The sequence below is a fragment of the Hordeum vulgare genome, chromosome 5H (assembly GCF_904849725.1).
Source record: "Hordeum vulgare subsp. vulgare chromosome 5H, MorexV3_pseudomolecules_assembly, whole genome shotgun sequence".
Lineage (NCBI taxonomy): Eukaryota > Viridiplantae > Streptophyta > Magnoliopsida > Poales > Poaceae > Hordeum > Hordeum vulgare.
Window position 1 is genome coordinate 2,378,806 of NC_058522.1, and position 71,851 is coordinate 2,450,656.

General features: G+C 46.4%; 3 protein-coding genes across 5 annotated transcripts; 1 reads left to right on the forward strand and 2 right to left on the reverse strand.

Moving 5' to 3' along the window:
* The first annotated feature begins 25,706 nt into the window (after positions 1-25,706).
* LOC123452090 (pentatricopeptide repeat-containing protein At1g18900-like) lies at positions 25,707-30,171 on the forward strand. Its single transcript, XM_045128669.1, has 3 exons — positions 25,707-26,024; positions 27,068-27,159; positions 27,283-30,171. The coding sequence occupies exon 3, from the start codon at positions 27,286-27,288 to the stop codon at positions 29,854-29,856; it is 2,571 nt and encodes an 856-aa protein (XP_044984604.1). The 5' UTR covers positions 25,707-26,024; positions 27,068-27,159; positions 27,283-27,285; the 3' UTR covers positions 29,857-30,171.
* A 341-nt stretch (positions 30,172-30,512) lies between these two features.
* LOC123452091 (uncharacterized protein YtfP) lies at positions 30,513-34,114 on the reverse strand. 3 transcript variants are annotated; one of them, XM_045128673.1, is made up of 16 exons: positions 33,927-34,114; positions 33,742-33,867; positions 33,580-33,639; positions 33,362-33,475; positions 33,176-33,263; positions 32,931-33,076; positions 32,754-32,855; positions 32,596-32,667; positions 32,426-32,525; positions 32,105-32,187; positions 31,621-31,698; positions 31,447-31,545; positions 31,306-31,356; positions 31,160-31,216; positions 31,033-31,074; positions 30,513-30,915 (listed from the first exon to the last, which is right to left on the reverse strand). In XM_045128673.1, the coding sequence occupies exons 1-16, from the start codon at positions 34,065-34,067 to the stop codon at positions 30,811-30,813; spliced, it is 1,464 nt and encodes a 487-aa protein (XP_044984608.1). In that variant the 5' UTR covers positions 34,068-34,114; the 3' UTR covers positions 30,513-30,810. The 3 variants fall into 3 exon arrangements, with proteins under 3 accessions (XP_044984608.1, XP_044984607.1, XP_044984606.1); XM_045128672.1 differs by having other exon boundaries at positions 33,362-33,498; positions 33,759-33,867; positions 33,927-34,082; XM_045128671.1 differs by having other exon boundaries at positions 33,362-33,502; positions 33,927-34,082.
* A 5,775-nt stretch (positions 34,115-39,889) lies between these two features.
* LOC123452089 (plasma membrane ATPase 1) lies at positions 39,890-46,004 on the reverse strand. Its single transcript, XM_045128668.1, has 20 exons — positions 45,717-46,004; positions 45,351-45,569; positions 45,093-45,230; positions 44,842-44,976; positions 44,566-44,745; positions 44,274-44,480; positions 44,060-44,179; positions 43,854-43,973; positions 43,636-43,758; positions 43,426-43,530; positions 42,978-43,122; positions 42,627-42,794; positions 42,296-42,534; positions 42,180-42,212; positions 41,805-41,886; positions 41,544-41,704; positions 41,230-41,415; positions 40,946-41,128; positions 40,645-40,823; positions 39,890-40,418 (listed from the first exon to the last, which is right to left on the reverse strand). The coding sequence occupies exons 1-20, from the start codon at positions 45,771-45,773 to the stop codon at positions 40,322-40,324; spliced, it is 2,877 nt and encodes a 958-aa protein (XP_044984603.1). The 5' UTR covers positions 45,774-46,004; the 3' UTR covers positions 39,890-40,321.
* Between the last annotated feature and the right edge of the window lie 25,847 nt (positions 46,005-71,851).

Genomic DNA, 71,851 nt, shown 5'->3' on the forward strand with positions numbered 1-71,851 from the left:
TCAGCATGGAGTTTCTTCATGCGCTTTACACCAATATGACCCAAGCGGCAGTGCCACAAAAATATGGTGCTATCATTGTTTACTCTAACTCTTTTGGTCTCGATGTTATGTATATGCGTATCGCTATCAAGATTCAATATGAACAATCCTCTCACATTCGGTGCATGACCATAAAAGATGTTACTCATAGAAATTGAACAACCATTATTCTCAGACTTAAAAGAGTAACCGTCTCGCAATAAACAAGATCCAGATATAATGTTCATGCTCAACGCAGGCACTAAATAACAATGATTTAAGTTCATCACTAATCCCGATGGCAGCTGAAGTGACACTGTGCCGACGGCGATTGCATCAACCTTGGAACCGTTTCCTACGCGCATTGTCACTTCGTCTTTCGCCAGCCTTCGTCTATTCCGCAGTTCCTACTTCGAGTTGCAAATGTGAGCAACAGAACCGATATCAAATACCCAGGCACTACTACGAGAGCCGGTTAAGTACACATCAATAACATGTATATCAAATATACCTAATTTTTCTTTGCCCGCCTTCTTATCAGCCACATACTTGGGGCAATTGCGCTTCCAGTGACCCATACCCTTGCAATAGAAGCACTCTGTTTCAGGCTTAGGTCCAGCCTTGGGTTTCTTCGGCGGATTGGCAACAGGCTTGCCGCTCTTCTTCGAATTTCCCTTCTTGCCTTTGCCGTTTCTCTTGAAACTAGTGGTCTTGCTCACCATCAACACTTGATGCTCTTTACGGAGTTCAGACTCTGCGACTTTCAACATCGCAAACAACTCGCCGGGAGACTTGTTCATCCCTTGCATGTTGTAGTTCAACACAAAGCCTTTATAGCTTGGCGGCAGTGATTGAAGGATTCTGTCAGTGATAGCTTCTTGCGGGAGTTCAATCCCCAGTTCAGCTAGACGGTTTGAGTACCCAGACATTTTGAGCACATGTTCACTGACAGACGGGTTTTCCTCCATCTTGCAAGCATAGAATTTATCGGAGGTCTCATACCTCTCGATCCGGGCGTTCTTCTGAAAGATAAACTCCAACTCCTGGAACATCTCAAATGCTCCATGACGCTCAAAGTGACGTTGAAGTCCCGGTTCTAAGCCATACAAGACTGCACATTGAACTATTGAGTAGTCCTCCTTACGTGCTAACCAAGCGTTCTTAACATCCTGATCAGCCGTAGCGGGTGGTTCATCTCCTAGCGCAGCATTAAGGACATAATCCTTCTTCCCAGCTTGTAAGATTAGCTTAAGATTACGAGCCCAGTCTACAAAGTTGCTTCCATCATCTTTCAACTTAGCTTTCTCTAGGAACGTATTAAAATTCAGGATGACTGTCGCGTGAGCCATGATCTACAACACAAATATATTCAAAGTGGACTTAGACTATGTTCAAGATAATTAGAGTTCAACTTAATCAAATTATATGCTAAACTCCCACTCAAAAAGTACATCTCTCTAGTCATTTGAGTGGTTCATGATCCACTTACACTATCCCAAGTCCGATCATCACGTGAGTTGAGTATAGTTTCAGTGGTAAGCATCCCTATGCTAATCATATCAACTATATGATTCATGATCGACCTTTCGGTCTCATGTGTTCCGAGGCCATGTCTGCACATGCTAGGCTCGTCAAGCTTAACCCGAGTGTTCCGCGTGTGCAACTGTTTTGCACCCGTTGTATGTGAACGTTGAGTCTATCACACCCGATCATCACGTGGTGTCTCGAAACGACGAACTGTAGCAACGGTGCACAGTCAGGGAGAACACAATTACGTCTTGAAATTTTAGTGAGAGATCACCTCATAATGCTACCGTCGTTCTAAGCAAAATAAGGTGCATAAAAGGATTAACATCACAAGCAATTCATGAGTGACATGATATGGCCATCATCACGTGCTTCTTGATCTCCATCACCAAAGCACCGGCACGATCTTCTTGTCACCGGTGCTACACCATGATCATCCATCAACGTGTTGCCATCGGGGTTGTCGTGCTACTTATGCTATTACTACTAAAGCTACATCCTAGCAAAATAGTAAACGCATCTGCAAGCACAAACGTTAGTATAAAGACAACCCTATGGCTCCTGCCGGTTGCCGTACCATCGACGTGCAAGTCGATATTTCTATTACAACATGATCATCTCATACATCCAATATATCACATCACATCGTTGGCCATATCACATCACAATCATACCCTGCAAAAACAAGTTAGACGTCCTCTAATTTTGTTGTTGCATGTTTTACGTGGTGACCAAGGGTATCTAGTAGGATCGCATCTTACTTACGCAAACACCACAACGGAGATATATGAGTTGCTATTTAACCTCATCCAAGGACCTCCTCGGTCAAATCCGATTCAACTAAAGTTGGAGAAACCGTCACTTGCCAGTCATCTTTGAGCAAAGGGGGTTACTCGTAACGATGAAACTAGTCTCTCGTAAGCATACGAGTAATGTCGGTCCAAGCCGCTTCAATCCAACAATACCGCGGAATCAAGAAAAGACTAAGGAGGGCAGCAAAGCGCACATCACCGCCCACAAAACCTTTTGTGTTCTACTCGAGAAGACATCTACGCATGAACCTAGCTCTGATACCACTGTTGGGGAACGTCGCATGGGAAACAAAAAATTTCCTACGCTCACGAAGACCTATCATGGTGATGTCCATCTACGAGAGGGGATGAGTGATCTACGTACCCTTGTAGATCGTACAGCAGAAGCGTTAGAGAACGCGGTTGATGTAGTGGAACGTCCTCACGTCCCTCGATCCGCCCCGCGAACAATCCCGCGATCAGTCCCACGATCTAGTACCGAACGGACGACACCTCCGCGTTCAGCACACGTACAGCTCGACGATGATCTCGGCCTTCTTGATCCAGCAAGAGAGACAGAGAGGTAGAAGAGTTCTCCGGCAGCGTGACGGCGCTCCGGAGGTTGGTGATGACCTTGTCTAGGTTGGTGGGAGGGAGTCCCCTTCCCTTCCCACCTCCTCCCTCTTTTTTTTTCTTTTCCTTTGATTTCTTATCCTTGGCGCATAGGCCCCTCTTGGGCTGTCCCACCAGCCCACTAAGGGCTGGTGCGCCACCCTCATAGCCTATGGGCTTCCCCGGGGTGGGTTGCCCCCCCGGTGAACTCCCGGAACCCATTCGTCATTCCCGGTACATTCCCGGTAACTCCGAAAACCTTCCGGTAATCAAATGAGGTCATCCTATATATCAATCTTCGTTTCCGGACCATTCGGGAAACCCTCGTGACGTCCATGATCTCATCCGGGACTCCGAACAACATTCGGTAACCAACCATATAACTCAAATACGCATAAAACAACGTCGAACCTTAAGTGTGCAGACCCTGCTGGTTCGAGAACTATGTAGGCATGACCCGAGAGACTCCTCGGTCAATATCCAATAGCGGGACCTGGATGCCCATATTGGATCCTACATATCCTACGAAGATCTTATCGTTTGAACCTCAGTGCCAAGGATTCGTATAATCCCGTATGTCATTCTCTTTGTCCTTCGGTATGTTACTTGCCCGAGATTCGATCGTCAGTATCCGCATACCTATTTCAATCTCGTTTACCGGCAAGTCTCTTTACTCGTTCCGTAATACAAGAACCCGCAACTTACACTAAGTTACATTGCTTGCAAGGCTTGTGTGTGATGTTGCATCACCGAGTGGGCCCCGAGATACCTCTCCGTCACACGGAGTGACAAATCCCAGTCTTGATCCATACTAACTCAACTAACACCTTCGGAGATACCTGTAGAGCATCTTTATAGTCACCCAGTTACGTTGCGACGTTTGATACACAGAAAGCATTCCTCCGGTGTCAGTGAGTTATATGATCTCATGGTCATAGGAATAAATACTTGACACGCAAAAAACAGTAGCAACAAAATGACACGATCAACATGCTACGTCTATTAGTTTGGGTCTAGTCCATCACGTGATTCTCCCAATGACGTGATCCAGTTATCAAGCAACAACACCTTGTTCATAATCAGAAGACACTGACTATCATTGATCAACTGGCTAGCCAACTAGAGGCATGCTAGGGACGGTTTTTTGTCTATGTATCCACACATGTAAATGAGTCTTCATTCAATACAATTATAGCATGGATAATAAACTATTATCTTGATGCAGGAATTATAATAATAACTATACATTTATTATTGCCTCTAGGGCATAATTCCAACATCTTGGGCTGTCCCACCAGCCACTAAGGGCTGGTGCGGCACCCCAAACACCTATGGGCTTCCCCGGGGTGGGTGGGCCCCCCCGGTGAACTCCCGGAACCTATTCGTCATTCCCGGTACGTTCCCGGTAACTCCGAAAACCTTCCGGTAATCAAATGAGGTCATCCTATATATCAATCTTCATTTCCGGACCACTCCGGAAACCCTCGTGGCGTCCGTGATCTCATCCGGGACTCTGAACAACATTCGGTAACCAACCATATAACTCAGATACGCATAAAACAACGTCGAACCTTAAGTGTGCTGACCCTGCGGGTTCGAGAACTATGTAGACATGACCCGAGAGACTCCTCGGTCAATATCCAATAGCGGGACCTGGATGCCCATATTGGATCCTACATATTCTACGAAGATCTTATCGTTTGAACCTCAGTGCCAAGGATTCATATAATCCCGTATGTCATTCCCTTTGTCCTTCGGTATGTTACTTGCCCGAGATTCGATCGTCGGTATCCGCATACCTATTTCAATCTCGTTTACCGGCAAGTCTCTTTACTCGTTCCGTAATACAAGATCCCGTAACTTACAGTAAGTCACATTGCTTGCAAGGCTTGTGTGTGATGTTGCATTACCGAGTGGGCCCCGAGATACCTCTCCGTCACACGGAGTGACAAATCCCAGTCTTAATCTATACTAACTCAACTAACACCTTCGGAGATACCTGTAGAGCATCTTTATAGTCACCCAGTTACGTTGCGACGTTTGATACACACAAAGTATTCCTCCGGTGTCAGTGAGTTATATGATCTCATGGTCAAAGGAACAAATACTTGACACGCAGAAACAGTAGCAACAAAATGACACGATCAACATGCTACGTCTATTAGTTTGGGTCTAGTCCATCACGTGATTCTCCTAATGACGTGATCCAGTTATCAAGCAACAACACCTTGTTCATAATCAGAAGACACTGACTATCGTTGATCAACTGGCTAGCCAACTAGAGGCTTGCTAGGGACAGTGTTTTGTCTATGTATCCACACATGTAAATGAGTCTTCATTCAATACAATTATAGCATGGATAATAAACAGTTATCTTGATACAGGAATTATAATAATAACTATATTTATTATTGCCTCTAGGGCATAATTCCAACAGGAAGTGCGTAGCCCCGCGACTGGGGAGCGCCTCGACGTCGAGAGGGGCATCCCGAAGCCATGCCGAATCATCGACGATGAAGGAGAGAGCGCCGAATAGGATCCCGTGACCCATGCTCAGATCTCCACCAGATGACATGATGAAAAGATGTAGACGAAAACTCGCTGGAAGTCGCTTAGACGCCTGCCCCACGGTGGGCGCCAACTGTCGTGGGTATAAGTCTGACAGTAGATGTGTAGGGTACGAAAGGATGGGCAGAGCCTTAGCTACGGCGAGGTTGTATGAGTTCAGGCCCCTCTACGGTGGAGGTAAAAGCCCTACATCTCAGTGCTCTTGGGAGCTTGTTGTCGAGTGGAATATGGATTACAGTGAATTGCTAACCCCTGCACCAGTGGGGAAGGGCGGCTTATATAGAGTGCGCTACCCTTCACAACGATTCGGTGCACAGGGGTGGAGTAGTGGTGCATAACTGCATACGTTACAGATAATGTATGTCTTAAATGCCAATAAAGGTATATGGAAACGTATGACCGTTGCCCTCCAGGGGGGTTACGATGTACAGAGTGGAATCCAGTCGGTAAGCTTGATACGCTCCGAATGCTCATCTCCGACTGGATGATAGAGGAATCGTCACCGAGTGGATGATGGGAAGTCCTTAATTCAGTCGGAACTGACTAAGGGCCTTATCCTTTATGAAGGGTAGTCCTTGGGGAGGCCCCACAGGGCAGGCCTATGACCCTACGCTAGGACTACAACCCCATCACTCACAGCGCCCCGTCTCGCTGCCTCCCCCTCCATTCCGGCCGGTCCGGTCCGTCTCGCTCCAGGGTCCCCGCGGTTCTTCTCCGAGGAGCAGCGGCAGCGTCCTCCTCTACCAACATGATAAATAAGTTCACCTACATTTTGAGTGCAAGTTACATGGATTTTTTGGATACATTAGTAGACCTCTTCATTGATTTTTTGGATACATTAGTAGACCTCGCAACGGGGCCATAAATATTTGTACACGCACATTTTTTTCTGAGAGCAGCACATTTTCTTTGTTGACTATATTTAAATATAAACATTTCTTCAGAGCGGTTGTTCCCTTAGGGTGTGTTTGGTTGAGGAACGAAGTGGAATGGAATGTCATCGTTCCATGACATTCCGTTCCACTGGAATGGGTTGATTCCGTTCCTATGTTTGGTTGGCAATTAGATGTAGTGGAACGGCTCCATTTCAGTCCATGGAGATATGCCTGTCGTGATCCACCTTTAGCTCATGGAGATCTGCATCGACGCCGGAGAGGGAGAGGCGGCGCCGGAGGGGGAGAGGCAACGCCGGAAGGGGAGAGGCGGAGCCGGAATGGGAGAGGCGGCGCCGGAGAGGGAGAGGCGGCGCCGGAAGGGGAGAGGCGACGATGGAGAGGGAGAGGCGGCGCGTGAGCGGCGGCACCGGAGAGGGAGAGGCGCGCCGGAGGGGGAGAGGCGGCGTTGGAGAGGGAGATGCGACGCCGAAGGGGGAGAGGTGGCGCCGGAAGGGGAGAGGCGGCGCCATAGAGGGAGAGGCGACGTCGGAGGGGGAGAGGCGACGATGGAGAGGGAGAGGCGGCGCTGTGAGCGGCGGCACCGGAGAGGGAGAGGCGCGCCGGAGGGGGAGAGGCGACACCGGAGGGGGAGAGGCGACGATGGAGAGGGAGAAGTGGCGCGTGAGTCGTGGCGAGGGGAGAGCAACGAGCGGTTCCGCGTGGTTCCGCCGAATCGGAGGTACGAGCAGATTCCGAATATAGAGGGAATATGTTGTTTTCCAGAACGAGTGGGTTCCCTAGCTCGACCCAACCGAACACGAGAATAGCCTTCGGGTGCGGGACGGACCCGTTACGTTCCACCTGATGACTCTAACCAAACACACCCTTACTCCATGGATCTGTGGCACTCAACCGAGTTGGTTGAAATGATGGCGTTGAAACATAAAGAAGATTATGAAAAGTAGGACTTGTGAGAAAATAATCATATTACAAGATTGGATAAATAGTGCTTGTACCTAATAAGTACTTGAATCTGTTCTTCAAGATTCACACAAATAAGAAGGCTACTGATGGTTTGGAATAAGAATGCAGTAACTTTTTGGATCAAAAATGAACCTTACAACGGAAATATTTCTTTCTAATACTATTAGATTATAATTTTACATACACAAATAATTTTTCACATAATGTTCGTAATATTAGTTGAGACGTGCGTTGCACGTGCACGCCTATTAGTGATAATAACAATGCGATTGCCCATGATCTCAGGTTTAATTTATCTGCTACTCCCTCCGTCACGGTTTAGAAGGCACGCTCGAAAATCTCTGAGACCAAGGTAGTCACCGATTGGTTGTGAGATGTAGTAGGTGTAGATGCTAATGTGCCTAATCAACTGAGAAAATAGTAATACTAATGCGTGAGCAGCAAATTAGGAGGACGCATGCATGAGTAGTACTAATACTAATTAATAGGAGTAATTTCTTTCGTTCCTTAAACCTTGTCTATTTTAGAAACGTACGCAAGTTTAACTGTGCCTTCTAAACCGTGACGGAGGGAGTAGCATAGTTGCGGCTCCTATTTCTTTTCCTATGGATATTTATGAACAAAAAAACTAGCGTAATCTTTTCTTTTGATGGGAAAACTAGTGTAATCTTAGGCCCTATTTTTTTTAAATCCTAGGACTTTTTTTAGTCCCAACTAAAAAGTCTCTAGTCCCTACCCGTTTCTTTTCAAGGACTAAACATGGACTAGAGGTCATTAAATGACATGCAAAAAGACCATGTTACCCCTAGTAATATACTAGAAGTTATTAAATGGCTTGCTAAAAGTAGGGGCATTGTTGGAAAAAGTGCCAAAAAAGTCCCAAAAAGTCCTTCCCATAGGGACTTCTTCCTTTAGTCCTAAATACCCCTTTTAGTCCCTAAGAGTCCCCCCTGTTTCTTTCACATGAAACTAAAAGGGACTTTTTTTAGTCCCTACATCAAAAAGTCCGTGGAAAGAAACACCCCCTTAGTAACAAAGGAGGAACATATCATACATGATATCTGTATTAAATCGTACTTGCATATTTATAATAAATGGCCCTGGTATGAAAAGAAACATTACTGCCACCATATCTAGCCATTAATGCACAAGAATCTTCCTAGCTATGTCTTGCACAATCTCCGCCTCACCCACAACTGCATGCAATTAATTAGCCATGATAATTACTCCTTCCGTTTCTAAGTATTAGTTTTTTAAAATTTTACTAGAAGACTATATACAAAGCGAAATAAATGAATCTATAATTTAAACTATGTCTATATACATTCTTATATAGCCCTTAATGAAAACCTCTAAAAGACTTATATTTAGGAACGGAGGGAGTAGTCATGCGTAAATTGACGATGGGAGGATCAAGTTAATTTTAAAGAGTATCATTTTTTCTACAAATGTATCGTGTTAATTACGTAAAATATCATCGAGCGTCGCGTGGGTGGACCATATCATTAATTATGAAAAATATCAACTCAACTATATATATCATTCCTTGGGCCTCGCCGAGTGTGGAATTCAAGAATGGACAAACAGTCCGTCGCAGCTTGTTTCGTGGTGATACTTCTGCTCTTAGGAAGCAGTATGAGTGCAGGTATGCTCTAGCTTTTGTCCTTCTGAAATAGGTTTCTTATAGAATTGGTTATTTTCAGGGAAGAACCTATCGAAATATGTAGTATATATCAAGATTGTAATACCAGAAGTTTCCTTAAATATGATGTTGGCGCACTTTGTTTCTATGTCCTTGAGGCATGCATATAACTTGTTACCAATTTTGCAATAGTGTAACATGGTATACTGTTATAATTGATGCCTCACTATTATTGTAACATGGTATATACATCTAACCCTTAATTTATTTGGGATGCACAGAGATCTGTGAGAGAACCAACTATTTATTGGTCAGATGTTCCGAGTCTAAATGCAAGTGGTTTTGTCAATTGGATGCAAAAGGGAGTGCGAGAAGACTCGATAAGTATTGGTGCAGTGGGGCGATCTTCGCCTATTGCAACTGCAAACTTTGCGGCACCTTATGAAACTGTAATGGATATTTACTATGCCAAGTGCCCTAGCTTGAAGCTTTGATTTAATAATTGGGCACTTTCTATCCTGGAGTCACATATAGTTATGTTTGGAAGTGATAAGAATATGTCTAGTCTCAGCGGAAACTGCTTGAAGGCGAAATTCATAGAGTTATTAATAAATATAAAGAACGCCAGTGCACTTGAAGCTTACATTTCTAAGATGACCACTTTGTATACTCGAATCACTCAGTTATGGTCATATCTCAAATAATAATATGTCTAGGCCTAGGCCTAGGCTGAGTTCACAAGAGCAGCCACAACAAGGCTTGTGCATTGATCGATTGCCGATTCGATGAGTTGGTGTACGTATTGAGCGAGTGCAATTGAAACTAAGAGCCCTAAGCTTGGTCTTAAAAGTAGAAACTCTAATGGAGATGCTCATAGTTTAGCTAGATTTTCTCTTGCCTTAGGACAGGGGCGCCATTTGTGGTTGGTCCATCCTTATAATCCAAATTGTGTCCCATAAACTGAGGATTTTCAGCAATAAATCGGACCTTTCCCTTAAAAAAGTATCGAGCGAAGGCATGTGCCCTAGTAGAAAAACCCAACGGAGGCACGCGGCAGACGATTACTTCGACGGCGTGAGGCACGAAGGAGTAAGATAACATAACATAGACCTTTTTGTTTGTTGGCGATTCAATTTCTCGTGGTTGCTAATCTACTCGCATGACACAACATACTTGCCTCATTTTCTTTTAGCTACAGCACCATATCATCTACTCCCTCCGTAAACTAATATAAGAGCATTTAGAACACTACTTTAGTAATTTAAACACTCTTATATTAGTTTACAGAGGGAGTAGAAAGGTATGTAAGTGACGGTAAGAAAAAAAAAAGGAAAACATATAATTGAGATGATATAATCAAAGGAAGAATCGATTGATTAGTTTGTAAGAGAACAATCCATTCACAAATTTAGGAATAAATGAATCTTAATCTAGAAGATTTGTATCCAACAAGAGACAATCTTGACATCAACATGGGTGATAAAAAAATGTGATTGTTCAAGATCTCAGATTTTATTCATCTACTAGAGAATCTGCTAGTATAGACGTGGACCCCATTTTCTTCCTATAGATATTTAAGATAAAAAAAATAGGTTTATCTTAGTAATAAAGGAGGAACGTATCGTACATGATACGCGTATTAAATCATACTTGCATACTTTTATATTAAAGGGTTGTGCTAATGTCTAGTCGACCGGACGTTATCGACAATCCGGACGATCGTAACCCATCTCCCTCTCACGACCCGCACACTCGATGTGGTTTTTCTGATCTTTTACTATACAATATGAAAATAAAATAAAAGTGCTAGAAAGTGGATTCAAACTCAAGTCTATTCACTAGCTAGACTTTGAGCCCAATAACAACTAAGCCACCTTTAGTTGTTGTCTATTGTAGATAATCAATTTTATTTGAACCTTTCTTATTTCTGCCATATGAGAAAAAATAATAAAGATTGACTTGATAACTTTGGTATGACCAGCGTGATAAATATAGTATGAGCAACATGATAACTATACCATGACAAGGCTAGTAACTACAGTACGAGAAGCTTAAAGCACGGGACAGTTATCATGTATACTGTGTGTATAACAACTTACTATTAACACGATATTTATCACGGGTATGTTTTCAAACAACCCACCCCGGATCAAAGTTACCATGTTGTCTATGCGTGAGTTATCAGTTTGGTTGTGCGCATGTTATCATACTTTTTATACATAATTTACCATGTAATTTTTTAACAAACCCTGCTAAGTAAGTTATCAACGCTGATGTGTGTAGATTACCATACCAGTAGACATGAGTTATCAGGGAAGGGCGGTTCAACAACTTTTTTCCTTGATAAAAAAATTACCACATTTCGGCTAAGTAAATTATCATCTCTATTGTGCTTATACTATGCGTGTAGCACCTTGTTATTAACACAAAAGTTATCAGGGGTATGTTTTCAAACAACCCACTCTAGATCAAAGTTATCATGTTCTTTGTGGGTCAGTTATCAGTTTGGTTGTGCGCATGTTACCATGCTTTTTATACATAATTTATCATGTAATTTTTTCAACAACCCCCGGCTTCGCAAGTCAAAAATAGTTATCATGTCTCGGCTAAGTAAGTTATCAACCCAAATGTGCGTAGATCACCATGCTAGTAGACATGAGTTACCAGGAAGGGCGGTTCAATAACGTTTTCCCCTGGTTAAAAAAATACCACACTTCGGCTAAGTAAATTATCAACTATATTGTGCGTATATTACCATGTTATTTTTTCATATAAGTTACCGGTGTATATTTGTCAACAACTTTTTTCTTGGCTCAAAAGTTATCATGATATTTGCGTGTGAGTTATCAATCATGATGTGCGTGTATTACCATGTATTTACATGAAAGTTATCAGGGTATGTAATCAACAACTCATCCATCTCGGGGGTATGTTTTGGTAATGAACTAGAAGCTCTTATGAACTCAAAAGCAGCCTATCTAAGCACTAGAGGTATTAACCCAAATGGCTAGCAAGAGTAGGACTAAACCACTAGGTATAAGGTTCAATTCCTGTTGTCATCATTTTTTGAGAGAAAAATCAATAGCGAAGAAAAAAAACCCGGATGTACTATGATTTTCAAGAGAAGGAGATAAAAATCAGTAAAATCAATACTGAAGTGAATCAGAAGATCGAGCGGAAGAGACGCTAACGTTGAGTCGACTGGACGTTAGCTTTCTCGTATATTAAATGGCCTTGATAAAGAAAGAAACCTTACTCCAACCATATCTATCCATTAACGCACAAAAATCTATTAGCTATGCATTAATATTATGAAAATTATCATCGGTCATTGGACGGAAGGATCACGTTAATCATGAAGAGGGTCATTCTTTAAACTGATGGATCCTATTAATTATGGAAAATATCATCGAGCAATGTATGGGCAAACCATATTATTAATTATGAAAAAGTCATAATAATCCCGTACACCTCTATTGCAAGTCACGGATAATTAGCTAGCTAGTACGGCTTCCTCCGTAAAGTAGTAATATAAAAGCAATTAGATTACTAGATCTAAATTCTTTTATATTAGTTTACAGACGAAGTACATGCTGGTTTCTAGTGAAATTCAGAACGGGAGCTTGAGCAGCAAGGCAGAGCCTCGCTGAACTTTTTTCATATCCATACATCCATCCATCCATCCAAGAAATAATAAGCTAGAGGGCATCTGTGCGAAATACACATAGGATGGTGACATGGATGGTGACATGGATGGAGAGTTGGAACTCACACTCACGAGCTAGTGACATGGATGGTGACACGTACGTGTGTAGTAGTGCATGCAACGGAAATGAAGCGACTCGTGGAAGAATATAGGCCGTGGCGCGCGTCACGAGCTAGCTTCTTTCTTTCGGTTTTCTCAAATTCATCATTGATCGGTGCATTGCGAACCACCGATTTTCTCACGGCACAAATCTAGACACACGTCCTAACTAAAAGCCGTACACACACGTTTCCATGCACGTACGCCTTCATTTGTACTGTACTATTTTCTTCTCCTTTTTGTGTGTGTGTGGTGGGGGGGGGGGGGGGGGGGGGGACCTTCTATTTTATTGTCTTAGACAGTACATTCCAATTTCACAGGAGGAGTACTCCACTTGTCTGTCATGAGTGGTGTTGATTTTTCTTTTAATTCTTGTTGTGGGTAAAAGCTTTGTATTACTCGAATATCATGACAACTACAACCTGCATGAGCTACCTCTATAGAGACACCGAGAGGTCCCGACCAAACCCACGTCATAGTTCTTCCTTCGATTCTCGCAAACCTAACTATGATAGAACCCGCGGATCTACTAGGCTAGATATGTCCGGTAGCGATGAGACGAGATGGGGATTACTACCCTGTCCCGCACTTGAGGTACTCCCGCCGGCATCCATGGTGGGATGGTGACGGCAGCGATGACAGAGACATGGAGTGGAGGAGGTGGTGCTTTCCGTGAGCACCGCGCAAACCCTAGATAGGAAGGGTTGTCGATCGGTGGGGTTTGTGGCGACGGTGAACTCCATCAATCGTGCCCCGGCCTCCACCTTTGCTTATATAGCGCGGGTCACAGTGGCCCACCAACCATAAAGGGTTGAGCGCCTCCGATCAGGACGCGTGGATCAGGATCCGATGGGCCGTTGGGCCCACACAGAAGAGATCAACCTAACAAACTAGATTATCACTAACCCTGGACGGGGTTAATATGAGTACTACGAGTTATATGAAGGCACATCAAGTGCCTAATCTCACTCACAATGGCAGAATAAATTGATCTATCCTCTTCCTGTGATTGAACAACTTCACAGCAATAATGGAGTTCAACTCCACTTAAGGTCGTGTTAATTTGGTTGAGCTAAGCTGATGCGGAGAAGTTGATGTGAGAATGTTGTTGTAGAAAAGTTGTAGGTTGTTTGGTTAAAACATTCGCTATGAAATATCTATAATGCCCCTGAGGCCTGAGTGAATTTTTTTAGTTGTTTTCTGACCATAAAGCAATGATATGAACATCTGTAGGTAACTGAACAATCATCCCACACCGTCTTCTCGGTCATATTTCAATCAAGCAAAATAATTTCAACAAGAGAGCAAAGCACAACTATAAAACATATCACCTTTTCTGCTATATTACAATCAACATGGGGACGTACAGTTCCTGCTCCCGAGCTCAAAGTTCTTGCTCCCGAGCTCAATTGAGCTCGGTGAATAATAAAATTAGAAAAAAATCTAAAAAGTTTATTAAATTCTGTTTTTCTGAAACCAACATTGATAAAAGTTCTAAGTGCGTGTAAAAATTTGGCATGAACTAACATTCTTACAAGGTGTTGCAAAAAAAAAACGATGCTCTGAAAAGCGCATTTTCAGAGTATCGATTTATTTTGTCATGCCTTGTAGGAATGTTATTTCATACCAAATTTTTGTACACACTTAAAACTTTAATCATTGTTAGTCTCGCGAAAATTTTAGAATTTTTTGAACATTTTTTTATATATTACTGTTCACCGAGCTCAAATGAGCTCGGTAGCAGAAGGGCACTTTCGTCAACATAGCTCGGTAGTAGAAGGGCCATTCCCTCTTAAAGAGCGTCGGACATTCCCCTCCTCCATGCTCCGCCGCGTACCAGGGGGAATCCTAGGACCAGTCCGGCAGCAACATTGTCGTCATCGCATTTCTTCTTGAAGATGTTGCTTGGTATACGGAGGTCCAAATTGCTAGGAGCATGGTGGAAATCCTCCGGTGGGCGTAGCGGTTGCGACTATCATCGTTTTCGTCGATCCGACGTTGTTGACATCTCTTTCTTTCTTTTTCCTTTTGTTTTTTTGGGCATGCTTGTGTTGTTTGCCCTATCATTGGACTCGCAAGCCTATTTCAAAAGTCTAATATGTCATAAGAAAATAGGCTCTAAGAGGGAAGCGGCGATTTGGCTCCCGAGCTCAGCTGCACCCGCGTCGACGAAAAAAATCAAAACAAATAGTAGAAAAAAAATGTGTGATAGATAATTTGGTGCATGAGGTCAGCTCCAAATTTGTGAAAAATCTGAGCAGGCTTCAGCAAAAAAAGACAATCAGGGTCTATAAAAGAAGTTAGCTCTTCACGAAGTGTTTTGATCCGATTTTTCTTTTTGTCGAGAGCTACTCAGATGTCCAAATAAGTTCAAATTTAAAGCTTACACATCAAAATATCTAGCACATAAAAAAAATATTTTTTTGAATTTTTTTAGTATTTGTTTTTATTTATTTTCTGACGAGGAGCAGATGAGCCCCGGAGCACACTTGTATTTTCGCTCTAAGAGCATATACAAACGGCCGCTTCAAACGATCCTCAACCTTTCGGGCGCACCTCTCATATTCATCCCAAATATGAGACAAGATACGAGGGCGCCCGGGCGTTTTTGGGCATGCGTGTCACATCAGCCTGGCTCGCGCTTGCCCGCATCAACCTCATATATTCGTCCTCATCCGCTCGCCGGACCAAATCCTAGTCATTTCACTCCACTCCAGTCAACTCCCATCCGCCACCCAATCTCACCTCCGACGATCGTCGATCTTCTCCAGCATGGCGGGCAGCAGATTGGAGTCCTTCACCTCCAGATCCGTCGATCACGAGCTCATCCATGTGGCCCTTAGGATGATACAACAGTCACGCTTGCGCTCCGTCGCTCCCGGGAGGCGGTCGTCCGACGTCAGTGCTCAGACTCGTAACTTCGGGAATCCATTGCATCGGCACAACCGATGCTTGGAGCAAGGTGGAAATCCTCCGGTAGGCGCATCGGTTGCGGGTATCATCGTTTTCGTCGATCCATCGTTGTTGACATTTTTTTGGGGCATGCTTGTGTTGTTTGTCCTATCATTGAACTCGCAGTTGTATCAGCTGGTTGTTGGGGAACGTCGCAAGGGAAACAAAAATTTTCCTACGCGCACGAAGACCTATCATGGTGATGTCCATCTACGAGAGGGGATGAGTGATCTACGTACCCTTGTAGATCGTACAGCAGAAGCGTTAGTGAACGCGGTTGATGTAGTGGAACGTCCTCACGTCCCTCGATCCGCCCCGCGAACAATCCCGCGATCAGTCCCACGATCTAGTACCGAACGGACGGCACCTCCGCGTTCAGCACACGTACAACTCGACGATGATCTCGGCCTTCTTGATCCAGCAAGAGAGACGGAGAGGTAGAAGAGTTCTCCGGCAGCGTGACGGCGCTCCGGAGGTTGGTGATGATCTTGTCTCAGCAGGGCTCCGCCCGAGCTCCGCAGAAACGCGATCTAGAGGAAAAACTATGGAGGTATGTGGTCGGGCAGCCGTGAGAAAGTCGTCTCAAATCAGCCCTAAAACCTCCGTATATATAGGTGGGAGGGAGGGGAGGAGGCAGCCTCAAAACCCAAAGGTTTGGCCGAAATTGGAGGTGGAGGAGTCCTACTCCAATCCTACTTGGAGTAGGATTCCACCTTCCCACTTGGAAACTCTTTCCACCTTGTGTTTTTTCCTTCTGAAACCTTATGGGCCTTAGTGGGAACTTATTCCAGCCCACTAGGGGCTGGTTTATCTCTTCCCATAGCCCATGAGACCCCTTGGGGCGTGACACCCCTCCCGATGGTCCCCGGCACCCCTCCCGGCACTCCCGGTACACTACCGATGAGCCCGAAACTTTTCCGGTAATGCACGAAAACCTTCCGGTAACCAAATGAGGTCATCCTATATATCAATCTTCGTTTCCGGACCATTCCGGAAACCCTCGTGACGTCCGTGATCTCATCCGGGACTCCGAACAACATTCGGTAACCAACCATATAACTCAAATACGCATAAAACAACGTCGAACCTTAAGTGTGCAGACCCTGCGGGTTCGAGAACTATGTAGACATGACCCGAGAGACTCCTCGGTCAATATCCAATAGCGGGACCTGGATGCCCATATTGGATCCTACATATTCTACGAAGATCTTATCGTTTGAACCTCAGTGCCAAGGATTCATATAATCCCGTATGTCATTCCCTTTGTCCTTCGGTATGTTACTTGCCCGAGATTCGATCGTCAGTATCCGTATACCTATTTCAATCTCGTTTACTGGCAAGTCTCTTTACTCGTTCCGTAATACAAGATCCCGCAACTTACACTAAGTTACATTGCTTGCAAGGCTTGTGTGTGATGTTGTATTACCGAGTGGGCCCCGAGATACCTCTCCGTTCACACGGAGTGACAAATCCCAGTCTTGATCCATACTAACTCAACTAACACCTTCGGAGATACATGTAGAGCATCTTTATAGTCACCCAGTTACGTTGCGACGTTTGATACACACAAAGCATTCCTCCGGTGTCAGTGAGTTATATGATCTCATGGTCATAGGAATAAATACTTGACACGCAGAAAATAGTAGCAACAAAATGACACGATCAACATGCTACGTCTATTAGTTTGGGTCTAGTCCATCACATGATTCTCCTAATGATGTGATCCCGTTATCAAGTGACAACACTTGCCTATGGCCAGGAAACCTTGACCATCTTTGATTAACGAGCTAGTCAACTAGAGGCTTACTAGGGACAGTGTTTTGTCTATGTATCCACACAAGTATTGTGTTTCCAATCAATACAATTATAGCATGGATAATAAACGATTATCATGAACTAAGAAATATAATAATAACTAATTTATTATTGCCTCTAGGGCATATTTCCAACAGTCTCCCACGTGCACTAGAGTCAATAATCTAGTTCACATCACCATGTGATTCCAACGAATCCAACACCCATATAGTTATGGGGTCTGATCATGTCTTGCTTGTGAGAGAGGTTTTAGTCAACGGTTCTGAAACTTTCAGATCCGTGCGTTCTTTACAAATCTTTATGTCATCTTATAGATGCTGCTACTACGTGCTATTCGGAAATACTCCAAATATCCACTCTACTATATGAATCTGTTTCACTACTCATAGTTATTCAGATTAGTGTCAAAGCTTGCATCGACGTTACCCTTTACGACGAACTCTTTAACCACCTCCATAATCGAGAAAAATTCCTTAGTCCATTTGTTACTAAGGATAAATTTTGACCGCTGCTAGTGATTCAAACATGGATCACTCTCTGTACCTCTCAACATACTTTGAGTCAAGGCACACTTCAGGTGCGGTACACAGCATGGCATACTTTAGATTCTACGGCTAAGGCATAGAAGACGACCTTCATCTATTCTCTTTATTCTGCCGTGGTCGGGTTTTGAGTCTTACTCAAATTCACACCTCACAACGCAACCAAGAACTCCTTCTTTGCTGGTCTATTTTGAACTCTTTCAAAAACTTGTCAAGGCATGCATCTTGTTGAAACTTCTATTAAGCGCTTTCGATCTATCTCCATAGATCTTTGATGCTCAACCTTCAAGTAGCATAATCCAGGTACTCCTTTGAAAACTTCTTTCAAACAACCTTGTATGCTTTACAGAAATTCTACATTACTTCTGATCCACAATATGTCAACCACATATACCTATCAGAAATTCTATAGTGCTCCCACTCACTTCTTTGGAAATACAAGTTTCTCATAAACCTTGTACACACCCAAAATCTTTGATCATCTCATCAAAGTGCTTATTCCAACTCCGAGATGCTTGCACCAGTCCATTGAAGGATCACTGGAGCTTGCATACTTGCTAGTATCTTTAGGATCGACAAAACCTTCTGGTTGTATCACATACAATGTTTGCTCAAGGAAACCGTCGAGGAAACAATGTTTTGACATCCTACGTGCAATATTTCATAAATAATGCAGCAACTACTAACATAATTCTAACAGACCTTTAGCATCGCTACGAGTGAGAAAGACTCATCATAGTCAACTGTTTGATCTTGTCGAAAACATCTTTGCGACAAGTCGAGCTTTTCTTAATAGTGACTTATCACCATCATCGTCTGTCTTCTTTTAAAGATCCATCTTTACTCAATAGTCCTATGAACATCAAGTAATTCTTCCAAAGTCTACACTTTGTTTTCATCCATGGATCCTCTCTCGGATTTCATGGCTTCCAGCCATTTGTCGGAATCTGGGCCCACCATCGCTTTCTCCATAAATCGTAGGTTCACTGTTGCTCAACAACATGACCTCCAAGACAGGGTTACCGTACTACTCTGCAGCAGTACGCGACCTTGTCGACCTACGAGGTTTGTAGTAACTTGATTCGAAGCTCAATGATCATCATCATCAGCTTCCACTTCAATTGGTGTAGGCGCCACATGAACAACTTCCTGCGCCCTGCTACACACTGGTTGAAGTGATGGTTCAATAACCTCATCAAGTTCTACCACCCTCCCACTCAATTCTTTCGAGAGAAACCTTTCCTCGAGAAAGGATCCGTTTCTAGAAACAAACACTTTGCTTTCGGATCTGAGATAGGAGATGTACCCAACTGTTTTGGATATCCTATGAAGATGCATTTATCCGCTTTGGGTTCGAGCTTATCAGACTGAAACTTTTTCACATAAGTGTCGAAACCCCAAACTTTCAAGAAACGACAGTTTAGATTTCTCTAAACCTCAGTCTATACTGTGTCATCTCAATGGAAATACGCGGTGCCCTATTTAAAGTGAGTGCGGTTGTCTCTAATGCATAACCCATAAACGATAGTGGTAATTCGATAAGAGACATCATAGTATGCACCATACCAAATAGTGTGTGGCTATGACGTTCAGACACATCATCACACTATGATGTTCCAGGTGGCATGAACTGCGAAACAATTTCCACATTGTCTTAACTGTGTACCAAAACTCGTAACTCATATATTCATTTCCATGATCATATCGTAGACAGTTTATCCTCTTGTTACGACGAACTTCACTCTGAATGGGAATTGAACTTTTCAACATTTCAGACTTGTGATTCATTAAGTAAATACTCCTGTATCTACTCAAGTCGTCAGTGAAGTAAGAACATAATGATATCCACTGCGTGCCTCAGCACTCATTGGACTGCATACATCAAAATGTATCACTTCCAACAAGTTACTATCTTGTTTCATCTCAATGAAAACAAGGCTTTGCTCATGTGGTATGATTTGCATGTCACTAGTGATTCGAAATCAGGTGAGTAAAGATCCATCAGCATGGACCCTCTTCATGCAATTTATACTAACATGACTCAAGCGGCAGTGCCACAAGTAAGTGGTACTATCATCATTAACTCGTATCTTTCGGCACCAATGTGTAACACTACAATCGAGATTCAATAAACCATTGAAGGTGATTATTCAAGCAAATAGAGTAACCATTATTCTCTTTGAATGAATAATCGTATTGCAATAAACACGATCCAATCATGTTCATGCTTAACGCAAGCATCAAATAACAATTATTTAGGTTCAACACCAATCCCGATGGTAGAGGGAGCGTGCGACGTTTGATCATATCAACCTTGGAAACACTTCCAACACGTATCGTCACCTCGCCTTTAGCTAGTCTCCGTTTATGCCGTAGCTTTCATTTCGCGTTACTAATCACTTAGCAACCGAACCAGTATCCAATACCCTCGTGCTACTAGGAGTACTAGTAAAGTACACATCAACATTATGTATATCAAATATACTTCTCTCGACTTTTGCCAGCCTTCTTATCTACCAAGTATCTAGAGTTGCTCCGCCTCAGTGACTGTTCCCCTTATTACAGAAGCACTTAGTCTCGGGTTTGGGTTTAATCTTGGGTCTCTTCATTAGTGCAGCAACTGTTTTGCCGTTTCACGAAGTATCCCTTCTAGCCCTCGCCTTTCTTGAAACTTAGTGGTTTTTCAAACCATCAACTATTGATGCTCCTTCTTGATTTCTACTTTCGCAGTGTCAAACGTCGCGAATCTCTCAAAGATCATTGTATCTATCCTTGATATGTTATAGTTCATCACGAAGCTCTCAAAGCTTGGTGGCAGTGACTTTTGGAGAACCATCACTATCTCATCTGGAAGATTAGCTCCCACTTGATTCAAGTGATTGTCGTACTCAGACAATCTGAGCACACGCTCAACGATTGAGCTTTTCTCCTTTACTTTGTGGTCAAAGAATTTTGTTGGAGGTCTCGTACCTCTTAACAAGGGCACAAGCATGAAATCACAATTTCATCTCTTTAGAACATCACTTATGTTCCGTGACGTTTAAAACGTTTTCGGTGCCTTGCTTCTAAGCCATTAAGTACTTTGCACTGAACTATCGTGTAGTCATCAGAAACGTGTATGTCGGATGTTCACAGCATCCACAGACGACGCTCGAGGTGCAGCACACCGAGTGGTGCATTAAGGACATAAGCCTTCTGCGCAGCAACGAGGACAATCCTCGGTTTTACAGACTCAGTCTGCAAAGTTTGCTACTATCAATTTTCAACTAAATTTTCTCTAGGAACATAAAAAAACAGTAGAGCTATAGCGCAAGCTACATCGTAATTCGCAAAGACCATTAGACTATGTTCATGACAATTAGTTCAATTAATCATATTACTTAAGAACTCCCACTCAAAAAGTACATCTCTCTAGTCATTTGAGTGGTACATGATCCAAATCCACTATCTCAAGTCCGATCATCACGTGAGTCGAGAATAGTTTCAGTGGTAAGCATCCCTATGCTAATCATATCAACTATACGATTCATGCTCGACCTTTCGGTCTCATGTGTTCCGAGGCCATGTCTGCACATGCTAGGCTCGTCAAGCTTAACCCGAGTGTTCTGCGTGTGCAACTGTTTTGCACCCGTTGTATGTGAACGTTGAGTCTATCACACCCGATCATCACGTGGTGTCTCGAAACGAAGAACTGTCGCAACGGTGCACAGTCGGGGAGAACACAACTTCGTCTTGAAATTTTAGTGAGAGATCACCTCATAATGCTACCGTCGTTCTAAGCAAAATAAGGTGCATAAAAGGATTAACATCACATGCAATTCATAAGTGACATGATATGGCCATCATCACGTGCTTCTTGATCTCCATCACCAAAGCACCGGCACGATCTTCTTGTCACCGGCGCCACACCATGATCATCCATCAACGTGTTGCCATCGGGGTTGTCGTGCTACTTATGCTATTACTACTAAAGCTACATCCTAGCAAAATAGTAAACGCATCTGCAAGCACAAACGTTAGTATAAAGACAACCCTATGGCTCCTGTCGGTTGCCGTACCATCGACGTGCAAGTCGATATTTCTATTACAACATGATCATCTCATACATCCAATATATATCACATCACATCGTTGGCCATATCACATCACAATCATACCCTGCAAAAACAAGTTAGACGTCCTCTAATTTTGTTGTTGCATGTTTTACGTGGTGACCGAGGGTATCTAGTAGGATCGCATCTTACTTACGCAAACACCACAACGGAGATATATGAGTTGCTATTTAACCTCATCCAAGGACCTCCTCGGTCAAATCCGATTCAACTAAAGTTGGAGAAACAGTCACTTGCCAGTCATCTTTGAGCAAAGGGGGTTACTCGTAACGATGAAACCAGTCTCTCGTAAGCGTACGAGTAATGTCGGTCCAAGCCGCTTCAATCCAACAATACCGCGGAATCAAGAAAAGACTAAGGAGGGCAGCAAAACGCACATCACCGCCCACAAAAACTTTTGTGTTCTACTCGAGAAGACATCTACGCATGAACCTAGCTCATGATGCCACTGTTGGGGAACGTCACAAGGGAAACAAAAATTTTCCTACGCGCACGAAGACCTATCATGGTGATGTCCATCTACGAGAGGGGATGAGTGATCTACGTACCCTTGTAGATCGTACAACAGAAGCGTTAGTGAACGCGGTTGATGTAGTGGAACGTCCTCACGTCCCTCGATCCGCCCCGCGAACAATCCCGCGATCAGTCCCACGATCTAGTACCGAACGGACGGCACCTCCGCGTTCAGCACACGTACAACTCGACGATGATCTCGGCCTTCTTGATCCAGCAAGAGAGACGGAGAGGTAGAAGAGTTCTCCGGCAGCGTGACGGCGCTCCGGAGGTTGGTGATGATCTTGTCTCAGCAGGGCTCCGCCCGAGCTCCGCAGAAACGCGATCTAGAGGAAAAACTATGGAGGTATGTGGTCGGGCAGCCGTGAGAAAGTCGTCTCAAATCAGCCCTAAAACCTCCGTATATATAGGTGGGAGGGAGGGGAGGAGGCAGCCTCAAAACCCAAAGGTTTGGCCGAAATTGGAGGTGGAGGAGTCCTACTCCAATCCTACTTGGAGTAGGATTCCACCTTCCCACTTGGAAACTCTTTCCACCTTGTGTTTTTTCCTTCTCAAACCTTATGGGCCTTAGTGGGAACTTATTCCAGCCCACTAGGGGCTGGTTTATCTCTTCCCATAGCCCATGAGACCCCTTGGGGCGTGACACCCCTCCCGATGGTCCCCGGCACCCCTCCCGGCACTCCCGGTACACTACCGATGAGTCCGAAACTTTTCCGGTAATGCACGAAAACCTTCCGGTAACCAAATGAGGTCATCCTATATATCAATCTTCGTTTCCGGACCATTCCGGAAACCCTCGTGACGTCCGTGATCTCATCCGGGACTCCGAACAACATTCGGTAACCAACCATATAACTCAAATACGCATAAAACAACGTCGAACCTTAAGTGTGCAGACCCTGCGGGTTCGAGAACTATGTAGACATGACCCGAGAGACTCCTCGGTCAATATCCAATAGCGGGACCTGGATGCCCATATTGGATCCTACATATTCTACAAAGATCTTATCGTTTGAACCTCAGTGCCAAGGATTCATATAATCCCGTATGTCATTCCCTTTGTCCTTCGGTATGTTACTTGCCCGAGATTCGATCGTCAGTATCCGTATACCTATTTCAATCTCGTTTACTGGCAAGTCTCTTTACTCGTTCCGTAATACAAGATCCCGCAACTTACACTAAGTTACATTGCTTGCAAGGCTTGTGTGTGATGTTGTATTACCGAGTGGGCCCCGAGATACCTCTCCGTTCACACGGAGTGACAAATCCCAGTCTTGATCCATACTAACTCAACTAACACCTTCGGAGATACCTGTAGAGCATCTTTATAGTCACCCAGTTACGTTGCGACGTTTGATACACACAAAGCATTCCTCCGGTGTCAGTGAGTTATATGATCTCATGATCATAGGAATAAATACTTGACACGCAGAAAACAGTAGCAACAAAATGACACGATCAACATGCTACGTCTATTAGTTTGGGTCTAGTCCATCACATGATTCTCCTAATGATGTGATCCCGTTATCAAGTGACAACACTTGCCTATGGCCAGGAAACCTTGACCATCTTTGATTAACGAGCTAGTCAACTAGAGGCTTACTAGGGACAGTGTTTTGTCTATGTATCCACACAAGTATTGCGTTTCCAATCAATACAATTATAGCATGGATAATAAACGATTATCATGAACTAAGAAATATAATAATAACTAATTTATTATTGCCTCTAGGGCATATTTCCAACAGTGGTTGCTATATATATATAGCTGGATGAAAGCCTATTTCGAAAGTCTAATATGTTATAAGAAAATAGGCTCTAAGAGGGAAGCATTGATTTGACTCCTGAGCTTAGCTGCACCCGCGTCGGCGAAAAAAAGAAAAACAAATAGTAGAAAATTCAAAAAAAAAAGTGTGGTTGATAATTTGATGCGTGAGGTTCGCTTCAAATTTCAACTTGTTTGGAAGTCTGAGCAGGTGTTGGCAAAAAAAGACAAATCGGGGTCTGTAAAAAAAGGTTAGCTGTTCACGAAGTGTTCCGACCCGATTTTTCTTTTTTTACCGAGAGTTGCTGAGATGTCGTTTCATTCCAGTCCAATCAACTCTCATCCGCCACCCATGACCGCCGGTCTTCTCCGGCATGGCGGGCAACAGATTGGAGTCCTTCACCTCCAGATCCGTCGACCACAAGCTCATCCATGCGGCCCTTAGGATGATACGACAGTCAGGCTTGCGCTCCGTCGCTCCCAGGAGGCGGCCGTCCGACGGCAGCGCTCGGACTCGTAACTTCGGAAATCCATTACATCGGCACACCCGGTGCTTGGATCTAACATCGTCGTCTCATCGAAGACAGTGCGCGGTCCATATGACACCCGAACGTAGTGGCAGGCATGCAACCCCCTCCATCGGTGCACCGAGGACGCACCATGGACGTCCGCGGGACGTTAACATGGCGCGGCGTGCCCGTCGTGAGAGACAACGGGCGCGGGAGGTGACAGAGGCCCTCACGGCGATGGACGTTGGAGAGGAGGAGCCACACTCTCCGGCGGCCCGTATGGTGCACGAGCGTAGGCGCCGCAACCGCGTCGCGGTGTACGTCGGCTCCTTCCAAAAAGGATCCATCATCAACCTCGTGTCCATCGACACCGTCCTGATTACAGTCTCCTCTCCGACGAGGAAGAGTAAGGCATGGAAGACAGTCTGGACATTTTTCCGGCCGTGCGGAAAACTCCATTTTTCTTTTCCTTTCTATAGCAGGCAAGCAAGCACGTGCTGGTTTGGCATTACATCATTCGGCCTTCCATGATATGATGAATATGATAATGATTTGGAGGTTGGATATATATATAATTGGATAAGGAAGGAAGCGTCCGAGAAGGTCGGCGGCCGGCGCTGACCGTCTTGACTTGCGAAGGAAGTTGTCCTTTTTGCACGCAGCCCCTCCTTTTCCTCCTCGCGTCGCCAAACCATCCACCCACCCCCCTTCCCCATCAGCGGCAGCCGTGGTGCGCCGTGCGCCGCCGAAAGCAGAGATCTTTCCGGAGATCCACTCCCAACAAATCCGGCCACCCTCCCTCCTCCTCCTCCTCCTCCTCCTCCCTCGATCGCGCCCTCCTCCACTCCAAGTCCAACCTACCTACCTCCGCCCTCCTCGCGGTAGGGATCGATTGGCTCGGGGGGGAGAAGGCGACGTCGCCGCCGGGTCGCCTTCCCGCCCCTTCCCTTCCCTTGCCCTCCCTCCTCGGATGCCCCTCCCTTCCCGTCGCAAGGTGAGCAAAGCAAGGATCTCCTTTCCCTACTCGCGCCGTCACGCGTGCCATTGCTAGTAGGAGTATTCGCTTCCGCCAAAGGGGATTCTGCGAATGCCTCGTCCTCGGGATCGCCGGTGGCCGGCGGCCTACCTACCCACCCCGTCGCCGGCGACCGAGAAGAAGCCCGCCCTCTTGCCTTCTTGCTTGCTACTACCAGTACGCCAAACCGATTGATTCAATCCCCACGGTCCACAACAACACGGCAAAAAAAATTCCTTGTGGTTCCCCCCGTTGCGTCCAGCTCTCACACACGAGCTCCCATTTTATTACTACTACTAGAACTGTTGTTAGTAGTAGTATCTTTGTGCAGATAATCTTTGCAACTCTTTTCCTGAGAGAAAGAGATTACAACATCGGAACACCACCACTCGAGGTTCTGCCAGCCACAGATTTGCCCTTAATCCAGGGCTTCCATGCGAGCTTCGTTATCTCCATTTTTTTCCTTATACAAGTTGAAGGTTTCAAGCTAAAAGGTGAAGCAGGGTTGTTCATTATGGACTTATTCTTAAGCTCTCATCCAACTAGAACCCTGCAGAGATAACCTTCACTAGGCCAAACATTTGGGGGACTTTTCGGCTTACACTGTAAATCCAACATCAATTTTGTAGTCCAGGCTACTAAAAACTCCAGTGAAGCTGGCTTCTGACCGGCCGTGACACCCACCCATTCGGCACATGGAATCCTCTGTTTCTGAAGAAAGCTTCACTAAGAACTGCACTTCTGTAGCTTAGTATAAATGAAGTTTTTGCTTGTTCATCATTTGGTTTCTGCTTCGGACATCCATGAGCTTTTGACCGTGCAGGAATAGGAGAGGTTATAAAACAGATGCTCACAAGTTAGGGTTAACTATATAAGACTATATAGGGCAGTTGCTTTGCAGCACACAATCTACTAGGCTAATTGAGTTCATGCTACCACTGATTTGATTTTTATACAGCTAATAATGCATCATAGTAAGCAGTATCGTGCTATACGCAAATTTTGACCACTTTTTTTTGCAGGTCTGACATTGAGGGCCAACATGGAGCTCTTTGGTGGGTAGAAGTCCACATATATAGGCATTCTTGAAATTTGTTGATTAATTTATTAACCAGTAAGTCCCTTCCCCCCCCCCCCCTCCCTAACCTACATTTACGCATGCTTATTTTGTGACACTTATTTTGGGACGGAGGTAGTAGTAAATTCTTGCTAACACTATGTAAACTTTATATTGCAGTTCATGTTGAGGGCAAAGCAACTCAGCACGCTAACCCAGTGTGCACGGTCCTTCTATCTTAGTGGGTCAAGGTGTGGTAGTGCGGATGGAGCTTCGTGCACGTGCCCTGATGATGACGCTTGTGGTTCAAAGAGGCAGACTGCAAGTGCTATCGAGCGCAGATCTTCTGTGAAGGTTCAGCCTCCGTCTGCGCAGCATGTTGCTGGTGGTGCTGCTGGATACCCAACTCATCAAGCTGTTAATGTCATTCCTTCGACCTCATCTCCAGACAAGGAGCCAGCATCAAGTAACAGAGGTAGCCATCCTGGTAACCGTCAGGTTCAAGGAAATAATTATGTGCAGCCATCTAAGCAGGCCGCCAGGGGCATTTCTCAGTCCGGAATCGCAGGAGCCGGCGTGTATAATGAGTTGGTAAATTTGAGGCCCTCCTCGAATAACGGAAGCAGTAAGCAAGCTCCACAGGCTGGTGGTGCCAACTATTCTAACAAGCCATTATCATCTGGTGGCCAGCCTTCTTCTAATAACAAGGCAAATAATCAGCATAGCCATGCTGGGCAAAATACGCCTTGTGCACCTTCCATGCAAAATGATTTTGGGAAGGGGGGCTCAAGACCTGGATACCACGCAAAGCCGAAGCAGAATTTCTCAGGGCCAGCGGCTGCAGTTTCCGGTTCACCGTCACAAGTAAGGAATCAAAGGCACCCTAATCAGGGCCATTCTAATAATAATGGTCCCAATTCAGATGGCAGGTGGGCCGGTGTTCAAACTCGCAACTTCTCAGCTCCAATGACTGCATATAGTGGTGGTCCCTCTGACAAACCTCAGGGCCCTTCAGTAGGAACAATGAAAGGTCATGGCGGAGGACCGCAGTCTAACCTAAGATCACTGAAGTCATTGCGGGCGGTCGAACAGTACTACCATACGCTGCAGCAGATGAAATGGGGTCCCATGACGGAACATGTTCTTGATGGTCTCCGTTGCAAGATCGACGCGTTCCAGGCCAATCAAGTGCTCAAGCTGCTCCACGACCACAATATCGCGCTTGGTTTCTTCCATTGGTTGAAGCGGCAGCCAGGGTTCAAGCATGATGGCCACACCTACACCACCATGATCGGGATCCTCGGACAGGCGAAGCAGTTTGGCACGATGAGAAAGCTTCTCGATGAAATGAGCTCGGTAAACTGCAAGCCAACCGTGGTGACATACAACAGAATAATACACGCTTACGGCCGTGCAAACTATCTGAGGGAGGCTGTCAAGGTCTTCGAGGAGATGGAGGGAGCCGGTTACCAGCCTGACCGCGTCACGTACTGTACGCTGATCGACATCCATGCTAAGTCAGGGTACCTGGAAGTGGCCATGGATCTGTACGGCAGGATGCAGGAGGTCGGCCTCTCGCCCGATACATTCACCTACAGCGCCATGGTCAACTGCCTCGGAAAAGGGGGCCAGCTCGCGGCCGCCTACAAGCTTTTCTGCGAGATGATCGACAACGGGTGCACGCCCAACCTGGTCACCTACAACATAATAATCGCCCTGCAGGCCAAGGCGAGGAACTATGACAATGTCGTCAAGCTCTACAGAGACATGCAGATCGCTGGGTTCCGCCCCGACAAGATAACCTACAGCATCGTCATGGAGGTTCTTGGTCACTGTGGTCACCTGGACGAGGCCGAGGCCGTCTTCCTCGAGATGAGGCGCGACTGGGCTCCCGATGAGCCCGTGTACGGCCTCCTAGTGGACCTCTGGGGCAAGGCCGGGAACGTCGACAAGGCGTTAGGGTGGTACCATGCCATGCTCCAGGACGGTCTGCAGCCCAATGTGCCCACCTGCAACTCCCTCCTCAGCGCCTTCCTCAAGCTCAACAGGTTCCAGGACGCCTACGGCGTGCTCCAGAACATGCTCGCACAGGGCCTCGTCCCGTCTCTCCAGACCTACACCTTGCTGCTCAGCTGCTGCACCGACGCGCACGCGCAGATGGGGTTGTGCTGCCAGCTCATGGCCATCACCGGACACCCGGCCCACATGTTCCTGCTCTACCTGCCCGACGCCGAGCCCGGCGGCGAGAACGTGAGGGACCATGCCAGGTATTTCCTGGACATGATGCACAGCGAGGACAGGGAGAGCAAGCGGGGCATAATGGACGCGGTCATAGACTTCCTCCACAAGTCGGGGCTCAAGGAGGAGGCCGGCTTCATCTGGGAGGTAGCCGCGCAGAGGAACGTCTACCCGGACTCCGTCAGGGAGAAGAGCTCCTCCTACTGGCTCATCAACCTCCACCTCATGTCTGAGGGCACCGCCGTCACCGCCCTCTCCAGGACGCTCGCATGGTTCCACAGGCAGATGCTGCTCATGGGGTCCTGCCCGGAGAGGATCGACATCGTCACCGGCTGGGGGAGGAGGAGCAGGGTCACCGGGTCGTCGCTCGTCCGGCAGTCCATCGAGAAGCTGCTGCATCTCTTCCAGTTCCCGCTCTTCGCCGCGCGCGGCAACACCGGCTGCTTCGTCGGGTGCGGGGAGCCGCTCAGCCAGTGGCTGCACAACCCCTACGTCGAGCGCATGCATCTGCTCTAGCTCTAGTTGTTACTTGTTAGTGCCTGCTACATTATTGCTAGCTAGGTTATCATCATCAGCTAGGAATAAACAACTTCATTAGCTTAGCTAGCTGATGAACAGGTGCAGTTTTGTTCTTATGGTTATCAAACAGTCTCCTTGGATTGGATGAAGCATCTGTTCTAGTTTCATCGACTGTAGCGTCATCTGTTCTAGAATTTGTCTGTAGTGTGGTGTTGAAACTGAAACTTACTTATCTGTGATGAGAACATTTAGAGATTGCATTGTTGCGTTCAGGATTATGTAGACAATGGAATTGTTTTATGTTTCAAGTTACATCAATCAGGTGCTGTAGCTGTAAGTTGCAATCTATTCTTCTGGAAAGCAATGCACTGGGTATATTGATCTTCTGAATATATTACTCCAATGTTCACATCCAATTCAGAAGCTGTTCATCCAGAGAACTGCTTCAGGGTCACAAAAATGAGAACTGTCTCTCAACATTTAGAGATTGCATTGTTGCATTGCGGAATAGACAAGTTATTTATCTGTGGGAACATTTTGGGACTGCATTGTTGCATTCTGAATTATACAGTTTGTGAGAATTGTTCATTTATCTGTGAGAAGGAACATTAAGAGATTGATGTGCTGAATTCTAAATTCGACAATGAGGATTGTTTTTATGTTTCAGTACACCAGTCACCTGGTGCAGTAGCTGTAAGTTCCAGCCTAACCTTTGCACTGGGTCTATTGATCTTCTGATTCTTACTGCCAAGTGCCAAGTTTACAAGGATTCACAAGGCTGGTCTTACTCCACAACAAAATTGTCGCTGCGACGCGAAAATACAATTAGTCGATGTGAATCTTGGTCATCTTTGCTTGTTTTCGAGCTACTCCTACAGTGCTGCCAAGCTACACTCAGAAGCTTTTACAAAGCTTGTCAGCCAATAAGAATCCTTGAATCACTGAATTTCCTTAAGATGCTCGCAGTTGCAAACAAGCCTGCTCTTCTTTGAGGATGCTGGTTGATGCCAATGTGCCTATGCTTGTCCCAGCTATGTACCCACCAGTCCATGCATTCTGTGGAAAGCAAAGAGCAAATGCTAAGTTGAAACCCTTTTTGTTCCCACCTCAAAGGTTTTCACTAATCCACTGTTCACTTGGAAGTGATATGATCTGAAATTTCATAATCATTACCTGAAAGTTGAATCCGCCGGTGACCCCGTCGACGTTAAGAACCTACAGCAACATCGCACACTCTGTAAGACACCAAGATGGCCAGAGTGTTGCAAGTTCGGGAACAGCTGTGCTATTACAGTATTACCTCTCCGGCAAAGAACAGATTGGGCTGCTTCTTGCTTTCCATAGTGCTAAGCGATATCTTTACAACAGATGAACAAATTACTTTTTTTTTTTGCGCGTCGGGTCATGTTTATGTTAACTGCAATTAAGTTGTCGACTAATAAATACCTCTGAAAGTGGAACACCTCCAGCTGTCACGAATTCATCTTTGAATTGACCCTACATATGATGAGGAACAACGACACAGTGAGTAAACACGTATCACGTCGCTGGCAAAAATTTCAAGTGATATATTGAGATACCACATACCTTCCCAACAACCTCAAACATCCACTGTTTTAAACGAAGGGCTATTGCATTTAGATGATTTTTCGGTACGGTAGCCCAGTGCATATCACCATCTAAACTCTGCAAGAGGAGACTTCAAATGAGCAAATCTTTCTGATTAAAGGGATAAGGACAGAATTCAGCAATATTGCAAACCTCCTGTTCTAGAAGGAATCCCCAAAACCTCTTCACCAGACCAAACTCCTTGGGAAAGGAGTTATTTACTTTGCTCTTCTGCAGAGATTAAAAAAAAAAAATCTTAGTTCAGCTTCACCATAAACATTTTACAAGGGCAATATGGATTTTTCACAGGGAATACTTCTCTGATAAATTACATAAGCCATACAAAACATTGGTTAGAGCACTGTAACATGGCAGATAAATCAGAATGATGCCAAGGTGGCTATAAGTATCTGTGTCTGCAATAAAATCTCCACTAAAATTGAACTCAGAAAGCCTAATAAGGGCGACATAAAGAAGCAGAGAGTATTATTTATCTTGTTGAAAATATTTACAAGAACTGTTACTAAAGCAACATGCAATCAAGAGCAGAGTTAACATTGAAAAACTAAGATTCTCAGGAGAAGACTCCGAAGGATTAACAAAGCTACATTACAAATGCAGAGGGAAAGATCAGAACCGCATTTTTGTCTTTGTGCTGGAAAAGGATGCGCTTCACGTCCTCAATGTGAATGTCAGGTATGAAGTCAACCATGAGCTTTGCTGTGTCAAAAGAATGTACAGATCCCAATAAGAAGAAGCAGATGAGTTTGGCAATTACTTGTACGTCTTCCATGCTGTTTTAAAATACTATTGTACTGGAAAATTTCATGTGATCGATGGAACACAAAATGCACCACCTGAAGAGACAAAACTGTAAATCCAATTATGTCCCTTACAGTTGCGTTGGATGACAATGTTAGAAACGTAATGTCACTTGTACAATTTCTTCGGATCTCACCTTGGTACTTGTCCTGATAAAGTTCACGTGCTCCCCATGCAGATAATCGAAGAACAACAGGGCCACTAAGCCCCCAGTGTGTAACCAACATAGGTCCAGTCTGTAATGGGCAAGCAATTAAATAAGCAAACATCTACGACGGAGCATGTTGCTGAAGGTGGGCGGCTCACCTGAGTTAATTCAGGAGCGCTTTTCTGAATGCCATCTAGCATCAATTTTGCTTTGACTCTTGTGAACGTAACCTACATGGCAGAAGAAAAGGATGGGGATAATTTCTGTCCAGTCACCAGTGAGCATGAGATTTGTAATAGCGGTTATGGATGAATACCCCGGAGAGATCAGCCAGTCGCTTGTCTGCAATTTTAAATGTGAATAAGCTTGGCACCGGCGGAATAATAGAGTGACCATAATGTGCAGCAAATGAGTAGCCCTGCGAGTAAGAGATATTGTAAGGGGGTAGCCCTAGTAGAGCAAGCAACTAAGCATCTATCCAGTATTCACATACCTGCTGGCTGCTCCCTGTAGCAACCAAGACATAATTAGCGCTGATGTAATCGACAAAATCAATGGTACGCTTCTCAACTTCCACAACAAACTTCCCGTTGTCATCGACGGATGCACCGGACACCGATTTACCAGCCTGCAGGGAAACTTCAAAAGGAACTCAATTCCAGAAAATTGTTTACTCACACTGAAGGGTGTGTGGATGATAACTGAACGGACCGCAGAGAGCTAAATAGCATTAGATACCTCCCAGTCTTCTCGCCTCGTTCAGCAGGCAGTCTACTACCGATGCAGAGTTGTCAGTGACAGGAAAGACTCTACCGTCATCTTCGGTCTGACACGACAATCAAAACAGTAGACACGGATAAGTATACTGGCTTCAGTGAATGCACAAGCAAGATCCTCAAGTAAATGTGGTACGAACTAAGCTACCTTAAGCTCCACACCATGATCTGAGAACCAGTGCATGGTATCCTGTGGCCCATGACTGCGAAAGAAGGATCCCCGGAGTTCCTTGTGCCCCCTAGGATAATTTCTCGCCAGCCCCTGCGAAAGAACTAACTGACTGACTGACACAACACAATGGCCACAATTACAAATCCACAGCAGTAATATGGAGTATGAAAAGCAATGGACGCAGCAGGGCGTACCGACGGCTCGAGATGGTGCCCGTTGGTGACGTTGCACCGCCCGCCGCCGGAGATCTTGACCTGCAACCAGTAAATTCCGGAGATTCATCACCAATAGCAGCTCAGCTCTTTTTTTATTTTCCAGTGCGATGGAGATCAAGGCATCGATTGGCAGCATGGTACCTTGGACAAGAACTTGCCTTTCTCGACGACCACCACGTTGAGGTGGGGAGCCAGGGTCTTGGCCCTTATGGACGCGTACACCCCTGCGGCGCCTCCGCCCACCACCACCAGCGACTGCTCGTCCTCCTGCATGGCGAACACCGTCAGGAGCTAGGGCCGGCGGCTGAGCTGGGTTAATCAGTTACCTGCTCGCGGGCGTGGCCGGAGGGCGCCGAGGCGCAGGCGGAGGAGGAGGAGCGGCGTCTCCCGCGCAGGACGAAGGGGGTGGCGCGGCGAGCGGCGGCGGCGGCGGCGGCGGGCTGGAGCCACGGCCACTGCGGCGGCATGTCGTCGACGAGTTCGGTGGAAGGCTGGACGCCGAGGTGTGTGTGACTGGATAGTGTGGACCCATGGGCCTCGACAGGCTGTATTGCGGGCCGGGTTTTAATTGGGCTGGAGCACAAACTAACTTATGATATTATTTTCAAGTGACTTTTGCGGATTCGCTAAAAAAAGGTGACTTTATAGAGTACGAGAAAAAAAAAAGGTTTTTCGATGGTGAAGGCAGCGTCACACCAAAACTTTATTTGGCTATATCCCATCTTATCTTTATGCGGCCTTTGCAACCGACATTGTTCGTCAAGGAGATAGACAATCGATGGCGATTTAGCCGATTGTCAACCGACGCTTAGGCTTGACGGCGGGCCATGACAATGACGATAAAGCTCTCTAGTTTCAGCTTTTTTCGCTCTAGGCTTCTCCCCCGATGATCTTGAGAATGATCCGTCGTTACGGGTCATGTCATTGGTTTTCGTCGGTGACTGTGGGCACACATCGGAGCGTGGCCTCCCCCAATCTTGTCATGTATCTTTGTCTTACGCGGACACCGCAGCGACGTCAGCGAGCAGCTTTCATTCTACATGTGTGTGTGTGGGGCGACATAGTCGTTGCTCTCCTCATCTTCGTTCTCTGCTCGGACAATGTGATGACAACCGAGCGAGCGTTGCTGGATTCGGTTCAAGCGGATTTTCTTGCGGACTTTGATGTAAATGTAAATGTGGAGATAACTATCATACGCCTGGATATCTTGCTACTATCTTTTAAAGAAAGTCATAATGTAGTTTTTTTTCATAATATATGAGACGGGGATACATAGTCCACAGTAAATGGTGATATTTTCCTTGGACTACATTGGTTTTCCTTAGTTAAAATTACTCCATGTATTAGGCTAAAAAACAGTAGTAATAGGTGGAAAAACAGGCTTCAAGGCCCACTAATTAACTAGGTTGGCATTGGTTTGGTGAAAGTACATGCTATGCCCCTAATCGACTTTTGATGTTAATGACAACACATACGTAGGAAACTAATCATATTTGTTGAGTGTATCTCAGGATGGCAAGTACCTTAGTAGATTGGGAATTATGTGCCAAAGGTTGTCTGAGAAGATTGGGATCTATATTTCAAGAAGGCTCGGGATTAAGAAAAGATGATGTAGACTATTCTTTTGAGTTTACTGATATTGAGTATAGGGATCCCGCACTATTAAGAGGGGATCACAGGTTTTGCGATGAACTTGCTCGTACCACATCTTCACTGTCATACCCAATACCACATATTCTCCACTCTGTTCTTATCTCAAAACAGGTCTATTGCCTCGGATATCCGGCTCCCTCCGGACGTCCGATGGCCGGACGACCGTCAGGCTTCGGAAATTTGTAGCCCTTCACCAGAAGTTTGTGAGTCATATAACTCGGAAATCCGGCTCCCTCCGGACATCCGAAGCCCTGGAAATCTGGAGCCCTGCATCAGTAGAACATGAGCTCTATAACTCGGATTTCCGGCTCCCTCCGGACGTCCGAGGCCCGGACGTCCGTTCCCCTTCGGAAATCCGGAACCTCCCACCAGTAGAAGTTGAGTCGAATAACTCGGATTTCCGGTCCTCTCCGGACGTCCGGTCACTGTTCAATTCACGGTATTTTCAGTCATATCTAAAAGCCTCGGACGACCTACCCCTGTCGGACGTCCGACCCCTCGCGGACCCCCGGACTTCCGACAATTGTCGGACGTCCGGACCCTGTGTGACTTAAAGTGCCCCCAACGGCTGGATTTCACTCCCCACTATATATACTCTCCTCCCACCTCGTGAAATAGTGTTCAACACAGCTAGAATACATCCAAGAACACCTTTCATCTCACTCACTCTTGTCTACACCAAATCCTAGATCCCAAGAGCATTTGTGAGTCCCTTTGAGTGTTGTTTCAATCAAAAGATAGATCGTCTCCCTCTCCTCCTTCCCACCAAAGTGATTTGTGATTTGAGCAAGTTTTGAGCAATCCCCGTGATCTTGTTACTCTTGGAGGTTGGAGACTCCTAGGCGGTAGGAGTCTTCGGAGAGGAATCAAACCATTGTTATTTCCCCCGAAAAGTTTGTGAAGGTTTGGAAGCCACCTCAAGGCTTACCACTAGTGGTTGAAAAACGCCTTCGTGGAGTTATCTCAAAGGAAGAATAGGGTGAGCCTTCGTGGCGTTGGTGTGCCTTCGTGGTAACATCCGCCGCTCTAACGATGACGTAGCTTCCCTCCAAGGAAGTGAACATCGGGATACATCCTTGTCTCTCTTGGAGTTTCGGTTATTCCTAACCCTAACTCTCTACTTGTGTTAATCCTTATTACGTACTTGTATTTGATTATTGTTTATCGCTTGTCTTACTTCACTCTAAATAGCTTACTCCTTGTCGTAGCAATTATTAGGCCTACACTCATATTCCGCACTTTTGCCTAAAATTGCTAAGTAATTATTAAAATTTAGATTTGTACCTATTCACCCCCCTCTAGGTCCATCTCGATCCTTTTCATTTGGTCGCGCCGCCGATCCTCCCGGAGAGCGATCGATCTGCTCGTCGCCAGATCTGGTGACGAGCTCCACAAGCTCGCACAGGAAAAAAAGGGGTGCGGCACCCCGCCAAGACCTGTCGGAGGGGAGCCACCACGCGTCGCAGAGAAGGCCCGTCGGCACCAACGACGCCACACCGTGCAGAGAAGGCCTGGCCGCATCTTCCCGCCGCGACGAGCGAGGGTGGGGGTGCCGAGGTGCGCCGGCGTGGGCGACACGGGGGTACTTTGTTGCACTTGTCCTCTTGTACACATTTTTTTTGCACGGTAATATGTGTCTCATTCATATCATAAAGATCAAAGTACAAGTCACATTTAACGTATCTCATATATTAGTCGCGTATAAATATATAAATAAAGAAAAGTAATAACAATGGCAAGGCGTACGGGCCTTTTTCTTTTGGTGTGAAAGGCTTCATTGAAGGCCCACTAGCTAACTAACTAGGCTGGCATTATAAATAAAATACCTGGTGCATCCGGAGGTAATCGACCTGCTCCCCTGCTGGTTCAAACTTGAAACCATAGCAACCAAATCCACCAAAATACGTACGTGATGATCTGATCCATCCTGACCTTGCTTGGCAGTAGATAGAATATAGATTATAGATAGAGTAGATCCATGGTGGAATTTGATCCCTGACCTTGCACTGACCTGGATTACATGCATCTATCTATCTGTGGTATGCATGCTTCCAGGAGGTGCTCATCTGTGGTATGCATGCTGGTATCATGGGACTCGAGGTGTTCGACTCTGACATGGCGAGCTATTTTGTGGACGACGAAGATTGGATGGGGAGTATCTTCTAGTTGGTAGAGCACACATTTTTGTGGGTGGAGTGTTGTACGTGGAGACCTACAACGATGTGGTTCTTGTCGTTCAAGGGTTGGAGGAAATGAGTCATGCCATGGAGCATCATTCTACTGTTAAGCTGCCGGATGGCTGTGAGGGTGGTGGTTGCTTTGGCCAATCATCGGGGCTCTTGCAGTGTGCGTTCCCGGAGAAGGGCGGCCGTACGATCGCGGTTTTCGGCCTCGATGCTGCTTGCAAGTGGTCTATGAAGCACCGTTTCTCGATGCAAGATGCATTTGGAAGGGACGAGTTTGTCGGCGGCGCGGGATCGTGTGGTTACCAGATCATCGCCATTGACCTGGAGAGAGAGGGTTCTCTTGCTCCTGGATAAGCGGCCCAAGAAGCTTTTGTCGTACGGCATCAACAGCGGGAAACTCTGTGAGATCAAAGATGGCCACGGGCTGCTAAGTAGTTATTGTTCGCACTTGGACTTGGACTTGGAATGCCATTATTACGTGGCATGCTACTCAAAGCGATCACGCGACGACGAACTGAACTGAGCAGCGGCATCTCTTGTGTTTCTCCTCTGCCGGACGCGCACACAAGAAACTTGTTAATTGATTATTCATATCATGTCCATGACTGAGCTCGCAGCTCCAACAAACCCCGTCCCAGGAAGCCATTCGTTGCGCCCAAATCCAGACCAATACGAGAGAAGAGGAGGGGGCAGAGCTAGCTATACGTGGGCGGACAACCCACGATCGGAAAACTCCCACGTCTCCCTCCCAACCCTAGCCGCCTCCCCCTCCCCCTCCCTTCCTCGTCGTCGCCTGAGGCAGCCGCCGGGCAAGCCCGAGGCGCCAAGGATGGTGGCGGCGGGGCCTAGGCTGCCCTGCATCTGCATGCGGAGACCTGGATCTGGAGCGGCGGCTCCATTGGCGAGGCACGGCAGGCTAGCAGCCGTGCGGGAGGTGGATCCGGCGTCTCGGCCGCGCGGGCGGCGAGATTCGGTGGTCGTTGGCGTCCTGCGGCGGCTTTTGCGGTGGCCGGTGCGCGCGATCTGGCACCTCTCCCCTCCTCCCCTGTTCGGCGTGCGGGGCAGCCTGGTCGGGCCGCGCTTTCTTGGATTGCCGGTTTTGTACAGGAGGTGCTGCTGGTGGTGGGGATCTAGTTCGGGCAAAATCCCTGGTCGGCCATGGCCGGCCGCGTCGATGGCGACGCCTGAGGGCGCCGTTCCCCTCCTTGAAGGCGTCGGTATGGACTGATCCCCTCACTTCCCCTTCCCCTAGGTCTCCCGGGCGAAAGCCTTAACTTTGTTGGGCGGCGGCGGCGCTCACGGCGCCGTTCCCTTCTTAAAGGCGCCGCTTTGGGAACCTTGGGGCTGGGTGGCGCTTGTGGGTGGTGGGCGACGGCGGTGGTGCGGCCCTATCCTAGCATGGATCTCCGTCCGTTGCTTGAAGGTGGAGGTCGTCGTTTGGCGTCATGATGGCGTCGATGGCGGAGGCACCTGCCAAGGCTGGTACCTCAATCTGATCTGAAGATGGACCAGTGGAAGATGGCGGCGACGACACATGTGAGTGCGTTGGATCGGTTTGTGCCCCGGACCCGGTATGTGGCTCGGTCAGGGTCTCCGGCTTTAGATGTTAGGCTTAGATGAGAGGTCTGGGTATTTGGTCCAGCTTGCACCCCTTCATCATATGAATAGGAATAACGACAGATGTTGCCAAGATGGCGGATTCAGACATATTGTTGTACTGCTTTGTAAGGTTCTCGAGAATAATCAATAAAATGGCCGCATGCATCTTCCAGATGCAGAGGCCGGGGGTCATCCTCCTTTTCTAAAAAAAATCATGTCCATGACTCTGCTTTTAGTTTTCATGTTGCCCTGTTTTGGGTGGATGTTTGGCTGCATGATGTACCATTATTAGCATCAAGTTTCCTGCATCAATGGCCTTACTGAACATGTTGTTGAACTGATCATCAAAGATGGTTGCAAGGTGTGGCCGCCAAACCGCTTGTCGTGTTTTTTTTATAACATTGGATTTTAATTCATCTTACAGACTGGACTGATGCATCTAATAGTTTAGCTTTCTTGCCGGTTCTTGGTGCAAGCTTTGCTTAGTATTAACATTGGGAAGGTGAGGTTGGTTTCTTATTTTACTGTGCACTATCTTGTGTAAGGTATGCTTGATGAACCGTTAGGGTACTCCCTAACCCTAAATTCTAAAAAGTGATGTGAATTCTAAAAAATTAGTTAATTAGCTATTTCTACTAAGAAGGGTCGGAGGGTATCCTCAAGGTTTCAAATCTCGACATCCTTATTTCTGCAAGTACCGAGTTTGAATTGTTTGTGGTGTTTTCTCCGCTGTGAAGTGTAAATTGTTTCTGCTGGTTCATCTCATGGTAAATCTCAACATCTCTTGCATCACATCTTCCATTGTTTTTTAACTGCACGGCAGCTGAAATTTACTCTGAGCAAGAAAAATATAAAGCAATCAATGGTCCCTTGAAGCAATTTGACCGCATCTCTCACAGACACAGCAGCATGGCAGGTAAACATATTTGAACCAAACAACAGCTACACATCTGAAAGCAGACAGGCCCCAGGAAGGAAGCATTTCATGACCATACTAGATTTATCTACATGTGGTAGCAAGCTAAAAATGAAGGGGGGAAACATAATGTACATACTAGCTGAAAACATAAAAAACAAACAAAAGAAGAAGGGTTGCGCGATAACTTAGGTGGTGCCAAACTGCATCACCAGCGGGCAACGTTTTAACTACAGTAGTTATGTCTCGAGCACTACGCGGACGATTACAGCAGTCGAGTTCACAGATCCACTCTTCACTCGTGTCGGTAACCAACCATTAAATTAGGGATTTCCCCCTTTTTTTTCTTCCTGGACAGCGCAGATCATCAGACGGTGTAGGACTGCTGGATGGTCTCGATGTCGAGACCCTTGAGCTTGACGACGGACTCCACGTGCCCTTTGAGCGTATGAAGCTCCCTCAACCTGGAGCAACCATGACAGCGTAGTTAGCTTCACATCGTTGCCGACAAACACAACCATTCCTTACTGATAGCAGAGAAGACACATGGATGTCCCCGTATAGATGAATTCATGAGTAATAACGAGGCAATGAGGGTGGGGAAAGCAGGACCGATAAGGGACCATGGGAAATTATATGCAAGGGAAGGGAGGGACATCTATGATTGATTGATTGATTTGTCGTATGTACCTTGCGATCTCGGCCCTCCTCTTGGCCTCTTCAGCCATGTGGTTCAGCTCATTGTAGCCCCCCTTGTCCGAGAACATCTTGGCGTCCGGCGGCTGCAGCCCATGGAGGGTCCTCTGAGCGTGCGCCCACTTGAGCTCCCTCTCCTCCTTACCGAAGTCTTTCTTCCTTGTGAACGCGATCTGCGACAAGATGAACATTATATTAGCGAAGTTGTGCATGCATGGTAGTACATGGTACATGATCCGACAGGCCAAGACAGTCAGGTGTGCAGCACACATGTTATCATTATTATTATTGTTACCCTTTGATCGATGACGAGGTCCCATGCTTTGCCGCTCAGAGTGTATCGGATGAGGAACTTGATGATATCGAGCGGGAAGTATGTGATGATGTTGTAGAGCCACACGACGCCAGCCCAGCCCCACCCGATGCCTTTGATCGCAGCGAACTTCCAGTCAGCATACACCGCAATCAGTGTAGCAATCTGTAAATATTAAATGGTAAGGTTTTCCTTTTTACTAGCTTGATGTGCTTTTCTCCTGAAGCAGCTTATAATTAAGAGGGGCGCGGAGTCAGGAAGCAGACCAGCTGCGCAACGAAGAATGCAAAGACGAGTAGAAACCCAGGGCGCTCGGCAAATGACCAGCTGCGGGACCTGGTGACGAAGATCAGAGCTTGGCTGATGGTGCTGACTTGGAGGTAAATGGCAGACGCGAGCTTTTGGAAATCGTCCTGAGCTGTCTTCTCGAGGCTTTCGACGTGAAACAGCCTCTGGAATTTCATCAAGAGTAAGCACGAGTAAATACAATAAAAGTAGTTGAACAATTTTAGCGGTCAAGGATACACTGCAATTCGCTTAAGATTCATCAAAATTAAGATTTTGTTTGCATATGTCTTACCGGGAAAAAGTTTGTCTTGTACGCAGCCCAGAAGAAGATGACCGTCATTATTGCCAAGTAACCACCAAGGATAACTCCAGTTGTAAAAATCTCAGCCAACTTCCAGCTGTCAGGTAGTGGAGATGGTTTTACCCGATCCTTTGATATAGTCATGATGGTACCTATTGACCACAAGTTCACAACACATGGTTAAAGAAATTTATGTATTTATACTTCCTGATTCTACTTGTGTTCTGAAAAAAGAGGAGGGATGGTACCAACCATCATTTAGAATCGCTATGATCAGGACCATGAACGGTGGAAAGTCGAAATTCCAGATGAGGGCAAGTAGCATAAACCCAAGCTGCGGAAAATAAAGGAAAAGGAAGAGACAGAGTTAACCCTGAAGTAAGGTATACAGGCCATATGGTCGAAACTTCCATGTTTAAGACGAATATATATTATATTCCAAAAACATTTATGCATACAGATCTCGTAACCTGAAATTTTGATCCCAACAGAAGCATCAATGACAATTTCCCAAATAAAGAGAATGTGCAACTTGATGCCATTTAAAACCAACATTGCAAAACATGTGATTGAAACATGCATCGCTCTGGAAGTATAATTCAGAAGTGAAATACAAGGAAAACTTACCACAATACGAATTGTGATGGAGACAGCATAGATCTGCACGCATGACAATGCATTAGCCATATATATAGCATAAGAAAAGAAGTAGGAAATAATACTCTAAGCACATTATCACATACAGTGTAGTTCTTCATACGCTGGAAAATTGCACGGCTGGTGAGCACAGCACTGATGATCACGCTGAGGCCTGGTTCTGTGAGGACAATATCCGAAGCGCTCCTGGCTGCATCAGTTGCATCAGCAACGGCAATACCAATATCCGCTTTCTTAAGAGCTGGAGCATCATTTACTCCGTCACCCGTCATTCCACAGATGTGCTTTCGTGCTTGCAGGCGTTTCACAATCTCATACTTGTGCTCTGGATGTTGAAAAGGAAATCACTTGGTTAACGTGGAATTCAAAATTTATTTTCGTGTCGTGATTTGTTGTTTCATTCACAAAAAAACATACCAGGGAAGACGCCGGCAAAACCATCAGCTTTCTCAATGAGATCGTCAACTGGTAAAGCAGAAATGGACTCGTCTGAATTTTTCTGCCCCAACAGAGCGGATGAAGGATACATGTTTGTACCCATCCCCAGGCGACGCCCTGTTTCCTTTCCAATGGCGAGCTGATCACCTGAACATTTGAAGAAGAAAATAAGGAGCAACCTTGCCACAATAAAAGTCAACAGGAACACATCAGGAAAATCCACTCAAAAATATTGGAACTGGCTTCCTTTTAAAAAAGTAAAAAACTGAACCAAGGAAGAGTGGAAGACAGATACAGATTAAATGGATATTGTTCTGACAAAAGTATTACCTGTGATCATCTTGACATTAACACCAAGGTTAAGTGCCCTCCGGATTGTTTCAGCACTGTCATGCCTTGGAGGATCAAAAAGTGGCATCAGACCGGCAAAGTGCCATGGGCCACCAGGGCTTTCCTTCCTCCCATCTGGTACTTCCTACATGAAAGGACAGGATAATACGTACACCGCTAAGGCGACACATACCAAAAATAGATATTAATAAAAGAAGTAATTAAGGTCGACCTACGGTATTCATTATACAGGCCCAAGTGATACAGATACGGAAGCCAGATTGTTTAAAAGAACTAGCTTAAGTCGGGCAGCCTCCGATTTGCATGAACAAGGCTTACTGATTTTATTTCAAGTTTTCATGGAACCCTTCTCACTGACTGGAACTGTGGAATGTGGATACTGAATAGCAGCCTAAGATAGATGGCAGTACATTGTAATTTTTCTCACCTGATACGCTACAGCAAGCGATCGAAGTCCACGCTCTGCAAATTTGTCAATCACAGCATGGACCCTCCGCTCTATCTCCGATGTATTGTGAGCGAGGTGAAGAATCTGCAGTCAATTCGTTGGGTTTATAGCAACCATGAGCATAATATATTTTCCCATAAGGCAATGCTAGTAGGATATCAGCATAAAAACAGTTCATTCTTGTGGTACCTGCTCAGGTGCACCCTTACTAACGCGGTGCATTTTGCCATCAGCGTCAATGTATGTCAGCGCAGTTCTCTTGTCAGTAGGATTGAATGGCAGAAAATGAACTTCTTGAATACCAGCACGTGCCTGCGTGAAAAATAAACATGGACAGCCAGTCATTTCATCGTATAAACAAGGTAACCATGCACCTGCCAGCGCATGGACAGAGTATTGTATGGTACCTCTTTCGGATCAGCGAGCATCCCAACAATTGCTGTATCAATAGCATCTTGGTTTTCTGTTCGAGACGCTCTAGCAGCCATGAGAATCACCTGGTCCTGGGTGATCCCTCTTTCGAAAACCTGGGTAGAACATATATTTTTCTTTTAAGATACCCAATAGATCAGAAAAAAGGATGCAGGGAGTTAAACTAGTATCCTCGTCCCACCTCAACAAGGCTCTTGTCCACGGTAAGCTTATTGAGGGTCAAAGTTCCAGTTTTATCACTGCAAAGGACATCCATGCCCGCCATCTCCTCGATTGCAGTCATTCTCTTTGTGATAGCTCCCTGAAAAAAAAAACATCATATGGTGGTCATTCGAGTTAACTAATGCAGATAAAAAAAGCCGAAACCAAACTATGCTTGTGTTGCAGGTGAAAACCTGTTGGGACAAGCGATGTGACCCGATAGCCATAGTCACGGATAAGACAGTTGGCATGGCTATGGGAATGCCTCCAATGAGAAGGACCAAGAGGTTGTCGATTCCGGGGCGGTACGCCCTGTGCTGGATAGGATACATTACAATGATCTCGATGAACATCCCCACAGCGATCGAACAAATGCAGAAGTTCCCAATGGCCGTCAGAACCTGCACCGGTAAGATGATAACGGTATCATCGGCAAATGCAATCAAGAAATGAACAGGAAGGTAAAGGCGAGGGCTTTGGTCTTGCCTTCTGAAAATGGCCCACTTGGTTAGTGGAGTCAACAAGGTGTGCAGCCTTTCCGAAGAACGTGTGAACGCCGGTCGCGATCACGACGGCCTCGATCTCGCCTTGCTTGACCGTCGATCCGGAGTAGATGCCGTCGCCCGGGCCTTTGGTGGCCGGCAATGATTCTCCGGTCAGGGCAGACTACAACACAACACAAGAGAAGAGAAATTATGCTATGAAGGAGATGCCTGAAAAGTAACAGCTTCAACAAATGAAGAACAGTGGTAAGTTAAGGACCTGATCAATCTTGAGAGGGTCTCCCTCGAGGAGGCGTGCGTCTGCAGGTATGATGTCCCCGAGCTTGATGCTGATGACGTCCCCTGGCACGAGGATGGCCGCGTCTTCCTCGGCCCACCGGCCGTCGCGAAGAATCTGAACATGACAGAAAAATTCAGACTTTTGTATTTGCTTTGTGGACACAACACATGAAGCCTGCAAGTAGGGAGGCAGCAGAGAGTGGTAAGTAGGCGGCAAATAGATGAGATGACCTTGGCTTTGGGCGCGAGACGGGCCATGAGCGCGGCGGCGGCGTTGCCTGCATTGTTCTCCTCGATGAAACTGATGGTGGAGTTGATGACGAGCAGGGTGATGATGCCCACAAAGTCCTGCCAGTCCGGCGGCTTCCCCTGATGACACACGCGGAGTTAAACAAGATGTGAAATTACCCAATCTTGAAGTGTAAATTGGTGTGTGCAGTAAACAAGAGGAGGAGAAAGATTGCAGATTGAGAAGTTGAGATGGGTGACCCCTCCGTTGGCGAGGGCGATGGCCATGATGGCGGCGGCCTCCATGACCCAGGAGAGCGGGTTCCACATGAAGCCGAGGAACTTGAGGAACTTGCTCTCCTCCTTCTCCTCCAGCTTGTTCGGGCCGAAGATTTGGAGGCGCTGCTGCGCCTGCTCCGCCGTGAGCCCCTCCCGGCTGCACCGCAGGTTGTCCAACACCTCCTCCAGGGGGATGTTCTCCTGCACCACCACCGCCACCACCACCACCACAAAGTTGAGGTACAGATGCCGCAATGTCCGAACCGAACCAAGAAGTGGAATTTGGGCGTGACAGAGGCGCAAGAAGCTTCGAATCCCTCCCGAGAAATGGAGGAGAGGCGTGCGTACCAGGTCGACGACCTCCTTGAGGACGGCCTCCAGGTTGCCGGCCTCCTTGTCGGCCATGGCGGCGGCGGCAGGGATCTCCCCTCCCTCCGCCGCGTGCCTTCCCCTTCCCGGCGGGTGGGCGGTTCCTCTCGCCGGACGGCCGCGAGTGAGCAAGCCCTCCGGCTCCGGCTGGATCTTTTTTGCCTCCGCAGATGGAATGGAGTTCTTGGGGTGGGGAGTGGAGTGGAGTAACTGAAGAAGAAGAGAAGAAGAATGGAGAAGGTGTGGGAGGCAAAGAGGGTGGCAGGAAGGAGGAAGGAGGAGGGCAGTAAATATATTCAATTAATTAACAATAATAATGAAACAGAAATGGAAATTCCTATCTACACCTTGCACAGAGAGGCACATGGGATGGTTGGCAGGGAGAAAGGAAATTTTTGGACAATGGGGATGGAGGACCCCTTTCTCCCCCTCTCTCATTCTCTTTGTACATCTTTGTAAAAGAGGTATGTGTTTGATGACGCCGATACGTAATTGACACACCCGTTCGTTCACGTAAGATCGGAGCCTAATTGATCGGAAAGGGATGTTTTTTCTTTTGAGAAAGTTTCTCGACATAGTAGGATCCTTTGCGCTACGCTACGCTACTCTACTCTACTCCGTCCTAGACCCTTCCTCTCTCTTTGTACATCTTTGTGAAAGAGTTGTATGTGTGTGTGATGACGCTGACACGTAACTGACACCATCATCCCTTGTTCACGTGACTTCCGCGCCTATTTGATTGAAAATGAATGTTTTGAGAGAGAGAGAGAAGGCGCGTGGGAGGGATGGAGGAAATTTCTCGACATAGGAGGATCCTCTGCGGTACGCTACGCTACTCCGCCCTAGACCCTTCTTCTCTTCGTGTGTGTCATTGCGAAGGGGTGTCTAGGCGTCGGGCCGTGGGATTATGTCGGGGTGCGTGATGTGACGAGCAGAACGAACAGAAGGGATAAGGCAGGAGACGCGCCTCCTGTGTGGGGCCCGCATGGGGCGGTGCGTGATGAGCGTGCGGAAGGCGGCCACACTGAAATATAGGAATTTGGATGGAAGCGTGTGAAAAATTACTTTCAATTTTTTTACAAACAAATATTCCTAAGAATTTCAATTCAACAAATCAAGACAAGCATCGTAAGAAAAGTTTCTAAGGATTTAAATCCTACGAAATTCATTTGTCTGCCATTCTTAAGGCCTTGGTGGATAAATCAGTGTCACATCAATATATGTATTAATGTGCGTATATTATTAGCTACTCCCTCCGTTCATTTTTATAAGTCGTTTTAGACAACTGAATTCGAATTGTTTTCGCACGTTGTGTGAAGTGTCTACAATGCCTTATACTTATCCCTCGTGCTTTAAAAAGACGCAAGATTTCGTCGTCCACTCATAATTTGTCCAATCATACATAAGCTTTCCTTTCCTCTTCCGATTTCGACACTTCCCCCCCTCTCGTCTATAGGTCCCCTCATCGGGTTTTTTCTTAAAACCGTCCATGGACCACGACAAGTTTGGTCGGTGCTTCAACTAGTATCAAGGAGTACTAAACTAACACTGTCCCCAACATAGATTCTCATTCAACCAACCAGTCAGCAGTCTAATAATTAATCACAAATTCAGTGAGGGATCAGATTAAGCAAGAGCTTTGACTAGATTGGTAGCTGACCAAACCCAGCAAAACGTTTGGTTTCATCAACTGATTCTTTGGCTGTACCCTGGTACGGGTATGGTACCACTACTGATTCTCAAACCGAAGCATAAGAGTACTAATTTGCTTTGCTACAGGAGTAGAGGGAGCTCCATCTTTGTCTCTGGATCCTCAATCGTCTCACACCAAGAGACCAACTATACATTCATTTTCACCCACCCACCAACCTACCTGTCCACCCCTATCCTGTCATCGTTCATGAATTGTTGATCGGGACAATCAATTCCACAATGCAGAAAGCATGCCACTTGTCTTGGGGTGATCTTCTACCCAAGTTGCATTTTGCCATTTCCCGCAGAATGAGGGAAAATATGTGTGCTAGCAATTGTGCATCAATCCAAAAGGAGGATCTTGCTCTCTCCAAACGTTTCCCGTTCCAACTTGGGCTCCATCTTAACTATCCTCTTTTTTCATTGGGATGGATGATGATTATGGCAAGACTGGAAAGAAGCCGACGACCCCTTCTTCTATTTTTCACCCCACTTTCGACCGAGAGAGTGCAATTAGAGATCGATCCCAAGTTAAACACATCCCTCGAATACCACAACAAAATCTTGCTTCCGGTTCCGGTTTGCGATGTCGGGGGGTGGGTGGTGGGTGTGTGTGTGTGTGGGGGGGGGGGGGTGGCGTGGTGGTGGTGGCGTGCTCTCATCTGCAGGTCATGTCTAGAGGAGGATCATAAATTAACCCTAGTCATCGAAGAAGAAGAATGTAGAAGACGTGGGAGGCAGCACCGATGCACGAAAAAGAAGGTAGTAATAGCAGTTAATTAATGGTGAAAAAAAACAGATAAGGAAATCCCTATCTACTGTCTTCGCCCACTGAAGAGCGTACATTTAGCCTTAAAATATGTCCATAAAAGAGTGTACTTTTATCTTTTCAATGTACTTTAAAGTAGAAAAAATGTTTCTCTCTCATCACACGATAATCAGGACCAATAACATTTTACACATAGTCTCCTTAATTTCTACATGCACTTAGCTCATTGGGGTTGAGTAATTAAAGAGGAGAGAGATGGTGGCTTGCACCTTTCCAATGCATTTTTTCCTTCACTTTATAATTTATCCTAAAATATCAATTTGTACATTTTTCATCGGACGGAGTGAGTATATAAAAGAGGAGAGAGGAAAGGCACACGGGAGGGAGGGAGAAAAAAATAAAAATTTCTGGACAAAGGAATGGATGATCCTTTACACTGCACTAGACCCTTTCTCCCACTTTGTGTATCAGTGTGAAGGAGTGTTCTGTTCTGACACTTAATTGACACCGTTGTTCACGTGAGATTTGGGCCTATTTGTTGGAAAAAGAAATTCCTATTATCTACATAGGGTGAAAAGGCACGTGGGAGGGACAGAGGAGGATCCTCTACACTACACCACACCCTTCCTCCTTGCGCATGCATGTGTCGAAGGTCTAGCGCTGACACTTGGCACCCTCTCATTGGTATTACTTCACAAGAAAGGAGGATTTCCCTCCTTCATGTGAAGTTTGAACCTATTTGTTGGAAAAGGAAATTATTTCTATCTACATAGGGTTAAAAGGAACATGGTAGGGACAAAGGGGAATTTTCTACACTACACTACACCCTTTCTCCTTGTGCATGCTTGGTTTAGCGCTTACACTTGACACCCTCTTGGTACTACTCCATATGTTTAGGGTCTATTTGATTCACAAGATTCACAAAACACACGAATGGAAATAACACATGAATAAAGGGTCACGTCCTCTTATATATGTGTATGTGTAAATTTTTAATAGAAGGAAGTCAAGCCTTGTGCACCGTCCGTGTGCACACGAAGCTTGATGCATGCTTCAACTAGTATAAGGGACACTTCTTTTCCAGCTTATTTCAGCTTATTATCAAAATAAGCCAGAAGCCCAAAAAACTCGATTTGTATAATCTAGCTTAACTTATTTTCAACGGAGTCCCCTTTACAATGGAAAAAAGTTGGGGGTGAGCAGCTTCCCGCAGAAGCTCAACTAGAAGCAAAGGGGTATAGCCCATTGCCCCTGGTTTTCGCACTTATTACAATGAGTTTGTTACCGAGCCCAATCCCTCGTCCCACCGCAGAAAACCGAATCGAGCCGCTCTCGGTCGCCGCTCCCAATTCCCTCCGCCGTCGCCACTCCCGGTCCTTCCCTCCGTTGTCGCCGCCGCTCTCGGTCCTTCTCTCCGCCGCCGCCCCTCTCGGCCCTTCCCTCGGTCGCCCTTCTCTCCGCCGCCGCCCCTACCGGCCCTTCCCTCGGTCGCCCTTCTCTCCGCCGCGACCTAGCAGCAACACCTCCACTCCGGCAGACGGCGTCCAACTCCGACCGACGACCCACTCCGGTAAAGGACCCCCGTCCCCTGCCCTACTCCGACCGACGACCCACTCCAGCTCCACTTCAAGGGTATTATAGACTTTTCACTACTCATATCATATGTAAGTTGGAAAAACATGCACCGAAAAAAACTGGCTAGCTTATTATCTGAAGCTTATTTTTAAAGGAGCTTATTCTCACATGAGCTTATTTCCACATAGGATCTAAAAAAAAACTGGCCCTAAGTAGCACTACTAAACTAACACCATGCCCAAACATAGATTCTACTACCTACCATACCTGTCTAGCTGCCCAGCGGTCTAATTAATAACAATCTCAGTGGCGGATTGGATTAAGGATGAGCTTTGACAAAGTTAACTAGGTGACCAAACTTGATTTTATAGTATGTTACTACTGTACTAAGGTACCAATAATTAATGTACGGTTAATTAACAATCTTAACGACTCAACTGCCTTTTAGACACAGACAAATCTATGATTGAATGATTAGAGAAACAGTGGTAGTCCCTCCCACCAGGGTTTAAATCCAAACTGCCTCTTGGACCGTACGGATAAGGTAGGTAGTCGTTCTCCCCTCATTCTGATTCTGAAACTGAACCTTACCCCTACCACTAATTTGCTTGGTTCAGGAGTAGGTGGCGCATTGGTGCTCCATCTTAGTATCTCTGAGTTGGATATTACATCAATTTCATCCGTCCAATCATTTTCACCCGCCTACCTATCTACCTATCTAGACCTCTTTCTTTTCATTCACAAATTGTTGTCTCTCTTTAGTGATTTTCTCCGCAAGTTGCATTCAACCATTTCCAACAGGCAGACAGGGAAAAAAGAGATGAGAGCGTGCACCAGTTCATTGCAAACATTGTGACATTTCTGTTTCCTTCAGTTCGCGATAAATTGATGATCATGCTACAAATGGCGACAAGACAACGACCCATTCATGTATAGTTTTTACTCGACTTTCAACTGTGTTAAACACGGTGTTGAATTTGACAACCAACTAGGTGCGGTGCGTCAACAATCTTGCTTCCAGTTTCATGTTAGCTAGGTGGAGCATGCGCCCTGTCAGAAAAGGAAATCAACATAAAATCATGAATGAATGAATGCATTTGAGCCTCCATGTACTCCATACTAACATAATGTTTGTACTAAATCAACGACGATTAATATGGGTCGTGTTGGGAGTACCCTAGCTTGCTCTCTCTCTCTCTGGTTACGGACAAAGGTGAAAGACGGAGGCAATGAAAACAACAGATTTTTTCACGGCGCACGAACGCCGTCACGGGCTCACCAACGCCCTACTTTCTTCTTTTATCTACGCTGGCTCAGCTTACATCAACGACTACAAGGCCTTTTATAGCCATACAGCAACGCAGCGCCCAAGCAACTCCTCCAGCCGATTTCTACGTGCATCTACACCTGTAGCTTGATCCGTACGTCCCGATCGCGCGGACGACGTGCTCCAACGGCATAACCTCCAACTTGCATGCAGCTAAGTCGGTTCAACACGCTCCTGTGATCCTGTGACATCCTCGACTTTTGCTACAGTAGTGATTGTAATTAAGCTACAGTGATCAACCGCTAATGATGCCACGTCATCGAATTCCCATCACAGACCAGCGTGGATTCGCGTCTGTCCGGATCGATGATTTGAAAGCAAAGGGAAGCACTTTATCGGTTCATTACAAGTATTAAAAGGATATATATATAAAAGGAAAGTATTAAAGAAATAATAATGATAAAAGAAAGAAAGAAAACTGAAAGAAAGAAATAATAAAAAAAAGGAAACAGGGAAAACAAACTTAAAAAAAAAAAGGAAGAAAGCCCCCCCCCCAGCTGGGCCAAAAAGGGCCCAACCGGCCAAACCCTAACCCCCCTGGCGACCAGACCCCCTCCCCTCGCTACTCCCTCCCCCCCCTGGGCGCCGCCGCCAGCCACCCCCCCTCGTGGGGGGCCCCACCCCACCCACCGGCACTCCCTCTCTCTCTCGGCCCCCCACCTCACGAGAGCCCCCCCACCCCCCGAGATCCCTCCCCCACGACCCCTCCTTCCCTGCCGAGCCCCCATCTCCCTCCCACGTCGCCTCCACCTCGCCCCTCTCCCTCCCCAGCCGGCGGCCACTCCTCCTCCCGCCGGCAGCCCCCCCCGGCGGCCACCCTCCTCCCGCCGGCGGCCTCCTTCCCCCCCCCCCCCCCACGGCCACCTCCTCCACCGAGCCGCCCCACCCCACGGCCCCCTTCCTCCCGCGGCGACCCCTCCCCTCATCCTCCTCCCCGGCGGCCCCTCCTCCTTCCGCCGGCGAGCCGCCCGCCCCTCGGCCTCCACCCCGCCGGCAGGGGGCCCCGGCTGCCTCGGCCGGCTTCCCTCGGCCCCTTCACCACGCCGGCAAGCCCCTCCCCCACCGGGCCTCCCCTACGCCTCTTCCTCGTCGGATCCGGCCGGTTCCCCTCGCCGGCGCGTCACCATCATCACCGTCCCCTTCATCACCGGAGCCGCGTCGCCGTCTCCACCATCACCTTCGTGCGAACTCCGGCTTCACTGGGCCGTCACGTCACCGTCGGTGAGCCCATCCTCGGGCTCCTCCCACCTTGTCGTTCTCCTCGACGTCCCGGTTCCGTTCCGGCAAACGGGGCCTCGATCCGTCGACGGTGGACTCCGGTAGGAGGATTTGAAGTTTAGGTTCTTCTAGGTGGAGTTGGAGCAAAGTGAGTTCTCTGTCTCTGTTAACAGAGAGAGAGATGAGAGCTTTTGAGAGAAAAGAAATAAAAATAAGAGATGTATTAGATGCCGTATGTATGTATGTATGTATGTATGTATTCGATACCCGTATTATGTATGTATTTGCGTATATAGGCATGTGGAGGGATACGACATTTGTATGTCTATTTATTTGTGATTAAAATGTGGATTTGGCCTTAGGTCACTTACCGGTGGGGCCAGTGCACTTGCTGTCTATGACAGGGAGGCCCCACGCGGTAGTTAATATAAATAATAATAATAATAAAATAATGTTTTATTAAATAAATAAATAAATAGATATAATAATTAAATTAATGAGTTAATGAATTAGTTAAATAAATATATAAGTTAATCTGTTAATTAAATTAATTAATTAACATAATTAGAGTATGACACGTGGGTCCCTCGTTGAATTAATCTGATTAATAAATAATTGATCTTAATAAAAACTTGTGCCTATGACGTTCGGGACCCGCTGGTCAGTTGACCGGTCAAATGTTGATGTCAGCCTGACATCGCGATGATGCCGTAATGGGATTTTATTAAATCATTTAAATCTGTTTTTAATTCTTAAATAATTAATAAAACTTTGAAAATTAATATAAAATAATCCGTAAGTCAGATCGAATTAATTTCAACATGAAAGTTGATCAGCAAAGCGAGACGAACCCGGATACACGACCCGTTCGTCTGTCACGCGTCCCTAGCATAGCAAACATGGAACTTTTCCATCGTTTCCAGTGTAACCGGTAGTAGCCCGAGACCCGGAAAATATCGTCAGATATTCTTCCGACCCGTTTATGACGAATGTTCCTGCGTTAGCTCATGTCTAGCCTGCATCTTTTCATGTCATGCTTTGTGTTGCATCGGTGCTATTATTTATTGTTTCTTCCCCCTCTTCTTACCGGTAGACCCCGAGACTGACGCTGCTGCCGGGTACATCTACGACCCTGCCGATCAGTCCTTTGCCGCAGAGCAGCAAGGCAAGCAAACCCCCCTTGATCATTCCTATATCGCCTATGTCTTTCTTTCTACTGCTTGCATTAGTATTTTGCTACTGTTGTAGTTAGCTCCTATATCTGATGCATAGCCTATTTTTGATGAACTGCTACTTTTAGTCCTGTACTTTTAATATGCGTAGTATAGGTGGAGCAGTCATCCCCTCTGACCCCGTAGATCAGTTGCCCCGCTTGTTTTCAAATCTCGATCTCTGATCGACGAGCCAGACCCGACACAGCACGTTCACCCCCCTTCGTTGTACGACGCTACAGAGGTACTATCGGGTACCGAGGGTGACACCTCGCTAAGTACTCCTGATGAGATCTCTGTAGTATAGCTAGTCGGTCGTGGTTATCGAGGGTGATTCCTCTTTCACCATTCCCGATGACGCCTCCGTCGTGCAACCCCGCAAGTGTGGGACCCCCGAGGGTGATTCCTCTAAGCCCACCTTGACGGGTACATCGTTCGGAATCCAACGAGGGTGATACCTCGGATTCCCCCGATGATACAACCACACAGTTACTCGACCATGTTACTGGGATCTTCGGTGATTAGTTGTAAGACGGGTGGATTCCCGCGAGACTGTGTTGTTGGCCTAATTAAAATGCTAATGGATTTGGGTATTTGATCTGGGTTGGTCGGAGACCTTTTCGCACTAACCGGCTACGCGGGAAGAATTATGGGTACTCGGCGTCGCGGTATCAGCCGAAGCTTTTCAGATGCCAGCAGTGTAGCGGCGCGCGCCCGAGTGGTCCCGAGATGCATCGCGCTTGTGATTAAGGGATGCTAGGACTGACGTCGGCCGCCCACGCCACGTGCAGGAGCGTGAAGGGGAACTGGGCCCATGAACCCTTTGTGCTTAGGATTTAGACCGGCGGGCTGGCCTCTCTGATTAGTCTTAGGTGGGGCTGCGACGTGTCGATATTCCGAGGCCGGGCAGGACCCAGAAAAGTATGTCCGGCCAGAGTGTTATCGAGCGTGACGGGACATGTGGTGCACCCCTGCAGGGATGAAAATTAACTATTCGGATAGCCGTGTCCACGGTTACAGGACGACTTGGAGTTGTGCCCCGATCTTATACAACTACAATTGTTACTTAACTGGAATTAGTTTGCCTCGGGATTGCTTCCTCGCAGGGAGTCGAGGGAGGATCTTTAGGCGTGACCTCACTTTAATTTTGCTGCAACAATATGACTATTATTTGTGTTACCCCTGTTCTACTCTCGTCTATTGCTGCAAGACCCTGAAGATGCTAGTCTTCGATAGGACTAGGCCTTCTCTCTCTATTCTCGCATTGCTGCAGTCAGTCCACATATAACCCCCTTCTTTGATACTGATGCATAATTAGAATAGTTCTGATGTAAGACTTGCGAGTACTTTGGATGAGTACTCACCGCTGCTTTGCTCCCCCTTGTCCCCTTGATCCGTTTGCTGCGACCAGATGAGGAAGCCCAGGAGATGGAGGTCCCCGCCGCCGACGACTGCTACCCCGACGGTGCCTACTACTACGTGGAGGCCGCTGATGATCAGGAGTAGTTAGGAGGTTCCCAGGCAGGAGGCCTCGCCTCGTTCGATCGTTGTATCTTTTGTGCTAGCCTTCTCTAAGGCACCCCATGTTTTATGTCTGTACTCAGATATTTGTTGCTTCCGCTGACTCGTGTGTTTATCGAGCTTTCGTATTCTAGCCCTCGAGGCCCCTGGCTTGTAATATGAAGTTGATGTTATTTTATTTGTGTCTAGTGTTGTGTTGTGATATCTTCCCGTGAGTCCTTGGGTTTGATCGTACGCATTTGTGTGTATGATTAGCGTACGATTAAGCCGAGGGCGTCACAAGTTGGTATCAGAGCCAACTGCCTGTAGGTAGCCCCCTTTCCAACTCCTTGGCCGAAGTTGAGTCTAGTGTTTGAAAAACTTACTAACACTGATATTGTGGGTTACGGGCCCACATCTCAATTGGGTGGTATTAGTATCTTTTACTTCTTTCCTATACTCTGGGCTCTACTCTCTCTTCTCTTTCGGGTCAAAGATTTTACTAACTCTAACATTAGGTTCTCGTAAATACTTCCTCCCGAAGAGCCCTGTATTCCAAACGATGGCTTTATCCCTCAGAAGAACTGCAGTTACTCTTCGATGTTCTCTTGAGCTGTTGTGCTCATTGCTTCTGCAATTTTCCCTCCCTTCGTCAACCACTACGGATGATTACATACAAAGGTCGTTCATACTTTCTTCTCCAATTGCTCTTGTTTTACGAGATGCAACGAACTTATCTTACCGGGGATTCGTCCATCATCAGTTGTGATGGGTTTCGAAAGTTCTTCGACTTATTATTCGGTCTTTCGAAATCCTCCGTAGCCTAATGTTCATGACTTTTCTCACCTGCTTGCATTATGGTTAAATCCATATGACTAGCCACATTCATTAATATTCCTTGTGCATTTTCCTGTGATTTTATTGATTCTACCTTTTTGTGAATGCACACGATCATCTGTTGTGACTCATGAATTATCTACCGGCTCAGACGTCCTTCCAGACCGAGTTGGTTCTCGACAAATCAAATTTTGGTGGGTTGTCCATCTAAGTCCATTCAACCTACTTGTATTTGATTGGAGCATCTGATTATGATACGCCAACCTGGAAATCATAATTCCTTTGGTAATTAAGTATCGATATTTTTCAGATGTTCTATTAACACGATACATTGCATCCTATATCCCTCTGATTGAGTACCGTTACTCACATCAGATCATTTGTGGATTATCAGACTCATTCCGAGTTATTATCCGACGACATCCTTTGCTTTAGAAAATTCTTGTGATTGTTTCCCCTGACACATGATGCCATTGGTAAATTGTGTCTTCTCCCTTTGATAAGTTGTACCATACGAATTGTCAGCCATGCCCTTCAAGCATGTGTTAGTTACTCTTGAAGTTTGTGGTATATGTTCCTAAGATGCCCCGATGGGTTGGACATGTGCCTTCCTTAATCAATATGACCTAAAGAGTTTTCACAAGTCTTGCTCTTCTGGTGTTTTGCTAGATGTTCTTTCAAAGCTACAACTTGATCAAAGGCGAGGAATAAATGGCAGGTGATGCATTGATGAAGTGGGAGTCAACCTTGAACTTTGTGTTCATGCCCATGGAAACGACGTTGATCCTATCATAGGAACTTCTCGTATAAATAATCAATTCATTCTGTAGTTTAAATATGGGATCTGTGATCTTATCCTTTGCAGACGTGGTTCCGACCATGTTTTCGTACCTTGACTTCATTCTCAGACGTATTAAAGTACTTGTCTTCTTCAGATCAACACGCCGGTCCAAACCTTAAAGTTGATCTACCTCCGAGTATTATTCCTTGTAGCTCGAGGATATCGCGGAGCTATGGAACTTCTTGTGAGCTCCTCATCAACTATGATATCTTTCTTAATTCCAGTTGCCTCGTGTTTGAGTTGTTGGACACGTGAGTACATCGATAACTGAATCGAGTACGCATTACGATTCAACAATGTTTAGTAATCTTCCTTGTTTACGAGTTTGTACTCAATCATAACAATCCAAGCTGTTAAGCTACATCATCATTGTCATGTTGGAGCTCGACCATGCTACCTATACCGTTCATCCCTGGAACACAATTCCAACTGTGTGTTAAGCTTGCATCGAGCTTTCCACATCATGCTGGTTGTCCTGAAAGGCAATCTCAATTCTAAGCTAGCAGTCTTATCGGGGATTCCGACAACCTCTTGCTTCATCATTCCCTTGCTTGATGTCGTCGCTAAACGATTACATCTTCATGAAATTTCTCGACAAATGTGTCGTGATCACCATCAGCATTCTGAGCTCTTGCAGGGTATCAATCGAATGCATGTTGACAAATACCATCCTTGCCCCTCGATGATTCTATTATCATCGGCATCATTGTTTACCTTCCCTCCAACACAAACGTGTTCATGTTTTTTGTTGTCCTTTGTATTACTCACTATCCAGCTTATGTTATCTTCTACCTTGGAGTATTACTATCTGGTATGTCAAGAATGTCGTGAAAATTGCACGCGTATTAAGAATTCTTGATATAGTAATACTTCTTGCCATCACCATTCATTTCTTGGTCCCGTGTTGTTTCTAACCAGTATACCGACAAATGAACTCTGATGTGTGATTCCCATACTTCTGTCAACCCTATCCCCTTGAGGTTAACAACTGATTGTTTCCTTCTTGGTGTGTTGGGTGTTGACTCATCATTTTAACATTGGTTGTGCTACTCAACCCTTATTCCCGAGTGCACCCTTCGACCAATGTTTAATTGTTGTTGTTCCCTCGAGCATACGACATTATACCATTTGATTTGACAAATGCTATCTCCTTAATATTATAAATTCTGGAAGTTCAACACTGGTAAAACCTTGAGGGATTGCTGTTGAGCCTATCAGCCACACCCTCAACTTCTCTATGTACCACGATGAAGCTCTTGAAATCATTATCATTGTGCCTAGCTCATGAAGAATATGTGGATAGTAGGAGTGTATTTCCCAAGGTTCACGTGCACTCTTTCTGCCGTGAATATGGAAAGTTTTGCTTCGCTTCCTCTCGTGAAATACCAAATCTTTCACGCATGTGCGGAGTGTTATATGTTTTGAAGATTTACTATCCTCACTCCATATAATTTATCCTAGCACGCGAAGCCACTGACTGATTTGATCAAGGGAAAAGAAGTTCTTTCATAAGAGCTAATCCATACTTACACATGGAGCCTTGTTATCCTCGATGATGGTGTCCAAATGAGAACCCATTTGCATTTTGACGTACAAATTCTATGTGGGCACGAATGTCTTGACATTGTGCTCATATGTCTTACAATCAAACTCATGATTCAAGGATTACTTGTGAAGTTCATACACTGAGAATCCGGCATCATCATCTTTTCTTCTCAGGTATCTTGAGTCTGAGGAATGCTAACACCAACCAGATCTGAACCTCGGGCAGATATGATGGTTGTGACATTTTCCCAATAATTATAACTTTGGTCTTTAGGTAAACCGGTACAGTGATGTCTTGTCTGGCACACTGGGTCGGAGGACCTATTGTTATAAATCCTTCCATATGTAAGGTTCGCCATTCTACCATGAGGAAATTGTATGACTTAGCTTTATAAGTTGTCCCTCCTGGTTCCTCTTGTATACCCATAAGTACAACCTTTATCTGATGACCATGTCGATGCTACTCCAAGGCACGGATGTGGTACTTTAAATTTCAACTGGAACATTGGAAGCGCGATGCTAAATTGTTTCTGATCAATTATCCAAACCACATGGTATGGATAAACATGATGATTCTTCTTGTCTCTTTACCAAGATGGTTATGTACTGGATGACCTATCATGTATACCATACTCTATGGTTTCCTCGGGAATGGTATACTCTAATACTTGTGTGTGTGAACACATTTTCCCTTCCCATTGGTCTGTTTGATTTTTATTGTGGCATAACTTATCTAAGCAGTGTTAATTCCCTGCTTAGGTAAAATTCTTGGTGTACAACTCTGTCAGTAAGACCGTGTTACTATTGTGGATAACATTCCGGTAGCCGCCGGTGGACAGAACCTTGCCTATTGGCCGCCTCGTTTCAACGAGCAGGAAAATGGTTCTATTCGTTCCTCGCCCTTGGTATCGATGATGTTGCCAACATAACTGACAGGTTATCCTCTGACATGTCTTGTTACCAAGACCGTATAATATGTCACTCCTCTACCTACTCCCGGCCCACATGGTGGACCCATAACCCAAAATTCCACAGGATTGAAACCTGGCTCTCCTGTACATCTTTGACTCCAATGTTTCCTTTGCACTTGGCTCATATGGAATTCCCGAGCCACCGTTCAATGGAACGATCACTCTTCGGTCCGGATATTATTCAACATGCCGAAGATCAAGTCCGCATTATTCATGAGAATCTGAAGGCTGCTCAGTCTCGTCAGAAGAGTCAGTATGACCGTCATCATCAAGATATGGTCTATCAACCTGGCGAAAAGGCTTATCTTCGTGTCACACCAATGAGAGGTGCACACCGTTTCGGAATCAAGGGCAAGTTAGCTCCTCGTTATATTGGTCCTTTCACTGTTCTCGAAAGGCGTGGAAGAGTGGCTTATCGATTGGAACTGCCGGCGAACCTTTCTCAGGTTCACGATGTCTTCCATGTTTCTCAGCTCCGTCGCTGCTTCAAGGACCCTATTCGAGCAGTGGATCACGATATGTTAGAGCTACAACAAGACCTCTCTTATAAAGAGCATCCGGTCCGCATTCTCGACCAAGCTGAACGTAAGACTCGTCGCAAGGTCACCAAGTTCCTTAAGGTGCAGTGGTCAAATCACTCTGAAGATGAAGCCACTTGGGAACGCGAGGATCATCTTCGTGATGAATACCCCGGGCTCTTTCCTTCTACCTCTTAATTCTCGGGACGAGAATTCTTGTTAGTAGGGGAGACTTGTGACATCCTCGACTTTTGCTACAGTAGTGATTGTAATTAAGCTACAGTGATCAACCGCTAATGATGCCACGTCATCGAATTCCCATCACACACCAGCGTGGATTCGCGTCTGTCCGGATCGATGATTTGAAAGCAAAGGGAAGCACTTTATCGGTTCATTACAAGTATTAAAAGGATATATATATATAAAAGGAAAGTATTAAAGAAATAATAATGATAAAAGAAAGAAAGAAAACTGAAAGAAAGAAATAATAAAAAAAAGGAAACACGGAAAACAAACTAAAAAAAAAAGGAAGAAAGCCCCCCCCAGGTGGGCCAAAAAGGGCCCAACCGGCCAAACCCTAACCCCCCTGGCGACCAGACCCCCTCCCCTCGCTACTCCCTCCCCCCCTGGGCGCCGCCGCCAGCCACCCCCCCTCGTGGGGGGCCCCACCCCACCCACCGGCACTCCCTCTCTCTCTCGGCCCCCCACCTCACGAGAGCCCCCCCACCCCCCGAGATCCCTCCCCCACGACCCCTCCTTCCCTGCCGAGCCCCCATCTCCCTCCCACGTCGCCTCCACCTCGCCCCTTTCCCTCCCCAGCCGGCGGCCACTCCTCCTCCCGCCGGCAGCCCCCCCGGCGGCCACCCTCCTCCCGCCGGCGGCCTCCTTCCCCCCCCACGGCCACCTCCTCCACCGAGCCGCCCCACCCCACGGCCCCCTTCCTCCCGCGGCGACCCCTCCCCTCATCCTCCTCCCCGGCGGCCCCTCCTCCTTCCGCCGGCGAGCCGCCCGCCCCTCGACCTCCACCCCGCCGGCAGGGGGCCCCGGCTGCCTCGGCCTCCACCTCGGCCGGCCTCCCTCGGCCCCTTCACCACGCCGGCGAGCCCCTCCCCCATCGGGCCTCCCCTACGCCTCTTCCTCGCCGGATCCGGCCGGTTCCCCTCGCCGGCGCGTCACCATCATCACCGTCCCCTTCATCACCGGAGCCGCGTCGCCGTCTCCACCATCACCTTCGTGCGAACTCCGGCTTCACCGGGACGTCACGTCACCGTCGGTGAGCCCCTCCTCGGGCTCCTCCCACCTTGTCGTTCTCCTCGACGTCCCGGTTCCGTTCCGGCAAACGGGGCCTCGATCCGTCGACGGTGGACTCCGGTAGGAGGATTTGAAGTTTAGGTTCTTCTAGGTGGAGTTGGAGCAAAGTGAGTTCTTTGTCTGTGTTAACAGAGAGAGAGATGAGAGCTTTTGAGAGAAAAGAAATAAAAATAAGAGATGCATTAGATGCCGTATGTATGTATGTATGTATGTATGTATTCGATACCCGTATTATGTATGTATTTGCGTATATAGGCATGTGGAGGGATACGACATTTGTATGTCTATTTATTTGTGATTAAAATGTGGATTTGGCCTTAGGTCACTTACCGGTGGGGCCAGTGCACTCGCTGTCTATGACAGGGAGGCCCCACGCGGTAGTTAATATAAATAATAATAATAATCAAATAATGTTTTATTAAATAAATAAATAAATAAATAGATATAATAATTAAATTAATGAGTTAATGAATTAGTTAAATAAATATATAAGTTAATCTGTTAATTAAATTAATTAATTAACATAATTAGAGTATGACACGTGGGTCCCTCGTTGAATTAATCTGATTAATAAATAATTGATCTTAATAAAAACTTGTGCCTATGACGTTCGGGACCCGCTGGTCAGTTGACCGGTCAAATGTTGATGTCAGCCTGACATCGCGATGATGCCGTAATGGGATTTTATTAAATCATTTAAATCTGTTTTTAATTCTTAAATAATTAATAAAACTTTGAAAATTAATATAAAATAATCCGTAAGTCAGATCGAATTAATTTCAACATGAAAGTTGATCAGCAAAGCGAGACGAACCCGGATACACGGCCCGTTCGTCTGTCACGCGTCCCTAGCATAGCAAACATGGAACTTTTCCATCGTTTCCAGTGTAACCGGTAGTAGCCCGAGACCCGGAAAATATCGTCAGATATTCTTCCGACCCGTTTATGACGAATGTTCCTGCGTTAGCTCATGTCTAGCCTGCATCTTTTCATGTCATGCTTTGTGTTGCATCGGTGCTATTATTTATTGTTTCTTCCCCCTCTTCTTACCGGTAGACCCCGAGACTGACGCTGCTGCCGGGTACATCTACGACCCTGCCGATCAGTCCTTTGCCGCAGAGCAGCAAGGCAAGCAAACCCCCCTTGATCATTCCTATATCGCCTATGTCTTTCTTTCTACTGCTTGCATTAGTATTTTTCTACTGTTGTAGTTAGCTCCTATATCTGATGCATAGCCTATTTTTGATGAACTGCTACTTTCAGTCCTGTACTTTTAATATGCGTAGTATAGGTGGAGCAGTCATCCCCTCTGACCCCGTAGATCAGTTGCCCCGCTTGTTTTCAAATCTCGATCTCTGATCGACTAGCCAGACCCGACACAGCACGTTCACCCCCCTTCGTTGTACGACGCTACAGAGGTACTATCGGGTACCGAGGGTGACACCTCGCTAAGTACTCCTGATGAGATCTCTGTAGTATAGCTAGTCGGTCGTGGTTATCGAGGGTGATTCCTCTTTCACCATTCCCGATGACGCCTCCGTCGTGCAACCCCGCAAGTGTGGGACCCTCGAGGGTGATTCCTCTAAGCCCACCTTGACGGGTACATCGTTCGGAATCCAACGAGGGTGATACCTCGGATTCCCCCGATGATACAACCACACAGTTACTCGACCATGTTACTGGGATCTTCGGTGATTAGTTGTAAGACGGGTGGATTCCCGCGAGACTGTGTTGTTGGCCTAATTAAAATGCTAATGGATTTGGGTATTTGATCTGGGTTGGTCGGAGACCTTTTCGCACTAACCGGCTACGCGGGAAGAATTATGGGTACTCGGCGTCGCGGTATCAGCCGAAGCTTTTCAGATGCCAGCAGTGTAGCGGCGCGCGCCCGAGTGGTCCCGAGATGCATCGCGCTTGTGATTAAGGGATGCTAGGACTGACGTCGGCCGCCCACGCCACGTGCAGGAGCGTGAAGGGGAACTGGGCCCATGAACCCTTTGTGCTTAGGATTTAGACCGGCAGGCTGGCCTCTCTGATTAGTCTTAGGTGGGGCTGCGACGTGTCGATATTCCGAGGCCGGGCAGGACCCAGAAAAGTATGTCCGGCCAGAGTGTTATCGAGCGTGACGGGACATGTGGTGCACCCCTGCAGGGATGAAAATTAACTATTCGGATAGCCGTGTCCACGGTTACAGGACGACTTGGAGTTGTGCCCCGATCTTATACAACTACAATTGTTACTTAACTGGAATTAGTTTGCCTCGGGATTGCTTCCTTGCAGGGAGTCGAGGGAGGATCTTTAGGCGTGACCTCACTTTAATTTTGCTGCAACAATATGACTATTATTTGTGTTACCCCTGTTCTACTCTCGTCTATTGCTGCAAGACCCTGAAGATGCTAGTCTTCGATAGGACTAGGCCTTCTCTCTCTATTCTCGCATTGCTGCAGTCAGTCCACATATAACCCCCTTCTTTGATACTAATGCATAATTAGAATAGTTCTGATGTAAGACTTGCGAGTACTTTGGATGAGTACTCACCGCTGCTTTGCTCCCCCTTGTCCCCTTGATCCGTTTGCTGCGACCAGATGAGGAAGCCCAGGAGATGGAGGTCCCCGCCGCCGACGACTGCTACCCCGACGGTGCCTACTACTACGTGGAGGCCGCTGATGATCAGGAGTAGTTAGGAGGTTCCCAGGCAGGAGGCCTCGCCTCGTTCGATCGTTGTATCTTTTGTGCTAGCCTTCTCTAAGGCACCCCATGTTTTATGTCTGTACTCAGATATTTGTTGCTTCCGCTGACTCGTGTGTTTATCGAGCTTTCGTATTCTAGCCCTCGAGGCCCCTGGCTTGTAATATGAAGCTGATGTTATTTTATTTGTGTCTAGTGTTGTGTTGTGATATCTTCCCGTGAGTCCTTGGGTTTGATCGTACGCATTTGTGTGTATGATTAGCGTACGATTAAGCCGAGGGCGTCACAGATCCCCTCGCCCAGGCTGCGCACACGACGCGCTCCTACGCGCACAACGCGTCCGGCGTCCAGCGGATCACAAACGGCCTCCAACTCAACCTGTACCTACACGATGAACGCCAACGCTAGAACAAACTCACGCGTCACCAGAGTTGTTGCAGCTCCCGTCATTGTCGTCGACACGGCCGTAACCCAGCCCGCGGACCCGACGTGCCCGACACGCCTGGCGCACGCCCATACACGCGCCCGACGTGTCCGACGCGTCGCCGCGGCTTATTCTTCTAACAGGTCGGAGGGAGTAGCTACATCCTCTGTAAAGTAATATAAGAGCGTTTAGATCACTAAAATAATGATCTAAACATTTTTATATTAGTTTACAGAGGGAGTACAAGGCAAATCAAACCGTGTCATGCCTGAATTAATTGATCGGGGAATTCAATCTCCTGACTTGTGAAATCTTCTTCGATGTTAATTTGTCTGATAATCAACAACATCAGAGCACGTGCACGGACAGTAGCTGTCAAAATGAGACATGTGATTAGCACACATCGGTTCACAGGTCGCTGTACGTAGCTGTCCAGGTTTGGCAGCCTCTTAATCACAAATTCTTGCTTCAATTAGGGCACTGCTTGACGAATGGAGTGCTGTACTACATGCCTGTCTGTCCGACTCTTTAAACATCCTGCCACTAATTTGCTTGGTTCAGGATTAGGTGGTGGTGCTCCATCTTACTTCCATTCATTTTTCACCCACCTACATACCTACCTAGACCTAATGAAAAAAAATATGAAAATATGTTATAAATGTGCAGTAATCCAAAAGAAGCAGAGAGCTATCCTCTGTGCAAACATTTTTCCGTTATAAGTTGGGCTCCATCTTCCTTGTCTTTGCCCATTTTTGTTTCCTTCAGTTTGCAATAAATTGATGATCATGCTAGAAATGTCGAGAAGACAACAACATCTTTATTGTATACTCCCTCCGTTCTAAAATAAATGTCTTAAGCTTAATATAATTTTATACTAGAGATAATATAAAATTAAAACATTTATTTTGAAACGAAGGGAGTAGCTTTTACCCCACTTTCAACTGCGTTAAACACGGTGTTGAATTTCGCAGCGGCCAAGTAGGTGCGGCGCGTCAACAATGTCACTCCCGGTTTCATGTTAGGTGGATCATGCACCCTGTCAAAAATGGAAATCAACATAAAAGCATGAATGAATGAATGAGTGGATTGAGCCTCCATGTACTGCATAGTAGTAAGATAGCATTAGCTAGAAATCAAATCAAACCGAATCCTGCCTGAATTCATTGGGGAATTTGGTCTCCCGGCGTGCGAAAATCTTTGACGGGACGACGATCAAGTCGGTTGATTTTAATTTGCCTGAAAACCAACATCATCCATCAGAGCACATACACCGATTTTATGCTGTGAGGTTTCTGTAACTATCATCGGTTGAGAGGTCACTGTACGTAGGACATGAGATAATTTATGGCACATTGTATATACTAAAACAGGTGAAAACCTAACAACCCCTTCTTTAGTTTTACTCCGTTCTCGATCGAAACATTACGTCTAATAAGCAATCAGATCGGTGAAAAAACACTTTTGGACACCCTCCCGGCTCCCCCTCCCGTTCGCGGAGCGACCGAGAGGGCTAACCCTAGCGCTGTCAGGTCGGGCTCTCCCTCCCCTTGCCGCCGCCGGTGCGCGTCGTCGGGCTAAGCCCGGTCGGCGGCGGCGGCGGCGGGGCTCCTCACTCCCCTCTCGAAGACGACGTCGCGGGCCGGGATGTTCGGGCAGCGGCGGCGCGTAGGTGCAGGGCGCGTCGGCGTGGTGGCTGGCGTCTGGCGGCGATGTTGTGGACGCGCGGCCCGGCGCGGTGGGTTGCACGTGGTGGCGCCCGTCGGTGGTGGCGTCCGTCACGACGACGGCAACCTGATCTCGATCCGGTGGGCGCAGATCTAGTCGACGCCTGTCCTGGTGGCTGCCGGTGGCTCCTGCTGCTGCTCCTGAAGGTTCCTCGTGCCTTCCTGGATGCGTGGGGTGGTGCCGCTCGGCTGCGAGGCTGGTGGCGGCACATTCGTCCAGATATGATGGCGGGATCGGGGTGGGCGGTGCGGGTGGGGCAGCGGCCTGGCGTGGCTGGTGCTCTGGCCGTCGGCGTCTCCGCGTGGAGGCCCGACACGGGATATGGCCATCCTAAACCATAACTCCATCCTCCTCGGCCCTCGTCACTGTGCCTCCTCCACACAGCCCCCTCCCGACTCCCATCGCCGGCACCCACCATCTCTTCTCCCCTCTTCTCCAAAACTCCGTGCCGGTCCTCCCCTCCTCTCACCTCGCCTCGTTGCTCCGGCAGCTGTCAGATCTGGCGCATCTCACTCTCTCTCTCTCCACCGCTCCCTGGCTTTGGTGCTCGCCCCACGACCCCTAGGGTTTCGGCTACGACATCGTGTCCATCATCGGAGCGTCTTCGACAGCTCCTCTCCGTCGCACACCGCGCCCCCTCGCTCCCTCTGCACCTTCTGGGTGGGGCCCCTAGCTTGGTCCACTCGCGCACGTTGGGATGGATGGTGGCGACCCCAACCTCCTCTGCGGCTCTGCCACGTCTTTGCCGCTGCCGTGCGTCCTGTGACTACCTCTCTACCGCGCGACGATGGTGGCCGACCTGCACTGCGAGTCTGCAACCACTGCATTGCCTACGAACCTGAGCACTTGTACCTCTCACTCCCTCCCTCCTCTACAACATCCTCTGCTTATTCTATTTTATCTCTTGTTGCTGAATTATTGGTGATAACTACTGTCTTATTCAGACTAAATATGTTCAAGATGTCAAGTTCTCTACTCAGATATGTGGATATAGTATAGTGGAGTTATCCTTATATTGAACTTTTGGTCTGGTATGTATAATTTCAGCACCTACCGAAGCATTTTAGTCATCTAATAAACTGAGCTATGTGTAGCTAGAATCAGGTGAAAAATAACAGGTGAGAGTAACAAACAGGAACAATTTCCAAACTGATAAGTTAAGATATTCGTGGAACCCGTTTACTCTTTTGACTAGTTGTAAATTGTAACCACACCACAAACACTTGAGAGCCATGGTCAGTCTGTAATCTATAGTTTCTCGTGACTATTCTTCTTGTTCAGTTGTTGTGCACATATGCTGAACTTGTTAAAAACGAATCCCTGGGAATGCATGGAGGAAGTCATGTGCTAGATTTTTGTCTTTTTTAACACTGAAAGACTATAGGAGAATTTCCTATAGTCTTTTAGATTACAAAGCTAGACAAAAAATACTAGATTTTTGTCTTCACGTGCGTTACATCAATGTGTTTATTTGTGTCATATGATTTTTTATCTTTGCTGCCCGTATTTTTGTATATTTGCAGAAAAGGAAGAAAACTTGATAAAGGAAAAACTCTATGATGCAAGCTCAAGAAGGAAAACTTTATATTTGTTGTTCTTATTTAGGCTACAACTTTGAAATTGGTGTTCTTATTTGATCTTGGTTCGCGACAAATAATAATATTTGTTGTTGTCATTGCACTTTGGGCTCCGATGGAATTCTTGTATGTGTCAATCCTAAATATCTGTCAAAAGGTGTTAACAATATGCTAACTTGCGTTAGATGCTTTTCGCAGGTCTATTTCATGAACACCTAGATTTTGTATGCAGATTTCTCAACACCCGGATTTATGTCCACATTCTTACATAGGTCCATTACTGTCCCCTTCATAGCCTGTTGGTTCTATTTTCATTATATATGTTTTTTGTTCCAAGTTTTAACTGTCAAGTGTCAACAATATGTGGATATTGTTCTTCAGGGTATATCCAATTTCTTAGTGCTACTAGATATCTGTAGAAGTAGCTCCTTGTTTCTCAACGCATAGCTATCTTGTGCATTGGACATATGATAATTGAATGAAGCTTGTGCTTATGATAATTGAATGAATCTTGTATTACGATTTGTGTAGTGCATTATTCTTAAAAATGTTGTAAATTATCATTTCATGGAGGATATTGTAAACTGCTATGTTGTACATACGTGCGGATGACAATATATTGATTCATATGTGCATGTATGACACTTAATACCTTCTCTTGCCAAAATTGGCATTACGATTTGTGTAATGCATTATTCTTAAAAATATACATGAAAATTGAGCTGAATAAAATAGCCTAGTGAGATGAACTAAATTTAAATTCTGCTAATATACATGACAGTTTTTGTGACGAAAACCAGTGTCCATGTAGGCTGCCATGTCATCCCAGTTGCTTAACTGAAAATCCTACGTGGCGTCGATACATGACGGTTTGTTCCGTCATGAAGATTTGGGCGCGGACCCGTGGTAGAGCCATGACGGATGTCCGTCATGGACGACCCGATGTGAAATTATGATGTGTGATACATGATGGATTTCAAATCCGTCATGTACGGCAACCGAGGACAGTTTTCATATGACGTGTAACGGATTACTACCGTCACATATTAACAGATTTCTTGTATTGGTAGGTGAAGTCCTCGTATCCTCGACCGAACCCCTCCTCTCTCCCTCGCTCCCCTCTCTCTCCAAGGCTCTCCCATGGTGCTCCTGCCCAAGCACACCTCTTCCTTCATGGCGCCGAACAAGGCCGCCTCCTCGCATCGCTAGCGTCCAAGAGTTCGCCCGTCTTCTCCTTCGCCTCGATGCCACCACGGGGAAGCATTAATTAGACGACAACTCCTTAATCATAGATTCATCCTTTTATTAGACGACTGCTTGACAAAATGGAATGATGTACCACTATAATCATTAAACATTCTGTTGCTGCACTGGCCTTGTGGCACGATTTGTAGTTGTACGTGTTGAGATTTAATTAACCCATGTGTTAATTAAGAAGAATCTCCACTATCCCTAACCGTCATGCACAAAGGACGTGACTATTCGCTCGTGTCTCTTTAGACCATCGCGTTTATTGGATGCATCCCCTCAGGGGCTATATATACTTGTACTCAATCATCAATAAAGATAACGATTCATTCTTACATCTTTCCTCTTGCCTCTGGTTTTACTTTTAAACACGTTATTAGCACCGTCTCTGCCGAGAGCATCCCCAGGCCAGCCAACGTGATTTTCTACTCTCAGCCATGACGCGACGGGCGACGCCCTTCCGCACAGTGGCGCCCGACGGCCCTTGGCCGTGGACAGCCTCCGGCTCCGCCGCAGTCGAGGCCCTCAGCCCCTGCTTGTCTGTGTGCGGTGGCAGCGGCACGTCAGCACGCTGGCGCTGTATGCAGCGCTCGGCCCACGCCAGGCCACGCACTGCGCTCACCCGCGCGACGCGTCGAGGCCATGCGTGGAGCCGCGCTCGCCCGTGCCGAGGCCCGCCGAGGTCGCGCGCCGCGCCGCGCTTGCATGGGCCGAGGTCGCCCGCCTCGCCCCGCCCGCGTCGCGACGTGCCCGACGCCCATCCGCCGGTCGTGCGCTGCGCCCGCAGTCCATCACCCCGGCCGCTGGCCATGCGTCGCACCACACCCGTGGCCGTGCCCCACGCCCCGCGCGGTCGATCGGCCGCCTGCGCCAAGCGGTGGCCGCGCCCGCCCCCGCCGTGGCCGCCCTAACGCGCGACTGCCATGCGCGAGGCATCGCCCGGCCCCCGACCGGCCGTGGTTGCACCTGCCCACGCCAAGCTGTGGCCGAAATCGCCCGCGTGATCCCGCGCCAGGCCGTGGGTGCGCGCTCGCCCTAGCCCACCCGCGCCATGGCCGACAGCACCGTGCTGTGGTCGTGCGCCTCCAAGCGCCCGTACCGTGCTACTGGGTGCCCTGCGTGCCCTTAGCCGCAGCGTCCAGCCTCGACGGGCCGCCACTCGGCTGCACCCATGGCTTCTTGCGACTATGAGATTCAGCAGTAGCTGCTGCCCAGGGTGCAACAGCCGGATTCCGGCTCCACATGCGGTGAAGCCCCTCGTACGGGGAAAATCCCCACCAACGGAATGGATCGGTGATTCGAGAAAGGAAGAAGCAACCTTATCGCTTCACAGTTTGCACTTTACCCCTTATTACGTCTTTGCCTATTATTGAATAGGCCAAAACTTGTGTTTACGGTTAATTCTAGCAGTGTTTTTATTCCTGTTTAAACCGTTAAATCTGGTACATATATTTCAGCGCCATTTTCTGTTGAGTACTAATATACTTCAGATCCTAAATTGATGTTATATATTTTCACGTTTAACACATGTTGAAATTAATTACATCTATTTGCAATTAAAAGCTTTGATTTCTTGCAAAGATAAATTCAGTATATCTACAATATTGATTTGCGATTGAGAATTTTATACTTTAGCAAAACAATCTCATTGCGTTTGAGATTAGTTTTCTCTCGCGAAACATATTAATTCACCGTTCACCATGGTGAGATATCTTGCAATTTGATACAAGATCATCTCATTTAATATGAGGTCTATACAATTCAAGTTTTTTTTACTTGAGCATCAAGTTCGCAACATCATTACTATTCATAACAATAGTAGTGTATATCTATAGAGTACATTATACTCGAGATGTAATAAATTTCCATGTTATTCTACATATCGAGATTATTTACACTTGTTATTTGCAATTGAGATTTTTTAATTTCTTCCAGATAAAATAAATTCACTTAATTGAGCCTTTGGCTTGATACAAGCAAGAATTGATATGCAAAATTCTAAGTGTTGTTTTTCAAATTGATGCTTGGGATCACAAGGTAGTGTGTAGATCTACTGCTTGTAGATTACCACCATTACTATTAAAGCCTACATTTTGTCATTTCGACATTATGGTTGCTTTACAAAGTGCTCTCCCACACATTTTTCTAAGTCATGACATTAGGCATTACAAGTGAGTATCTACTGACTTCATCAGATTATACTCCCTAGTGCTGAGAGATCTACTCAATTTTGGAGATTATCTTCAAGGTGTCATATTTAACAATTTGAGATTCACACTAATGGTTTGAAGATAGCTTCTTGAAATACCCATTGATTTTGCTAAGTTCATTACAACATCAACCATGATGGTCTTTAATTTACTGGTTGTAAATTAATTATCTCTGGTTTACCCATAGAGGTAATATATGGCTATATAATTTGAGGCATTCGTCCTCAATGGCCACCATTGCCCTATCTGGGTCGTGGACATCATGAACGCTCTTGTGTCTCGTGGGATAAAGTGTGCAATCCAGGATTCACTTCTGGTCAGGATCACACCGCTAACAGAAAAATAGTGTCTTATATATCATAAGGCATTAGATTCAGATCTTAGCATTTGATTATTCTGTATTAGCAATTCTTGGGATACAATGAACTCAAGGGCAAAGGTTTGAAGCTCACTTCAACCTTCATCCCGACACCACAGTGATGACGGGAACCCATGGACACGAAGAACATGATAGTTGAATATGTCTCAACCGACATGTTTGGAGACTATGAATAGTCTCTCAATCTCTTGAGTGATCAATATTTATTTATGTCTATTTATGATGTTGTATCAACAACATAAGTATTATTGTCATCATATATTGTATATCACAATATATTGTATCGTCATCTTGGTACAAATACATTTATATGTGTTATATATATCTGACAATGATTTTCATATTGACAATCTTCATGTCTATATATAGATTTCTACGGGAGTTAATCCAATGAAAGATGATGTGTGCCTTGTGGACATATGCACCATAAACTCTATAGTTGGGGAAGTCCAATGTTTCCACTCTCGTTGAGAGAAAGTAGATATTTAAAAATCGCTAGACGCGATGAGGTATTTGTTGGCTCATCTCGAGTCATATTTACTATCCCT

Bases quoted from the DNA above. Each gene is read 5' to 3' on its own strand.
- LOC123452090 (XM_045128669.1), top strand. From the start codon at position 27,286: ATGTTGAGGGCAAAGCAACTCAGCACGCTAACCCAGTGTGCACGGTCC.
- LOC123452091 (XM_045128671.1), bottom strand. From the start codon at position 34,067: ATGCCGCCGCAGTGGCCGTGGCTCCAGCCCGCCGCCGCCGCCGCCGCC. The intron at 33,868-33,926 runs GTAACTGATTAA...TTCGCCATGCAG, and splicing joins CCGGCCACGCCCGCGAGCAG to GAGGACGAGCAGTCGCTGGT. The intron at 32,668-32,753 runs GTATTCATCCAT...TCTGCCATGTAG, and splicing joins GACTGGCTGATCTCTCCGGG to GTTACGTTCACAAGAGTCAA.
- LOC123452089 (XM_045128668.1), bottom strand. From the start codon at position 45,773: ATGGCCGACAAGGAGGCCGGCAACCTGGAGGCCGTCCTCAAGGAGGTC. The intron at 45,231-45,350 runs GTCACCCATCTC...GTGTGTCATCAG, and splicing joins TCGCCCTCGCCAACGGAGGG to GGGAAGCCGCCGGACTGGCA. The intron at 40,419-40,644 runs GTACATACGACA...TGGTTGCTCCAG, and splicing joins AGGAGGGCCGAGATCGCAAG to GTTGAGGGAGCTTCATACGC.